We start from the raw sequence: 72,089 nt of genomic DNA on the forward strand, positions 1-72,089 counted from the left end.
TGAGGTGACAGCAGGAAAGACTGCCATCCACACAGCAGGGGATCAGCTGACGTTACTGAACCCCACTGAGACACGGGAGCAAGTGTCTCTTTCCGTGTGGACGGCACTTCCGAACTACAACTGGCTGTGTTGAAGCCCAGGAAATAGGAGGGTGTAGGCAGAGGCCTACTGTATTTTGAATGAGGTGACAGCAGGAGAGACTGCCATCCACAAAGCAGGGGCTCAGCTGACGTTACTGAACCCCACTGAGACACGGGAGCAAGTATCTCTTTCCGTGTGGACGGCACTTCCGAAATACAACTGGCTGTGTTGAAGCCCAGGAAATAGGAGGGTGTAGGCAGAGGCCTACTGTATTTTGAATGAGGTGACAGCAGGAGAGACTGCCATCCACACAGCAGGGGATCAGCTGACGTTACTGAACCCCACTGAGACACGGGAGCAAGTATCTCTTTCCGTGTGGACGGCACTTCCGAACTACAACTGGCTGTGTTGAAGCCCAGGAAATAGGAGGGTGTAGGCAGAGGCCTACTGTATTTGGAATGAGGTGACAGCAGGAGAGACTGCCATCCACACAGCTGGGGATCAGCTGACGTTACTGAACCCCACTGAGACACGGGAGCAAGTATCTCTCCGTGTGGACGGCACTTCCGAGCTACAACTGGCTGTGTTGAAGCCCAGGAAATAGGAGGGTGTAGGCAGAGGCCTACTGTATTTGGAATGAGGTGACAGCAGGAGAGACTGCCATCCACACAGCAGGGGATCAGCTGACGTTACTGAACCCCACTGAGACACGGGAGCAAGTGTCTCTTTCCGTGTGGACGGCACTTCCGAACTACAACTGGCTGTGTTGAAGCCCAGGAAATAGGAGGGTGTAGGCAGAGGCCTACTGTATTTTGAATGAGGTGACAGCAGGAGAGACTGCCATCCACAAAGCAGGGGCTCAGCTGACGTTACTGAACCCCACTGAGACACGGGAGCAAGTATCTCTTTCCGTGTGGACGGCACTTCCGAACTACAACTGGCTGTGTTGAAGCCCAGGAAATAGGAGGGTGTAGGCAGAGGCCTACTGTATTTTGAATGAGGTGACAGCAGGAGAGACTGCCATCCACACAGCAGGGGATCAGCTGACGTTACTGAACCCCACTGAGACACGGGAGCAAGTATCTCTTTCCGTGTGGACGGCACTTCCGAACTACAACTGGCTGTGTTGAAGCCCAGGAAATAGGAGGGTGTAGGCAGAGGCCTACTGTATTTGGAATGAGGTGACAGCAGGAGAGACTGCCATCCACACAGCTGGGGATCAGCTGACGTTACTGAACCCCACTGAGACACGGGAGCAAGTATCTCTTTCCGTGTGGACGGCACTTCCGAGCTACAACTGGCTGTGTTGAAGCCCAGGAAATAGGAGGGTGTAGGCAGAGGCCTACTGTATTTGGAATGAGGTGACAGCAGGAGAGACTGCCATCCACACAGCAGGGGATCAGCTGACGTTACTGAACCCCACTGAGACACGGGAGCAAGTATCTCTTTCCGTGTGGACGGCACTTCCGAGCTACAACTGGCTGTGTTGAAGCCCAGGAAATAGGAGGGTGTAGGCAGAGGCCTACTGTATTTGGAATGAGGTGACAGCAGGAGAGACTGCCATCCACACAGCAGGGGATCAGCTGACGTTACTGAACCCCACTGAGACACGGGAGCAAGTGTCTCTTTCCGTGTGGACGGCACTTCCGAACTACAACTGGCTGTGTTGAAGCCCAGGAAATAGGAGGGTGTAGGCAGAGGCCTACTGTATTTGGAATGAGGTGACAGCAGGAGAGACTGCCATCCACACAGCAGGGGATCAGCTGACGTTACTGAACCCCACTGAGACACGGGAGCAAGTATCTCTTTCCGTGTGGACGGCACTTCCGAGCTACAACTGGCTGTGTTGAAGCCCAGGAAATAGGAGGGTGTAGGCAGAGGCCTACTGTATTTGGAATGAGGTGACAGCAGGAGAGACTGCCATCCACACAGCAGGGGATCAGCTGACGTTACTGAACCCCACTGAGACACGGGAGCAAGTATCTCTTTCCGTGTGGACGGCACTTCCGAACTACAACTGGCTGTGTTGAAGCCCAGGAAATAGGAGGGTGTAGGCAGAGGCCTACTGTATTTGGAATGAGGTGACAGCAGGAGAGACTGCCATCCACACAGCAGGGGATCAGCTGACGTTACTGAACCCCACTGAGACACAGGAGCAAGTATCTCTTTCCGTGTGGACGGCACTTCCGAACTACAACTGGCTGTGTTGAAGCCCAGGAAATAGGAGGGTGTAGGCAGAGGCCTACTGTATTTTGAATGAGGTGACAGCAGGAGAGACTGCCATCCACACAGCAGGGGATCAGCTGGCAATGATGAACCCCACTAACACTTGAACGAATGTGTTTGGCTCTGTGGAGACGACACTTCTGAACACCAACTGACGCTGTTGGAGCCCAGGATTAGGCGTGGAGCAGGCTGGGGCCTACTGGATTTTGGCAGGTGAAGGCAGCAGGAGACTTGCCATCTCCACAGCAGGGGAACAGCTGGCAGTGCTGAACCCCACTAACACTTGAACGAATGTGTTTGGCTCTGTGGAGACGACACTTCTGAACACCAACTGACGCTGTTGGAGCCCAGGATTAGGCGAGGAGCAGGCTGGGGCCTACTGGATTTTGGCAGGTGAAGGCAGCAGGAGACTTGCCAACTCCACAGCAGGGGAACAGCTGGCAGTGCTGAAACCCACTAACACTCTAACGAATGTGTTTGGCTCTGTGGAGACGACACTTCTGAACACCAACTGACGCTGTTGGAGCCCAGGATTAGGCGTGGAGCAGGCTGGGGCCTACTGGATTTTGGCAGGTGAAGGCAGCAGGAGACTTGCCATCTCCACAGCAGGGGAACAGCTGGCAGTGCTGAACCCCACTAACACTTGAACGAATGTGTTTGGCTCTGTGGAGACGACACTTCTGAACACCAACTGACGCTGTTGGAGCCCAGGATTAGGCGAGGAGCAGGCTGGGGCCTACTGGATTTTGGCAGGTGAAGGCAGCAGGAGACTTGCCATCTCCACAGCAGGGGAACAGCTGCAGTGCTGAAACCCACTAACACTCTAACGAATGTGTTTGGCTCTGTGGAGACGACACTTCTGAACACCAACTGACGCTGTTGGAGCCCAGGATTAGGCGTGGAGCAGGCTGGGGCCTACTGGATTTTGGCAGGTGAAGGCAGCAGGAGACTTGCCATCTCCACAGCAGGGGAACAGCTGGCAGTGCTGAACCCCACTAACACTTGAACGAATGTGTTTGGCTCTGTGGAGACGACACTTCTGAACACCAACTGACGCTGTTGGAGCCCAGGATTAGGCGAGGAGCAGGCTGGGGCCTACTGGATTTTGGCAGGTGAAGGCAGCAGGAGACTTGCCATCTCCACAGCAGGGGAACAGCTGGCAGTGCTGAAACCCACTAACACTTGAACAAATGTGTTTGGCTCTGTGGAGACGACACTTCTGAACACCAACTGACGCTGTTGGAGCCCAGGATTAGGCGAGGAGCAGGCTGGGGCCTACTGGATTTTGGCAGGTGAAGGCAGCAGGAGACTTGCCATCTCCACAGCAGGGGAACAGCTGGCAGTGCTGAAACCCACTAACACTCTAACGAATGTGTTTGGCTCTGTGGAGACGACACTTCTGAACACCAACTGACGCTGTTGGAGCCCAGGATTAGGCGTGGAGCAGGCTGGGGCCTACTGGATTTTGGCAGGTGAAGGCAGCAGGAGACTTGCCATCTCCACAGCAGGGGAACAGCTGGCAGTGCTGAACCCCACTAACACTTGAACGAATGTGTTTGGCTCTGTGGAGACGACACTTCTGAACACCAACTGACGCTGTTGGAGCCCAGGATTAGGCGAGGAGCAGGCTGGGGCCTACTGGATTTTGGCAGGTGAAGGCAGCAGGAGACTTGCCATCTCCACAGCAGGGGAACAGCTGGCAGTGCTGAAACCCACTAACACTCTAACGAATGTGTTTGGCTCTGTGGAGACGACACTTCTGAACACCAACTGACGCTGTTGGAGCCCAGGATTAGGCGTGGAGCAGGCTGGGGCCTACTGGATTTTGGCAGGTGAAGGCAGCAGGAGACTTGCCATCTCCACAGCAGGGGAACAGCTGGCAGTGCTGAACCCCACTAACACTTGAACGAATGTGTTTGGCTCTGTGGAGACGACACTTCTGAACACCAACTGACGCTGTTGGAGCCCAGGATTAGGCGAGGAGCAGGCTGGGGCCTACTGGATTTTGGCAGGTGAAGGCAGCAGGAGACTTGCCATCTCCACAGCAGGGGAACAGCTGGCAGTGCTGAAACCCACTAACACTCTAACGAATGTGTTTGGCTCTGTGGAGACGACACTTCTGAACACCAACTGACGCTGTTGGAGCCCAGGATTAGGCGTGGAGCAGGCTGGGGCCTACTGGATTTTGGCAGGTGAAGGCAGCAGGAGACTTGCCATCTCCACAGCAGGGGAACAGCTGGCAGTGCTGAACCCCACTAACACTTGAACGAATGTGTTTGGCTCTGTGGAGACGACACTTCTGAACACCAACTGACGCTGTTGGAGCCCAGGATTAGGCGAGGAGCAGGCTGGGGCCTACTGGATTTTGGCAGGTGAAGGCAGCAGGAGACTTGCCATCTCCACAGCAGGGGAACAGCTGGCAGTGCTGAAACCCACTAACACTCTAACGAATGTGTTTGGCTCTGTGGAGACGACACTTCTGAACACCAACTGACGCTGTTGGAGCCCAGGATTAGGCGTGGAGCAGGCTGGGGCCTACTGGATTTTGGCAGGTGAAGGCAGCAGGAGACTTGCCATCTCCACAGCAGGGGAACAGCTGGCAGTGCTGAACCCCACTAACACTTGAACGAATGTGTTTGGCTCTGTGGAGACGACACTTCTGAACACCAACTGATGCTGTTGGAGCCCAGGATTAGGCGAGGAGCAGGCTGGGGCCTACTGGATTTTGGCAGGTAAAGGCAGCAGGAGACTTGCTATCTCCACAGCAGGGGAACAGCTGGCAGTGCTGAAACCCACTAACACTCTAACGAATGTGTTTGGCTCTGTGGAGACGACACTTCTGAACACCAACTGACGCTGTTGGAGCCCAGGATTAGGCGTGGAGCAGGCTGGGGCCTACTGGATTTTGGCAGGTGAAGGCAGCAGGAGACTTGCCATCTCCACAGCAGGGGAACAGCTGGCAGTGCTGAACCCCACTAACACTTGAACGAATGTGTTTGGCTCTGTGGAGACGACACTTCTGAACACCAACTGACGCTGTTGGAGCCCAGGATTACGCATGCCGCATGCAGAGGCCAATGGGCAGCGGTTTTTATGGAGGTTGTGGACTACTACTGATTCTAACCATGCTCCACTTAGGCCTCTGGCTCCACTGTCTCTACTATTTACCCTGGCCTCCAACCCCGCCAGCTACATCTCTGAAGTGGCGTCAGCACAATCTACACTTGTTCCTGTGTTACTGGTGCTCAGTCCCGTCAGTTGATCCCCTGATGTTTGTCCGGCAAGTTTGCCAGCTCTGTCCTCATTCCCACTACTGGTTATGGGAATGTGGACAGAGCAGGAGACCTTGCCGGACACACATCAGGGGATTAACTGATGGGACTGAGCCACAGGAACACAGGAACAAGTGTAGATTGTGCTGACGCCACTTAAGAGATGTAGATGGCGGGGTTGGAGGTCAGGGGAAATAGTAGAGACAGTGGAGCCAGAGACCTAAGTTGGGCACGGTTAAAAATCAGTAGTGGTTTGAATGTTGATGGAGCTGGTGACTTTGCCGTCCACACAGCAGGGGATCAGCTGGCATTACTGAACCCCACTAACACAGGAGCTAGTGTGTTTCTCTGTGCAGACGACACATCTGAGCGACAACTGGCTGTGTTGAAGCACAGGGATTATAGTTCAGGTGGTAGAAAAATGAACACACCAGCAGACCTGGATACAGTTGCCAACCACTAATTTAGTCTGTAAGAGGAATGGCAAAGTCTTTGGAGATCCAGGCCTTGTTCATTTTCCGAAAAGTCAGCCGGTCAACATTATCGGAAGATAGTCGCGTGCGACGGTCTGTTAGTACACCACCTGCGGCACTAAAGACACGTTCCGATAATACACTGGCAGCAGGGCAAGCCAGCACCTCCAATGCATACTGGCTAAGCTCTGGCCATGTATCCAGCTTAGAGACCCAAAACTTGAAGGGGGAAGAGCCATCTGGGAGTACAGCGACAGGGCAAGACATGTAGTCTGACACCATCTGACGGAAGCGTTGCCTCCTGCTGACTCGAGGCGTCGCTGATGGTGTAGACAATTGTGGTGGACACACAAAACTTTGCCACATTTGGGCCATAGTGGTCTTGCCTTGTGCTGCGGCGCTGCCTCTGCTCCCTCTTTGTGCAGAGTTTCCTCCACTGCCTCGACGCACAGAGCTGCTTTTTAAAGCAGTAGCAACAATGCTGTCAGGTGGAATGGAAAACATTATGGACTGCACCAGTGACTCTTCGTACTCCCGCATTTTACGCTCCCGGTTCAACGTTGGTATGAGCCTTTGTACGCTGTCCCGGTAGCGAGGATCTAGGAGGGTGTACACCCAATAATCAGCCGAGACGAGAATGTGGGCGATGCGGCGGTCGTTTCTCAGGCACTGCAGCATGAAATCAACCATGTGCTGCAGACTCCCAACTGCCAAAGAACCGCTGTCCCCTGTTTGAGGCGTGACCTCGGCCTGCTCTGCATCACCCCACCCTCGCTGTACATACTGAGTAGAGGTTTGTGTACCTCCCTCCTCTGGAGAGATGTCTTCCTCCTCCATCGACTCCTCCTCATCCTCCTCACAAAGTGTCCCCTGCCTAGGCCTTTGTGAGGAAACACGTAGCGCAGACTGTCCTGAAGCAGATGGCATTTGGGACTCCTCATCCTCCACCTCTTCTGAAACCTCATCCCTTAGTGCTTGCAGTGTTTGTTGAAGCAGGCAGATAAGGGGGACAGTCATGCTGACTAGTGCATCATCTGCACTCGCCATCCGCGTGGATTCATCGAAGGCACGCAAAACGAGGCAGATGTCCTTCATAGAGGCCCACTCAATGGTGCTGAAGTGTGAACGGCGCACAGTGCGACTTGTTTGCGCCTGATGCAGCTGGTACTCCATGACTGCTGCCTGCTGCTCACACAACCGCTCCAACATATGTAACGTTGAATTCCACCGGGTGGGTAGGTCACATATGATGCGATGTTCCGGAAGGCCAAATCGTCGCTGCAGAGCAGCGAGGCGCGATCTTGCCGTGCTGGAACGTCGCAAGTGAGCGCACTCTATGCGGACCTTGTGCAACAGTGCAGCAAGATCCGGATAGTCCCTCAGAAAGCTCTGCACGACCAAGTTAAGAACATGTGCCAGACATGGGATGTGTGTGAGGTTGCCTAGGCCAAGAGCTGCCACCAGATTTCGGCCATTGTCACACACTACCAAGCCCGGCTGGAGATTCGCTGGCCCAAACCACACATCGCTCTCCAGCTTGATAGCATTCCAGAGCTTCTGCGCTGTGTGGCTTCGATTCCCCAAAGAAATTAATTTGAGTACAGCCTGTTGACGTTTGGCCACGGCTGTGCTCATATCGGTCGTAACAGGCTCCTGCTCTGCTGTTTCTGAGGAACTTGAGTAGGAGGAGGAGTCTATGTGTACAGACTGGAGTCCTGCAATCCGTGGCGTTGGAAGAACACGTACAGCGCCACTCTCCAGATCCGTACCCGGCTCCACAACATTGACCCAGTGGGCAGTGAGGGAAAGGTATCGTCCCTGTCCATGGTTACTGGTCCACGCATCGGTGGTCAGGTGGACCTTGCTACTAACGGCGTTTAGTAGCGCATGTTTTATTTTGCCCTCAACATGTTTCTGCAGGGCAGGGACGGCTCGCCTGCTGAAATAAAAGCGGCTGGGCACGTTGTATTGGGGGACTGCCAATGCCATTAAGTCCCGGAAGGTGTCAGTGTCCACCAGCCTGAATGACAGCATTTCAACTGCCAGAAGTTTGGCAATGCCAGCATTCAGAGACTGTGCTCGGGGATGGTTTGCCGAGTAAGGGCGCCTTTTATCCCATGCCTGTGCTACCGATGGCTGTGATGGATGGGAACGTGCTGCTATGGGTGTAATCTGACAGGGTCTCCGGACAACAGTGGCAGAGGTTCTTCCTTGGCGATCCTGTGAGGAAGCCGAACCAGCAGTGTGTGAGCTGGAGGAAGAGGGCCCAACACGAACTGAAGAGGTGGTAGGTGGTGCTGTACGTTGGCCTACGTCTTCAGGGTGTCTCTGCAACTCCAACTCGTGCTTGGTGCGCACATGTTTCCACATATTTGTGGTATTGAGGTTGCTGACATTTCTCCCTCTTTTGACTCTCTGATGACACAGCTTGCATTTGACAAAGCAAATGTCATCTGCAACTGTGTCAAAAAAGGACCACGCACTGCAACTCTTGTGAGCGCCCGGTTTGCCTTTGGAAGGAGGAATGCTCCTAACGGGTGCCGAAGTGGAGGGTACAGGCAACCAAGTCTTCCCCCTCCCTCTGCCTCCTGTTTTGGCCGGTAGGGGAATCTCTTCCTCCGAGCTGCTCCCACCACCTTCCTGTTGCTCACGCCATGATGGCTCAAGGACCTCATCATCTTCCCTCCCCTCTTCAAACAGCTGCTTCTCCGGGGTTGTCTCACCAGCACCGTACGCACCAGAAAGTGGCAACTGAGTCTCGTCATCATCTGATGCGTACTGAGGTGTGCTGACCATAGGCACTGGCCCACTCGCCTCTTCAGATTCAGAGGGACAAAGAAGTTGCGCATCACTGCATACTCCCTCTTCTTCACATTCAGGAATGCTGCTTGGCTGGCCCCCTCTTTCCAAGCCAACAGATTCCGAGAACAGAAGTAGAGACTGTGATGGCTCCTGTCCATGTCTCTCTGACTGCCTGGGCACTTTGGCAGGTGGTGAAGAGACAGATGGTTGCTCTTCGGTGCTCTGACCCTGAGAGGATGCGGAAGTAATTGAAGTCGATGCGTTAGCTGCCATCCATCCGACAACGGCTTCAATTTGTTCCTCCCGCAGCAGTGGGGTACGTTGAGGTCCTACAAAGCTGCGCATAAAGGACTGTTGCCTGCTAAAACTGGGGGATGCTGATCCACTGGTGCCCGCAGCAGGCCCAGAATCCCCACGTCCTCTACCTGTAGAATCCCCACGTCCTCTCCCTGCAGAATCCCCACGTCCTCTCCCTGCTGAAACTCCACGCCCACGCCCACGCCCACGCGCCTTACTCCCTGCCTTCTTCATCTTGCAAGACTGCTTAAGATAGGCAAAAAAGTACAAAGGGGGGCTTTAGTGTGCTTATTCCTGAACAGCTGGTTACAGGTACAAGAAACACTAATTTTATGAAGTGTGTGTGTGTGGACTACACTTTAATAGGAGCTGATGTGGCCTACACAAGTTCCAAATGTAGTGTTTGGTGAACTTTTTTTGTGGTTTCTTTGTTGGAAACAAACTCAAAGTATGTGAACAAAGAATTGAAACTGATAGTATCACCAACTTTTTGGAGCTATTACAATGCAGGCAGGTAACCTACAATGCAAAAGATGAGGCTCCAAAAAAATTGGGTAATACTAATCTGGCTGCGCCGGCAGGGCACAAGCCAGAAAAAAAGGCTCCTCTATCTACTCCTATATAGTGTTTGCAACCAACCAATGTTGATGGATACGGATGGATGCACACTAATAGGAGAAGAAAAAATGAGCTGCACTCAAAGACAAATATGTGTGAGGCAGTGACGCACGTTGAGCGTCCTACAACCAGACGTAGCTGCAGGACACTCTACTCAGCGTGAGCTGCACTCACACACAGTCAGAGACCTCTCAGACAGCCGTCAACAGTGCAGCTAAGTGGGCACTGGCACTGACAGGCTGCAGAAAGGCTCCGCTGTGTACTCCTATATAGTGTTTGCAACCACCGTAGATGGAGACGGATGGATGCACACTAATAGAAGAAAAAATGAGCTGCACTCAAATAAAAATGTGTGAGGCACTGACGCACGCTGAGCGTCCTACAGCCAGACGTAGCTGCAGGACACACTACTCAGCGTGAGCTGCACTCACACACAGTCAGAGACCTCTCAGACAGCCGTGAACAGTGCAGCAAAGTGGACACTAGCACTGAAAGGCTGCAGAAAGGCTCCGCTGTCTACTACTAGTGTTTGCAACCAATGTATATGGATACGGATGGAAGCACACTAGATTGAAATTATGTAAAAAATGCAGCTCAAAAAATAAAAGATGTATGAGGCAGCAGTGATCACACTGGGTGGCCTACAGCCTGACGTGACTGCAAGACCCACTCCACAGCGTGAGCTGCACTCACACAGCCCTTGCAGACAGCTGTGAACACTGCTGCTAGGGCAAAGAAGGCTACAGTGGTGGTTTATGTAGCCTGGGTAAAGCACTAGATGTTTGGTGGAATCGCTATTTCTAACTGTCCCTCACAGTCTTCTACAGCAGCCTGTCCCTAACTGAATTCACAGCAGAGTGACCAGAAATGGCGGCTGCGGTGGCTTTTATAGTGCATCATGACATCATTTCGGCAGCCAATCACAGCCATGCCAATAGTTAACATGCCTACATGCCTAACAGGATGTGCCCACACTTCGGAGGATTCCCATTGGCTTAATCAAAGCAAGCAGGCTCATAGCATGATGGGAACTTCCTATTCCGATTCCGATTCCGGAATCCGATATGACAAAAGTATCGGAACTAAGTATCGGAATTCCGATACCGCTAATATCGGCCGATACCCGATACTTGCGGTATCGGAATGCTCAACACTAGTTATCAATATTGCAGTCACTGGCAGACAGACATCTTGCCGTCAACAGATTGATGACTTCAATTGATTGTAATATTTAAAGTACTAATACCTATAAGAAACGACTATAAAATTGAGTGATATCTTTAAGGTACATTTAACTCACTGTAGTTGTTAAACACACATACAGCCTAATCAGCCAGTGTAATGACGGTGGCCAACTACATGACTTGGAATACACCATGTGAAGTCGTGTCCAAATGTTTGGAGACTGACACAAATTTTGGCTTTAACAAAGTTTGTTGCTTCAGTTTTTGTAGCGGCAATTTCCATTACTTATAGATTATTATGAAGACTGAGCAGATAAAGGGCAAAAGATTTCAAAGTCATCCATTGCTATGAAATATACCTTTATTACAAAACCCCCATTTCCACTAAATTTCAGGCCTGCCACAAACTGACCTTCTTACATCATTTCAATGATTTTCTTGTTTGCTCAGGAGAAAGTGGTAATGAGAACAAGGCAGAAGATACCGCTGTTAAATTATAAGAGCAGGCTGATTGTCCTAAGTGGGGAAGGTGCTTGGAATCATTAACTTTATCTATTAGCCATGGTTATCTCCAAGGAAACACATTGGTACACACCTGTCCAGGATCCAGGCTTTTGTCCCTTCATCCTTGTCCACCGAACTCTGTTGTTCTCCACGATGTGCGTTGCATTTGGCCTGGCGTGCTCCCTTGTGATCATCTGCCTGAGCCTAAATAAGGCCTATTAACCCCTTACTGACATATGACGTACTATCACGGCCAGGTGACCAGGGCCCATAGGACCGTGGACGAGATAGTACGTCATACCGATCAGCCGCGCTCACAGAGGGAGCACAGCTGATCGCAGCCGGGTGTCAGCTGATTATCACAGCTGACACCTGTCACTATGTGCCAGCAGCTGTCAGGGACCACTCCCAGCACTTTAACCCCTGGCACAATGCGATCAAACATGATCACAGCATTCCAGTGGCATAGGGAAGCATCAGGCAAGGAGGGGGTTCCCTGCGTGCTTCCCTGAGACCCTCAGAACAATATAAAGTGATTGCGTTGTTCCGACGGCCTCCTCCCTGCAGGCCCCCAGATCCAAGATGGCCACGGGGTCCTGCAGGGAGGTAGCTTGTCAGTGCCTACTGAGAGCAGGCACCGGCAAGCCTCCTGCATTGCCTGTCAGATCGCTGATCTGACATAGTGCTCTGCAAAGTGTCAGATCAGTGATCTGACGCTATATAGTGATGTCCCATCCTGGGACAAAGTAAAAAAGTTTTTAAAAAAAAAAACGTGTAAAAATATTTTTTTAAAAATTCCTAAATACTGTAAAGAAAAAAAAATATTGTTCCAAAAAATACATTTCTTTATGTAAATAAAAAAACAATAAAAGTACACATATTTAGTATCGCCACGACTGTAACGACCCGCCCTATAAAACTGTCCCACTAGTTAACCCCTTTAGTGAACCCCTTAAAAAAAAAAAAAAAAAAAAAAAGCTTTATCATTATACCGCAGAACAAAAAGTAGAATAACACGAGATCAAAAAGATGGATATAAATAAACATGGTACCGCTGAAAATGTCCCGCACATACAACGAGCCGCCATACAGCGTCATCAGCGAAAAATTCTAAAAGTTATAGCTCGCAGAATAAAGCGATGCAAAAATAATTATTTTTTATATAAAATTGTTTTTATTATATAAAAGCGCCAAAACATAAAAAAATGATATAAATCAGGTATCACTGTCATCATACTAACCGGAAGAATAAAACTTCTTTAGCAATTTTACCACATGCGGAACAGTATAAATGGCCCCCTTTAAAAAGAAATTCATGAATTGCTGGTTTTTGTTCATTCTGCCTCCCAAAAATCGTAATAAAAAGTGATCAAAAAAGTCATGTGCCCGTAAATGGTACCAATAAAAACGTCAACTCGTCCCGCAAAAAATAATACCTCACATGACTGTGGGTCAAAATACAGAAAAATTATAGCTCTCAAAATGTGGTGATGCAAATCTATTTTTTGCAATAAAAAGCGTCTTTAAGGCTATGGACCCACGTAGCGTTTTATTCTGGACACTAAAAACCGGACTCCTTCCCAGAAATCGTGCATTTTTTTCCACGCGATTTCACCGCGATTATGTTCACGATTTTGCCGCGATTTTCGCGTGCGATATTCAAGCACTTTCCAAGCGATTTGAAGCATCGCTTGGAAAGTGATTGACAGGTTGGTCACACTTGTCAAACATAGTGTTTGACAAGTGTGACCAGCTTTTTACTATTGAGGCTGCCTATGCGGCATCAATAGTAAAAGATAGAATGTTAAAATGCTAAAAAGAAATAAAAAATCGGGGTATATTTACCTTCCGACGTCCCGCGCTGCCATCCCGGGCCTCAGCGTTCCCAGTAATGCCTTGCGAGACCTGTGATAACGTTGGTCTCGCGTTGCTATAGCGATCTCACAAGACTGCAAGAGTCACGCGAGACTACGTCATCACAGGACCTTGCCGCAAGGCATTACTGGGAACGCTGAGGCCGGGAATGCAGCGCGGGACGCCGGAAGGTAAATATACCCCGATTTTTTTTTATTTTTTAATCTTTTTTTTACAGAGGTATGGTACCCAGGGCCTGGAGGACAGTCTCCTCTCCTCCACACCGTGGGTACCAACTGCACATGAGACGCTTAACTTCCCGCATGGTGGGCATAGCCACATGCGGGAAGTAAGCGATTCTCATGCATTCCTATGGGTGCGGAATCACGGCAATTCTTTGCGATTCCGCACAAAAGCATGACCATGCTGCGATTTTTTCCGCGATGCGATTCCGCCGCGGAAAAAAGCGCAGCATTAGCACAGCATGTGCGGAATGCCATAGGAATGCATGGGGGGCGTTCTGTACACGATTTTTAAACGTTTTCAAGCTGAAAATCACCACAAAAATGCTTAAAAATCGCTACGTGGGCACACAGCCTTAGGCTACTTTTACACTTGCGTTTCTTTGCGCTGCGTTTTTGCACATACATGCGCATGTGTTTTTTTTCCCTATATTTAACATGGGTGCGCATTGTCATGCGTTTGTACGCATTTGTATGCTCATGCGTTTTTTTGTAGTGTGCGCCCGGGTGCACAAAATCCAACCTGTTGCATTTTTTGTGCGTCCGACCTGTCTCAGAAAACGCATGCACACGCAATACGCACGGAATTCACCCAAAAACACATTAAAGTCTATGGGAGCGCTGATGTGCGCATGGTCATGCGCACGTCAGCGTTTAAAATCGCATGCGTTTTTTAAAAACCATGCACAAAAAAGAAGAAAACACATTAAAAACGCATGATGCGTTTTTTATGTGCATTTGCACTGCGCACGCAGCGCAAAAAAATGCAAGTGTGAAAGTAGCCTTAGCGCATCCAGGGAGCTAATCTGATTGCCGTATGTGGAGTCGTGAAGGAATTTTTTTCCCCAATGTGACACTTCCTGAGTGCCATATGGTTATTTTTTGCCTTCCTCTGGATCAACATGTTAGGGCAGGTTAGGATAGGATATGGGTTGAACTAGATGGACTTAAAGTCTTCCTTCAACCTTAATTACTATGTTACTATGTAAAAATAAAAGCCCGCTATAAATAGTAAATCATACCCCCCTTTATCACCCCCTTAGGGAAAAGTAATAAAATAAAAAAATATATATTTATTTCTATTTTCCCATTAGGGTTATTGCTAGGGTTAGGGTTGGGGCTATAGTTAGGGTTAGGGTTGGGGCTAAAGATAGGGTTAGGGTTGGGGCTAAAGTTAGGGTTGGGGTTAAAATTAGGGTTAGGGTGGGGGCTAAAGTTAGGGTTAAGGTTGGGGATAAAGTTAGGGTTGGGGCTAAAGTTAAGGTTAGGGTTGGGGCTAAAGTTAGGGTTAGGTTTAGGGCTAAAGTTAGGGTTAGGGTTTAGACTAAAGTTAGGATTAGGGTTAGGGTTGGGATTAGGGTTATGGGTGTGTTAGGGTTATGGTTAGAGTTGGGATTAGGGTTAGGGGTGTGTTGGGGTTAAGGTTGTAGTTAGAATTGGGGGGTTTCCTCTGTTTAGGCACATCAGGGGCTCTCCAAACGCGACATGGCGTCTGATCTCAATTCCAGCCAATTCTGCATTGAAAAGGTCAAATGGTACTCCTTCCCTTCTGAGCTCTGCCATGCGCCAAAAGAGTGGTTTACCCCCACATATGGGGTATCAGCATACTCAGGACAAATTGCACAATAAGTCTTGGGGTCCAATTTCTTCTGTTACCCTTGGGGAAAATAAAAAATTGGGGGCAAAAATATCATTTTTGTGGAAAAAAATATGATTTTTTATTTCTATGGCTCTACGTTATAAACTTCTGTGAAGCACTTGGGGGCTCAAAGTTCTCACCACACATCTAGAGAAGTTCCTTGGGTGGTCTAGTTTACAAAATGGGACAACATTTATCTTCCTTACTACACAGACATTTAAAAACATTCTTTTATAATATGCCAAATGATATTTATGGTTGAAAGGTTTGAACTGCAAGCAGCCAGTTCAATACCTGAACTCTTCTTCTGCGAAGCCATACTGTATGCAGTATGTCGTTTAGCATTGTCTTGCTGCAATATTCAAGGCCTTCCTTCCTGTTGTTCTAAAACCTTTATATACGGTAATTTGCACCATTGACAGTGCCTCACTGGCAGACAGTCCAAAAAGGGACCTTGTGCAGAAATAATATGTGGGTTCTTTGCTGTACTATAGCTTATCATACTACAACATCCCACCTACTTTTTAGGTGGAAATGGGTTACAGAACCTCTTGGGCTCCTGTGTGGCTGCATAGGTTGCACCACTGATATGTCTGCCCCTGTAAATGCTAGTAATAATAATATACACCAACCTTAAAAGCCAGAAACAATGTTATCCAAGGGCAGTTTCAATAAGTAGTGGTAAAAGAAACCCACCCAGAGGATTTGTATGATAAATCACAGCTAAAGGGGAGTGCTGACATGAATGATCACAATCACTATGGGTATGACAGATCTATCTCAGGGTAATAGTCTTGACATCATGAAAGTCAGGTCATATAGCTGGATAAATTTACCTTGATATATTTAAAAAGTGCAGGAGCCCAAAGAGGACACAGCTGGAGTGTGTTTCACCATCTTGGCATCATTATACCCATTTATGTGAATTAACTGACAATTGATCGTACAGATAATTTATTTTTTTATTTTTACAGATCAGACTTTTACAGCTGCTTTCTAAAAACAGAGTTGTGTCTTATACTGGAGCTTAGCATCCCTTAGATTTAAATAAGAGGTGAGTAGAAATGCTAGGCACAACTTGTAGACTGGTGTGGTGTTGATTTTGGAAGAAAGTTAACTTTACTGAAGAAGATGCTTACCGTATATACCCGTGTATAAGCCAACCCGTGTATAAGCCGACCCCCCAATTTTGCCACAAAAAAATGGGAAAACTTATTGAATCGTGTATAAGCTGAGGGTAGAATCCATAGACTATGCCCCCATATGCTGCTCCATATAATATGCCCCCATATGCTGCTCCATAGAATATGCCCCCATATGCTGCCCCATAGACTATGCCCCCATATACTGCTCCATAGACTATGCCCCCATATGCTGCCCCATAGAATATGCCCCCATATGCTGCCCCATAGAATATGCCCCCATATGCTGCTCCATAGAATATGCCCCCATATACTGCTCCATAGACTATGCCCCCCATATGCTGCCCCATAGAATATGCCCCCCATATGCTGCTCCATAGAATATGCCCCCCATATGCTGCCCCATAGACTATGCCCCATATGCTGCCCCATAGAATATGCCCCCAAATGCTGTCCCATAGAATATGGCCCCATATGCTGCCCCATAGATTATGCTGCCCCATAGAATATGCCCCCCATATGCTGCCCCATAGAATATGCCCCCCATATGCTGCCCCATAGAATATGCCCCCCTATGCTGCTCCATAGAATATGCCCCCATATGCTGCTCCATAGAATATGCCCCCATATGCTGCTCCATAGAATATGCCCCCATATGCTGCAAAAAAAAAGCCATACTCAGCTCTCCTGGGTCCATCGCCGCTGTCTGCCACTTCTTGTGTCAGTGACTGTTCAGCCAGCAGAGGGGCGGCGCGCACTAATCACGTCACCGTGCCCCCTGCTGCCTAAACGTCACTGACACAGGATGCAGCAGAGACAGCGGTGAGCAGTGATGGACCGGGGAACAGGTGAATATCGCTATACTCACCCATCCTGCCGCGGTCTCTGCAGCCTCACTCGCTTCCCACTGTCTCCTTTCTGTTATGATGAGTCACCGAAGGAGGAAAAAACAAAATACCAGCTAAGTCCAGAAAAACCAGAGAGGTTGGCAGCTATCGGATTGCAGACCCCTGAACCTATCCACAACAACTAGCAGTAGCCGTGGGGGGTTCCTACGGTGCCCTAGACCCCTCGATCACAGCCGGAGAACTATATACAGTCATGGCCAAAAGTATTGACACCCCTGCAATTCTGTCAGATAATATTCAGTTTCTTCCTGAAAATGATTGCAAACACAAATTCTTTGGTATTATTATCTTCATTTAATTTGTCTTAAATGAAAAAACACAAAAGAGAATGAAGCAAAAAGCAAAGCATTGATCATTTCACACAAAACTCCAAAAATGGGCCGGACAAAAGTATTGGCACCCTCAGCCTAATACTTGGTTGCACAACCTTTAGCCAAAATAACTGCGACCAACTGCTTCCGGTAACCATCAATGAGTTTCTTACAATGCTCTGCTGGAATTTTAGACCATTCTTCTTTGGCAAACTACTCCAGGTCCCTGATATTTGAAGGGTGCCTTCTCCAAACTGCCATTTTTAGATCTCTCCACAGGTGTTCTATGGGATTCAGGTCTGGACTCATTGCTGGCCACCTTAGAAGTCTCCAGTGCTTTCTCTCAAACCATTTTCTAGTGCTTTTTGAAGTGTTTTGGGTCATTGTCCTGCTGGAAGACCCATGACCTCTGAGGGAGACCCAGCTTTCTCACACTGGACCCTACATTATGCTGCAAAATTTGTTGGTAGTCTTCTGACTTCATAATGCCATGCACACGGTCAAGCAGTCCAGTGCCAGAGGCAGCAAAGCAACCCCAAAACATCAGGGAACCTCCGCCATGTGTGACTGTAGGGACCATGTTCTTTTCTTTGAATGCCTCTTTTTTTTTCTCCTGTAAACTCTATGTTGATGCCTTTGCCCAAAAAGCTCTACTTTTGTCTCATCTGACCAGAGAACATTCTTCCAAAACGTTTTAGGCTTTTCAGGTAAGTTTTCGCAAACTCCAGCCTGGCTTTTTTTATGTCTCGGAGTAAGAAGTGGGATCTTCCTGGGTCTCCTACCATACAGTCCCTTTTCATTCAGACGCCGACGGATAGTACGGGTTGACACTGTTGTACCCTGGGACTGCAGGGTAGCTTGAACTTGTTTGGATGTTAGTCGAGGTTTTTTATCCAACATCTGCACAATCTTGCGTTGAAATCTCTTGTCAATTTTTCTTTTCCGTCCACATCTAGGGAGGTTAGCCACAGTGCCATGGGCTTTAAACTTCTTGATGACACTGCGCATGGTAGACACAGGAACATTCAGGTCTTTGGAGATGGACTTGTAGCCTTGAGATTGCTCATGCTTCCTCACAATTTGGTTTCTCAAGTCCTCAGACAGTTCTTTGGTCTTCTTTCTTTTCTCCATGCTCAATGTGGTACACACAAGGACACAGGACAGAGGTTGAGTCAACTTTAATCCATGTCAACTGGCTGCAAGTGTGATTTAGTTATTGCCAACACCTGTTAGGTGCCACAGGTAAGTTATAGGTGCTGTTAATTACACAAATTAGAGAAGCATCACATGATTTTTCGAACAGTGCCAATACTTTTGTCCACCCTCTTTGTTATGTTTGGTGTGGAATTATATCCAATTTGGCTTTAGGACAATTCTTTTTGTGTTTTTTCATTTAAGACAAATTAAATGAAGATAATAATACCAAAGAATTTGTGTTTGCAATCATTTTCAGGAAGAAACTGAGTATTATCTGACAGAATTGCAGGGGTGTCAATACTTTTGGCCATGACTGTAGCCTAAAGACAGAAAGGGGAAAAACTAAACTGCCCCAGAGCAGACCCCAAAGCAATAGGCAGCCCCCAACATATAATGACGGTGAAGCAAGATGAAAACACTAACACAGATAGAAAGATAGGTTGAGCAAATGATGGGGCCCAAGCTAACTACATAGGACAGGATAGGAAAGCTGCTGTCTGCCATCCGCAAAAACCCTATCAAAATGAGCCAACCGACTGATAGGAAAAACAGGCCCTGAAGTCGCTAGGCTTCAAAAGACTATATCAGCACTCAGGTATATTCTGAAGACAGAGCAAAATATCAACAGATCAGAGACAAAAATGGAATTCAGCTCACCCCCGGCCGGGGATGGCAGAACTCCCAAAAAACAAGGCAAAACAAAAACAAAACTGAAGAGTACAAAGCAGAGCAGAAAAAAAACTTAGCTTTGAGATGCAGGAATCAGACTGGTCTCCAAGAATCCAGCAGGAAAATCACCAGCCAGGAAGAAGGGCGTCGGCAGCCTTATATCCAGTCCTCAATTCCAGCCACCCAGTCATCATCTAGCTGCCCAGGTGTTTGATAATCAGTCTCACTACCTTCCTTCACTAGAGGAGGGAGTTCATCAGACCTCAATGGTGAAGGGAAAAATGAACTCACAAAACCTTTCCCTTCCTGTCTTCAGCGGTCACGCGGTACCGCTATTACCACTCATGAATGTGCGCATATTCATGAGTGGTAATGAGCGGCACCACGTTACCGCTGAAGACAGGAAGGGAGACAGTGGAGAAGCGAGCGAGGCTGCAGAGACTGCGGCAGGACAGGTAAGTATGATTATCCCCGCTCCCCATCCCCCGTTGACCTGCAGGTATATGACCTGTGTATAAGCCGAGAGGGGGACTATCAGCCCTAAAAAATATGCTGAAAATCTCGGCTTATACACGAGTATATACGGTATATATTTTCTACTTATAAACATCCTCTTCAGTAAAGTTAACAATATACAGTATATTTTTAGATAGATTTAGGTTATTTATTTTATTAATACTTTTTCATTAGTATTTCTTGTAATTTCATCCTCTCTTTTAGGATATGCTCACACTGGGCGTTTTTGCTGCATTTTTTATGCTAATTTTCAGCTGCTTTTTACAGTACTATCAAAGTCTATGAGATTTCAGAAAAATCATGGCACTAATGCACAAGGAAACACAAGTTAGCCCAAAAAAGCACCAAAAAACACAACAAAACCGCAACAAAAAATGCACCTAAACCTGCGTTTTTGACATAGCTTCTTTACTGCCAAGAAATCAGGTTTTTCTGCAGAAAAAAAACAGCAAAAACGCCCAGTGTGAACTTACCCTAAGGGTCCTTTGTTATCCTAAAATGGTTAGGGATGTGACGTACTTTATAATGCACTATTTTGCATTTTACATTTTAAATTGTACTTTTGCATTATAACCATAACATATTAACATTTGACACTGTTATGTCTGCACTGCATCTAGGTAGCCTGAGCATTTACGCTTTACATCAGAATCTCAAGAATCAATTGATTAGTCACACAATCGTCTGGAACAATAGAGGCAGTGACACATTTACTCTGATTAGACCATTGTCATTGTCCATAAGTCTGCCATAAGTTTGCTGGGTATCCATATTCGGGACCCGGTCCTGCTCGACCCTTATTCACATTGGCTGAACAAAATCCCACAATGTCTCTCTGCTATTTCATCTTTTTTTATGCTCGCTTTCTAAAACTAAACTTGGACAAAACAGATTTCATCAGCTTTCCCCCATCTCACTCCACCCCCAAACCGGACCTAACCATCAATGTCAATGGCTGCTCACTTTCCCCAGTCCCGCATGCTCAGTGCCTTGGGGTGATCCTCGACTCTGCCCTCTCTTTCAAGCCACATATGCAAGCCCTTGCCTCCTCCTGCCGACGCCAACTCAAAAATATTTCCCGGATCCGTACATTCCTTGACCAAGAAACTGCAAAAACGCTTGTGTACGCCCTCACCATCTCACTCCTCGACTATTGCAACCTCCTACTCTCTGGCCTCCCCTCTAGCACTCTTGCTCCACTCCAATCTATCCTAAACTCTGCTGCCCGACTAATCCACCTGTCTCCCCATTATTCCCCAGCCTCTCCTCTCTGTCAGGCCCTTCACTGGCTTCCTATTGTCCAGAGGCTCCAGTTTAAAACTCTAACTGACATACAAAGCTATCCACAACTTGTCTCCTCCATACATCTGTGACATGGTCTCCCGGTATTTGCCTACACGCAACCTTCGATCCTCTCAAGATCTCCTTCTCTACTCCCCTCTTATCTCTTCTTCCCACTACAAGACTTCTCCTGTGCTTCCCTCAAACTCTGGAACTCTCTGCCCCAACACATCAGACTTTCGCCTACCACGGAAACTTTCAAAAGGAAACTGAATACTCACCTCTTCCCACAAGCCTACAACCTGCAGTGATCTTCAGTCAAATGAACCACCGCATGACCAGCTCTACCTTCTCCTAGTGTATCCTCACCCATCCCCTGTAGACTGTGAGCCCTCACAGGCAGGGTCCTCTCTCCCTCTGCACTTGCTTGTGCCTTGGATTGCTCATGTTTATTGCACTTGTCTGTGTATGCCCCTTTTTCACATGTAAAGCGCCATGTAATAAATGGCACTATAAAAATGAATAATAATAATAAATAATTGACTTCACTTTTACACATGGTGAGCTTTTAATACTAAAGGTTCAGACCATCCTGAATATTGCACACCTTATATGCACTATTGCTGTTACTTATTAATTACAGTAGGGTATAAGTTCATTTTGTTTCTGTCATTTTTTATTGTATAAAAGCAGTAAAATATAAAAAAGATATAATTTTTTTTATCACTAATTGTACTATCCATAGAATAAAGGTAGCATGTCATTTTAACTGTACAGAAAAAAAAATAACCCAAAATATAAATACAGATAATTGTGAAAATGCTCTTATTTTTTTCATTCAACACAAAAAAGATTAATAAAAGTTCTTTAATATGTTACATGCATCCTAAAATGATGGAATAGAAAAATAGTAGTCAGCACATAAATAAGGCTTTCTATAGCTAAGTTAATGAAAAAGGAGTTTTAACTATTGGAAGGTGTAAATATCAAAAAGTTGTGTCCTTAAGGTTGTAATAGGATACTCTCTAAGGATAATAAAAATAAATTATATAACCTAAAAACTGAAAAAAATTGTATATACTGCAATAAATCAAAAGACCATAATACAACCTACTGTACAAGAAAAAGAGTAAATGCATACCACCACAACATCAGCACCTTGAACTGTTCATTCTGTTTATACCAGGGGTATTCATCTGTCTGCCACAGATGGTTGCTTCAAGTTTGGATTGGACTTCGTTTTCACAATAACTTTTTTTATGAGGTGTGAATATATCTTGCACACATTGTAATTACGTCTTGAAGGATACAGTGTAATGATAATCCAGCGCAAAGTGCCAAATGCCTGCCTTGTAAACAATTTATTGTTATGGGAGCTCTGCCGTTACTTCTCTTGTCTGTTTTCTGTTAAAAAAGTGAAACAGTTTATTTGGCTTATAGATGTTTTACAGTCTATTTTTATGTGTTCCATAAAGCAAAAACATAGCATTTAATAATATACGTAATTGAAAAACATTGCTGAACCGGCCATTTGGCAATTCTGGCAAATGTCAGATAGGCCAGTCCAGCAATGGGCCGTATAGGCCCACAACACTTTTATCAGCATAGTCAGAACATAATTACTGTTAAAAATTATGGCAGATCGGAGAGCCAATGGCTCCCTGTTTGGCCTTTTCCACTGGGACACTGTAGGCTATTTCCAGTCTGCAAACTTCCAGAGGCCGGCACCACACTGGGTGCTCTATGTGGCATGAAGGCTTCACTTCCACTGCATGCATCAGGCTAAAATTGGTATGGAGGAGCAAGAGCCAAATATTACTGCTTGGTGTGGAAGCATGGTGAGGTTTGTGTTAGATTACTTGGTTCATTGCCAGGTACAGTACGGACATTATTAAAAGGGCTTTCCATTTTCACTTATTTTATATACACATACATGCAGGGTTGGTTCCAGGTTTTCATGGGCCCCGGGCGAAGGAGTGGGCCCCTTTCACATATACCACGATTCATGATGCACAAATAATATAGGTACAGTACAATGCCAAAGATTTCACTTCTTACATTACATGAATGATGATAATAATAATAGTAATAAATTTTATTTCTATAGCGCCGACATATTCCGCAACACTTTACATTTCAGAGGGGATTTGTACAGACAATAGACATTACAGCATAAGAATAATCACATAGATTATGACAAATACCAAGAGGAATGAGGGCCCTGCTCGCAAGCTTACAGTCTGAGGAAAGAGGTAGACACGAAAGGTGGGTGGTAACAGTTGCCCTGATTGTATGGACCAGCCATAATGTTATGTGTGTAACAGTACAGACACAGAGGGCTAATGGATGCATAAAGCATGTGGGAGAATGATGCGGGGAACCTGGTTATGGTAAAACTTTTGGCTGAATGATATCTATTGTAAATTTTACATTAGCTCAGAAACCAGCTGGCAAATCTTAGCCATGCACAGTGAGTGTGCTGGGGTGAGTTAAAAGTCTGCAGTTTCACAGCGTGACTGCAGACTTTTCATTTTAGATCGGACAGTATAGTCCTCCATACAGTATTATGGCCACCACTTAGTCCTCAATACATTATTATGGGTTCCTCGCAGTCCTCCATACAGTATTATGGGCGCAATTTATTACTCAGTAAAATATAATGAGCACCACATAGGCCTCAATACAGTATTATGGGCGGCACATACAGTATAATGGGCCCCATTTATTGTCCATACAGTATAATGGGCACCACATAGTCCTCAGTTACAGTATTATGGGCACCACATAGTCCTCCATACAATATTATGGGTACCACATAGTGCTCCATACAGTATAATGGGTTGCATATATTGCTCCATAAAGAATAGTGGGCCCCAAATATTGCTCAATACAGACTAATGGGCCCATATGTTGCTCCGTACAGTATAATAATCCCAATATTATGCTCCATACAGTATAATGGGCCCCATATATTGCTCCATAAAGTATAATGGGCACTACATAGTGCTCCATACAGTATATTGCGTCCCATGTAATGATAACACCGCAAAACTGTATAGCACTGTATAGCATAAGCGATCAGATGATTGCAGGTTCAAGTCCCCTAAAAGGACTATTAAATACAGTAAAAAGTAAAATAAAGTTTTTAAAAATATGATTTTAAACGAACACAAGTTCAAATCACCCCCTTTTTACCTCATTAAAAATATGACAATTTTTAAAAATACACATATATTTGGAATGAATGGGTGTGGAAAGGAGTGAATATTCATTTCTCTTTAATAGCGAGCCCAGTGTTAGCCACAGCAGATGGATTCCTGCAGCAGTTCTAGTGTGCCGGCTACTGAAGGCAATGAATATTCACTGCATTCCACTCCCATAGGCATGGAATGCAATGAATATTCTTTCCCTTTAGTAGCGGCACATGTGAAAGCCGACAGCTGCAGGAACCCGTGCGCTGCTGCTAACACTGTGCTCGCTAAAGAGCAGTGAATACTCACTGTGCTTCAAGCACATAGTCCCGATGTGGGGAACAGTGAGTATTTCTGGCAGCTGTCCTTGGTGGCTTGTAAGCAGCACATGACGTCACTGCCATGCGCTGCTAACAAGCATAAAGCAGATGCTGGCACCGGAGCAGGACACTACAAGGGCGCAAAGGGAAGTAGAATGTTTTATTTTTTTTTGATGGTGGCCATGCTTACCAGGATGGGGAAGAGGCCAGTCATACCAGGATAAGGATGGGACCATGCATACCAGGACAGAGATGAGGTCTCTGCATATATAGATAAGGATTGGGGCCAGTCATACCAGGATAAAGATGGGGGCATACATACCAAGATGGAGATGAGGTCCCTGCATACCAGGATAGGGATTGGGGCCAATCATACAAGGATAATGATGGGGCCATGCACACTAAGATGGAGATGAGGTTCCTGCATCCCAGGGTAGGGATTGGGGCCAATCATACCAGGATAAGGATGGGGCCATGCATACCAGTATGAAGATGGGGTCCCTGCATACCAGAATAGGGATTGGGGCCATAAATACCAGGATGGAGATGGGGGCCCTACATACCAGGATAGGGATTGGGGCCATGCATACCAGGGCAGGGATTGGGGCCATGCATACCAGGATGGAGATGAGGCACTGCAAACCATGATAAGGATATGCCCCTGCATACCAGGATGGGAATGGGGGCCCTACATACCAGGATAGGTATTGGGGCCATGTATACCAGGACAGAGATGTGGGCTTTGCATACTAGTATGGGGATGAGAGCGCCATGCATATCAGGATAGGGATAAGGGAGCCATGCATACCAGGGTTGGGGATATTAAGTACAGATTTGACCATATTTTTTTTTTTTCCCCCTAATTTCCTCCTCTAAAACCTAGGTGCGTCATATGGTCCGGTGCGTCTTAAAGTCTAAAAAATACTTTTTGAAAATGAATGCACTTATTTTGACTGATCAACTTTTTGTTGAATATATTTGAACATGCTACTAAAACATTCTAATGATATGCTATTGGTTTCTATCCTGATTTTTTTCTGAAGATTTTGGCTTTTATAATAAACAATCAGTGGTGCCAATAATAAGTTGGTCTTACAGAAACTTTTTATAAATAGATTATTGTATTTTGGTTCGTTGGTAAATCCCTAGAGTATCATTTTTGATGGATAATATATCATATAATTTGTTACATAATTTAAAGTAAATTAATCAACTATATATTTTAAAAAAATACTGTAGTTGACTATCTTTTTTGTGGACAGAAAGAAAACAGCAAATCCATTTATTTTTAAAATAATGGGATGGAAAATGTGGAAAAACAAAAGCATAAATTTTTAAAAAATGTAATAATATAAAAACAAAATGATTTATATAATAGATTAATTTTTGATAATAGGGACATGATAATTTATTTTCTGGAGATTCTGCAACTTCAAGTACAGTATTTTTTATTATGATATGTTCATTTCAACTGGACTTGACCTAATGCTTTCTGATGGGAAACAAGAAAATTGGTGCCTGAGATATTTAACTAGTTTTTGTCTCTGATTCTAAATCTACCCTTATTTTTCTTCCACTAGCTCTAGTTAATGAGATGTGATATACACTATACAGCGCTGGCAAAAATTAAAAGACCACTGCACAGTTTTATAAAAATCAGCTTCTCTACATGTCTGACAGCCATTCCATTCCAGTGTCAGTTGAATTCCAACCAGAGTACACCCCATTTTACTTAATGTGCTTCTGATTAGGTGATCACCTGAACCCAATTTTAATTAATGATGGAAAGTAGAGTTGAGCGAAACGGGTCGAAAAAATTCAAAAGTCGCCGACTTTTGGCAAAGTCGGGTTTCATGAAACGAAACCCGACCCTAGGATGAGGTCGGCCACGAGGTCGGCGACTTACGCGCCAAAGTCGCGTTTCAAAAGTTTGTTTTGCGCTCTTTTTCAGCCAATCAGGATCCACGGACACTGTGGGCAACGTGATGACCTAGGCACGGGTCACCACCATCTTACAGAAGGGCATGCAAGTGATTGGCTTGCTTTGGTGGGCGTCACAGGGGGTATAAAAGGGCGTGCACGCCGACCGCCATCTTACTTCTGCCGATCTTAGTATAGGGAGAGTTTGCTGCTGATTCTGTAGGGAGAGCGTTAGGCAGGGAAGAAGACAAAAAAACTGCTTCTGCTGCTAGCGATTTGGCCTGCACAACACACAAGTCACTGTGTGTGCAGTGCAAGGGGAGGCTATATTGTGGTGTATCAGTGGTGTTGGTTGTTGGGCTGCCTTTTAAGGCTTCCTGACACGCTGGCATTGCTGTTTACCCACTGCTCTGCAAACTGCTTTTTTAAAAGCAATCCAATCTCCCTTATCCTCTAGTCACTTTTGTCACAGCTGTGCCATCGAGCGTGTCACATAGCGCTCAGATATCAGTGGGCCTCACACAATCCACAAGTGTCCAGTGTCCAAAAGTGTACGCAGAGATTCAAAATCTCCATTATCCTCTCGTCACTTTGGTCACAGGCAGCTGTGCCATCGAGCGTGTCACATAGCGCTCAGATATCAGTGGGCCTCACACAATCCACAAGTGTCCAGTGTCCAAAAGTGTACGCAGAGATTCAAAATCTCCATTATCCTCTCGTCACTTTGGTCACAGGCAGCTGTGCCATCGAGCGTGTCACATAGCGCTCAGATATCAGTGGGCCTCACACAATCTACAAGTGTCCAGTGTCCAAAAGTGTACGCAGAGATTCAAAATCTCCATTATCCTCTCGTCACTTTGGTCACAGGCAGCTGTGCCATCGAGCATGTCACATAGCGCTCAGATATCAGTGGGCCTCACACAATCCACAAGTGTCCAGTGTCCAAAAGTGTACGCAGAGATTCAAAATCTCCATTATCCTCTCGTCACTTTGGTCACAGGCAGCTGTGCCATCGAGCGTGTCACATAGCGCTCAGATATCAGTGGGCCTCACACAATCCACAAGTGTCCAGTGTCCAAAAGTGTACGCAGAGATTCAAAATCTCCATTATCCTCTCGTCACTTTGGTCACAGGCAGCTGTGCCATCGAGCGTGTCACATAGCGCTCAGATATCAGTGGGCCTCACACAATCCACAAGTGTCCAGTGTCCAAAAGTGTACGCAGAGATTCAAAATCTCCATTATCCTCTCGTCACTTTGGTCACAGGCAGCTGTGCCATCGAGCGTGTCACATAGCGCTCAGATATCAGTGGGCCTCACACAATCTACAAGTGTCCAGTGTCCAAAAGTGTACGCAGAGATTCAAAATCTCCATTATCCTCTCGTCACTTTGGTCACAGGCAGCTGTGCCATCGAGCGTGTCACATAGCGCTCAGATATCAGTGGGCCTCACACAATCTACAAGTGTCCAGTGTCCAAAAGTGTACGCAGAGATTCAAAATCTCCATTATCCTCTCGTCACTTTGGTCACAGGCAGCTGTGCCATCGAGCGTGTCACATAGCGCTCAGATATCAGTGGGCCTCACACAATCTACAAGTGTCCAGTGTCCAAAAGTGTACGCAGAGATTCAAAATCTCCATTATCCTCTCGTCACTTTGGTCACAGGCAGCTGTGCCATCGAGCGTGTCACATAGTGCTCAGATATCAGTGGGCCTCACACAATCCACAAGTGTCCAGTGTCCAAAAGTGTACGCAGAGATTCAAAATCTCCATTATCCTCTCGTCACTTTGGTCACAGGCAGCTGTGCCATCGAGCGTGTCACATAGCGCTCAGATATCAGTGGGCCTCACACAATCCACAAGTGTCCAGTGTCCAAAAGTGTACGCAGAGATTCAAAATCTCCATTATCCTCTCGTCACTTTGGTCACAGGCAGCTGTGCCATCGAGCGTGTCACATAGCGCTCAGATATCAGTGGGCCTCACACAATCCACAAGTGTCCAGTGTCCAAAAGTGTACGCAGAGATTCAAAATCTCCATTATCCTCTCGTCACTTTGGTCACAGGCAGCTGTGCCATCGAGCGTGTCACATAGCGCTCAGATATCAGTGGGCCTCACACAATCTACAAGTGTCCAGTGTCCAAAAGTGTACGGAGAGATTCAAAATCTCCATTATCCTCTCGTCACTTTGGTCACAGGCAGCTGTGCCATCGAGCGTGTCACATAGCGCTCAGATATCAGTGGGCCTCACACAATCTACAAGTGTCCAGTGTCCAAAAGTGTACGCAGAGATTCAAAATCTCCATTATCCTCTCGTCACTTTGGTCACAGGCAGCTGTGCCATCGAGCGTGTCACATAGCGCTCAGATATCAGTGGGCCTCACACAATCTACAAGTGTCCAGTGTCCAAAAGTGTACGCAGAGATTCAAAATCTCCATTATCCTCTCGTCACTTTGGTCACAGGCAGCTGTGCCATCGAGCGTGTCACATAGCGCTCAGATATCAGTGGGCCTCACACAATCCACAAGTGTCCAGTGTCCAAAAGTGTACGCAGAGATTCAAAATCTCCATTATCCTCTCGTCACTTTGGTCACAGGCAGCTGTGCCATCGAGCGTGTCACATAGCGCTCAGATATCAGTGGGCCTCACACAATCCACAAGTGTCCAGTGTCCAAAAGTGTACGCAGAGATTCAAAATCTCCATTATCCTCTCGTCACTTTGGTCACAGGCAGCTGTGCCATTGAGCGTGTCACATAGCGCTCAGATATCAGTGGGCCTCACTCAATCTACAAGTGTCCAGTGTCCAAAAGTGTACGCAGAGATTCAAAATCTCCATTATCCTCTCGTCACTTTGGTCACAGGCAGCTGTGCCATCGAGCGTGTCACATAGCGCTCAGATATCAGTGGGCCTCACACAATCCACAAGTGTCCAGTGTCCAAAAGTGTACGCAGAGATTCAAAATCTCCATTATCCTCTCGTCACTTTGGTCACAGGCAGCTGTGCCATCGAGCGTGTCACATAGTGCTCAGATATCAGTGGGCCTCACACAATCCAAAAGTGTCCACTGTCCACAAGTGTGTGCAGAAATTCTAAATCTCCCCTGTCCTATAGACACCTTGTACCTTGTTTTACATTACTATATAGTTTGTTGGATTTTGTCTACATTTCTACCAAAAATGAGGAAGGCTGGTGGAAGAGGCCGTGGAATTGGGCGGGGGTTGGCAGCTGGTAATGATGGTGTTGGTGGTGGATCTGATGGTAGTGGCAAGAGCAAAATAGGACCGAATGCAGGAGGTGCTGACCCTGCGTCATCGTCTGGCTACATAAGGCCTCGAACGCTTAGTTTTCTAGGAGTTGGCAAACCACTTTTAAAGGCAGAGCATCAGGAAAAAGTTTTGTCTTACATTGCTGACTCAGCCTCCAGCTCTATCGCCTCCTCTTCTTCAGTTGTAAAAAGTAAAAGCACTGAGTCGTCATTGGAGGCTCATGTTCATGAACCACACCTTTCCTTGTGTCCTTCACCCCAACCAAGATTGAAGGATGACGCAGGCCATACTACTGATTACTCCATGGAGCTGTTTTCACATACCATGCCTGGATTATCAAGTCAAATGGTGAATTACCCAGGCCAAGATGAATCTGACATGGAGTGCACTGATGCACAGCCGCTGATGGATGATTCTGCTGGTACATTCACTCAGAGCACTACATTGTCCTCGCAGTGTACAGAGCCAGATTTTGACCCTGATGAGACTCAGGTGCCCCTTCCCGCACACTATACCACCATACATGGTGACACAGAGAAAGGTGCACATGACATAGAAGAGGAGGTGATGGATGACCCAGTTGTTGACCCAGATTGGCATCCATTGGGGGAAGAGGGTGCTGCTTCCAATAGCTCAGATGAGGAGCATCCACAGCAGACATCGACATCGCAACAGCTGTTATCTGGCAGGCCCGGAGCACTCCAAAGACAGGTTCCAAACATCAAAAGAGTTGCTGGACAGCTTGTCCAGAGGGTCAAAAGATCACAGCGTGCTAGGCCGCAAAATGTCTGCCAAAGTAGGAAGAGTGCAGTGTGGCACTTTTTTGAACAAAATCCTCATGATCAGGCCAAGGTTATCTGTAAGAAGTGCGCAAAGACCTTTAGCCGAGGGAAAAATCTGAAAAATTTGAATACCAGTTGCATGCTTAGACATTTAACCAGCATGCACTTGCAAGCGTGGACACAACACCAAACCTCAAGTGCCACATGTGCAACTGATCACAACGAAGGTAGTCAGCAACGCTACATTGTTTCCCCCACTGTAAGCCCACCGGTTAGCACAGCAGCAAATGTTGAGGTGTCGTTGCAAGGCCACAGCAGTCAGGGAATCCCACTGTTATATCAACGAAAGACTGATTCTAGGCCATCAGAAAGAACACCAACTCCATCACCATCATCAACCCTCTCTCAGTCCGCCCTGTCCACCGCTACTTCCACCATATGCAGCTCTCAAGTCCAGCTCACCCTCCCAGACACTATGAGTAGGTCAAGAAAGTACTCAGTCTCTCATCCGCGTACACTGGGTTTGAACGCCCACATTGCCAAACTAATCTCGTTTGAGATGATGCCCTTTCGGTTGGTGGAAAGCACAGCTTTCCGCGAACTCATGGCCTATGCAGTACCACGCTATGACCTACCCAGTCACCACTTCTTCTCTCGCAAAGCCATCCCAGCCCTCCACCATCATGTGAAAGACCGCATTGTCCATGCACTCAAGCAGTCAGTGAGCGGAAAGGTGCACCTCACAACTGATGCATGGTCCAGTCGGCATGGCCAGGGCCGTTACATGTCCATCACTGCGCACTGGGTTAATGTGGTGGATGCAGGGTCCACAGGGGACAGCGGTGGTGGGACAGTGCTGCCTAGCCCATGGTATAGGAAACAGTTGGCTGTAGGCGTTCGACCCTCCTCCTCCTCCTCCTCCAGAAGCGAAAGCTCGTCCACAGAGCGCAGTCGTACGAGCACTCCATCTGCAGCTGCCACTGTTGCACACGATGTGTCCCCCTATCGAGCAGCTAGTGGAAAGCGTCAGCAGGCTGTGTTGCAGATGATGTGTTTGGGCGACAGACACACCGCCGAGGTGCTGGCCGAGTACTTGAAGCGACAAACTGAGTCATGGCTGGGCAGTGTACATCTTGAGGCAGGCAAGGTAGTTAGTGATAACGGCCGTAATTTTGTGGCAGCCATAGCCCTTTCAAAACTCAGCCACATACCTTGCTTGGCTCACACCTTGAACCTGGTGGTGCAGTGCTTCCTCAAAAATTATCCGGAGTTAACAGCCCTGCTCCAGAAGGTGCGAAGACTGTGCGCGCACATCCGCCGGTCGCCTGTACACTCCGTTCGTATGCAGAAGCTGCAGCGATTGCTCCACCTTCCCTACCACCGCCTCATTATCGACATTGCAACAAGGTGGAACTCCACCCTGCACATGGTGGAGCGGCTGTGCAAGCAGAGGCAGGCCATAATGCATTTGTGGGAGGATACACGGCCAGGCACTTTGAGAGCAGACATGGAGTTGACAGGCGTGCAGTGGTCGAAGCTGAAAGACCTTTGTAAAGTCCTTCAGTGTTTTGAGGAATGCACACGGCTGGTAAGCGCAGACGACGCCATCCTAAGCATGAGCATCCCACTTATGCGTCTGCTCATGCAAACTTTGACGCACCTTAAGGAGCAGGCGTCTGCAGCCAATGTTGATGAGGAGGAAGAGGAGGAGGGAATCCTTGATGACATTCAGCCATTGTCTGCTCAGGGACCTCTCCTGGACGAGGTGGAGGAAGAAGAGGAGGAGGAGGAGGAGGATGATGGGGATGATTACTTAGGGGAGGAGGATGCATCTCGTGGGGCAAGTGAAAATGTTGGCGTGGCAAGGTCTGGTACAGGGTTTGTGCGTGACTGGAGGGATGTGGATTTGCCAGAAAGTGCTCCTCCACCCAGCACTCGCAGTGCATCATTGACACCGGGAACATTGGCCCACATGTCAGATTATGCCTTGCGGATCCTAAAAAGGGAGCCCCGCATTGCCAAAATGATGAACGATGACGACTACTGGTTGGCCAGCATCCTGGATCCACGCTATAAAGGCAAATTACAAAACATCAAGCCACAGGAGAACCTTGACCTAATATTGGCTAATAAACAAGCAACTCTGGTAAATCGGTTGCTTGAGGCATTCCCAGCACACAGCAGCGGTGATGGTTCTCACACGAGCCGTACGGGCCGGGGGCAGCTTGGCAGAGGTGTTCGTGGTGCACCCAGCAGAAGTGGCGTTGGAGACAGGGGTTTCATGACAATGTTGTGGACTGATTTTTCAAATACTGCTCACACAACTGGTAATACTGCATCGATGGAAAGTGACAGGAGACAGCAGTTGTCAACTATGGTTACAAACTACTTTTCCTCCCATATCGATGTTCTCCCACACAGGTCATTCCCCTTTGACTATTGGGCCGCTAAACTGGACACCTGGCCTGAATTGGCCCAATATGCCTTACAGGAGCTCGCTTGCCCAGCTGCAAGTGTGCTATCGGAAAGAGTCTTCAGTGCAGCTGGATCAATCCTGACAGAAAAAAGGACCCGTCTGTCAACCCAAAATGTGGATGATCTAACCTTCATTAAAATGAACCACGCATGGGTTTCCAAGGATTTTGTCCCACCTTCCCCTGATGACACATAGGGTGACAGAAAAATGGCTTGCTTTGGTCCACCTCTTCCTGGTACTTCACCTATTTCGCCTTTTGCATCAGCTGAATGTCCAACATCAACATATGCCACTTTCTAAAACTCCCTAACTGTGCTGCCTCCCCCCCATGGCCGGGGTAACCACCTAGCGCACGACACCGTGCGAGTGCCGTTGCCCTGGACAGGTGGGTAGGCCGACTCTTGGGCGCGGGCACTGGCACAGGGTCCCTCATAGTGCAATCAAGTGTCTCTGATGGTGGTGGTGCACACCCGCCGTCAGACACACCGCTGTACTATGAGGGGCCCAGTGCCAGTACCGATGCCCAAGAGTGGGCCCCCCTTGCTTGGGCAGGGCCCCAGCATTTGCAATCTTTACCTCTCCCTGCTCCTCCGCTGTGTAATCTGGGCCGTCAAATCCATACTGTGCCTGACACCGTCTGAGCCTGCCTCCTGAGACATATATTTTGAATGTGTACGCTATCCATACATGTTATCCAGGGATACGGTACCCTTTCTAACCTTTGTGCAATGACGTGCAATCCATACTGGGCCTAACACCGTCTGAGCCTGCCTCATGCTGTATAGACATATATTTTGAATGTGTACGCTATCCATACATGTTATCCGGGGATACGGTACCCTTTCTAACCTTTGTGCAATGACGTGCAATCCATACTGGGCCTAACACCGTCTGAGCCTGCCTCATGCTGTATAGACATATATTTTGAATGTGTACGCTATCCATACATGTTATCCAGGGATACGGTACCCTTTCTAACCTTTGTGCAATCATGTGCAATCCATACTGGGCGTGAGAACGGCTGGCGAGCTGTTAAGCAAGCTACAGCACCTGTCCAGACAAGTACAGGGATTCCCTAGCGAGGAGACTTATTTGATTGTTTTCAATGTTGGGACAGCAATTTTTGGGGAGCACTATACTCTGGAGAATGATAGATGGGGCCCACCATACACTGGAACATTCCAAAGGTGGACATCAGACACTGGAGCAGCATTTACAGGGCCCATTATACACTAGAGCATTAGAAATGGGGCCCATTATGTTTGGAGCATTATTTGGGCCCATAAGACAGTGGAGCTTCATCCATGGGGACCAACATATACTGTAGCATTATGTGGAGCTCATCATATACTGTTTCAAACATTATATGGGACCAATGATTCTGTATGGAGAAATAGATGGGCCTCGTCATGAGATGTAAAAAGTGAGGTATTTTTCATTGTACTATACCGCTATTTATCTGCCGTATCAGAGCATGATGAGTTGTGGTATGTGTTAAAGGGGCCCTCTTTCGCCCAGGGCACATGAAAACCTGCTGCCAGCCCTCCCCCCCCACAACTTTAGCCAAATAACACCCATTTTTCAGTGCGTAACTTATATTATGAAGTTAATTAAGGTTGACAAGCTTAAGTAAGAAGAATTGATGCTTTTGGCATTCAAATGGGCACTGTTGGTGTGTTTCCTGTCCTCCTCTCACTGCCGACTTTTATTCCCCATTGACTTACATTGGGTTTCGTGTTTCGGGACGACCCCGACTTTTCCCTATAATCGGACGATCTTGCTCGACCCGACTTTTGGAAAAGTCGGGTTTCACGAAACGAAACGCGACCCTAAAAAACCAAAAGTCGCTCAACTCTAATGGAAAGTATAAAAAACCCTGCTGTGGTGCTCACAATCCTCTTGCAATAGGACAAGCTGGATGACAAAAAAAGTGCTAGTAATATCGCAAAAGAGAAAGGAATGAAAAAAATAACTTTTAACCATGCAAAAGGAGTTGAGAAGAAAAGTCTTGAGTGAGGAAAAGAAGGGCTCAATTCTGGCTTTGCTAACAGAGGGATACAGTAAGCGTCATGTTGCCTCCATCCTTAAAATTTCTAAGATGGCTTTCCATTACAACAAGGTCAAGCAGCAGAAATTGGGGACAACAAAGCTACAGACTGGCAGAGGGCGAAAACAACTCTCCACTGACCGGGAAGACCGTCATCTTATTCGAATGTCACTCAGGAACCACAGGATGACATTAAGTAAGTGACCTACAAAAGGAATGGCAGCTGAGGTGAAGTGTACGGCAAGAACAGTTCGTAACAGTCTTCTAGAGGCAGGACTCAAGTCATGTAAAGCTAGAAAAAGCCTTTCATCAATGAGAAGCAAAGGAGAGCCATGCTGAAGTTTGCAAAAGACCATAAGGATTGGACCATAGAGGACTAGAGTAAGGTAATCCTCTCTGACAAGTCTAATTTTCAGCTTTGCCCAACACCTGGTCATCTAATGGTTAGACAGAGACCTGGAGAGTCGTACAAGGCACAGTGTCTTGCACCCACTGTGAAATTTGGTGGAGGATCGGTGCTGATCTATGGATACTTCAGCAAGGCTGGAAATGGGCAGGTTAATCTTTGCCAAGGACATATGAATCAAGTCGCATACAAGGTTATCCTGGAAAAACAGTTGATTCCTTCTGCTCAGGCAATGTTCCCCAACTCTGAGCACTGTTTTCTCCAGCAGGATAATGCGCCATGCCACACAACTAGGTCAATCAATGTGTGGATTAAGGACCACCACATCAAATCCCTGTCATGGCCAGCCCAATCTCCATACCTGAACCCCATTGAAAACCTCTGGAATGTAATCAAGAGGAAGATGGATTGTGACTAGTAATCAAACAAAGAAAAACTGCTTAAATTTTTGTACCAGGAGTGGCATAAGGTCACCCAAAAGCAGCGTGAATAACAGGTGGGAAGCATGCCAAGACGCATGAAAGCTGTGATTAACAATCATGGTTTTTCCACAAAATCCACGTAAAGGGTCAGGCTAAGCAAAGGGAATCATAGATCATTCACAATTTTTATACCGTATAATGAGAACTAAAAACTTAACCAGAACACTCTTGACAACAAAGGCTAGATCTTCTGTAAAAGCCTAGAGAGATGCCCAAATTTACCATGCATAAGAGGAAAACAATGTGATCATTTACTAGGCCAGAAACAGAGCACAACGTGATCATAAAGGATTGCTACCATAAACTGGCAATACAAACGCCTTTATTCAGTTTTACATGACTAAGATAAAGTAAAAACCATGTCGCCTTGTCATCAGAATGGATCAAGCACAGTGAATCGTTTCCTCTACAGTTCCCAGATTAGGTGTTTCATCTGTGTCCTGAATAGGAAACAGGCCAATTGTGGTTGTCAACGCAGATATATAATGCCTTGTATTCTTGTATTTTGACAAAGAATTTGCCCTTTGTTATGGTGCATTATTTGGTTCATAAACATTAGCATTTAATTTATATTACTCTTTGGGAGGAGGTTGAGTGTAAAACCTAAGACCAAACTTCCCTTTTTTCTGCCATAGAGCAATCATTTTGAATGATGTCATAAATATGGTGTGCAAGTTATTACAGATGAAGTAGAGATACTACTGTTAAAATCTGTACATTTTGTCTTTAGACTTTTAAGTTTATAATATTTAATGCAAAAAATGCAAGTGTGAATTTTTTTTTTTGTTTGCTTTTTTATTTAACCTTTCCTATCAAAACAGAATTATCAAAAGATGAAACCAATTGTACATAAAATAATCAGTCAAGCACAAACTGAAATAAAATCCTACAAAAAAATTGTGCAATAAAGACAATAGTTTTTATATTATTAAAATTTTAATTTTATTGAAATATACCAAATAATAAAATGAAATTTATAAATACAACTTTGTTCTCTTTTGCGCGGAACTCTAATCTTGTTACTAAGGAGATACAAGATTCAGATTCAATCAAGGAACCCACTATACCTCCCATATATCTGGTACCAAAGATACATAAAGACCCTCTTTGCCCTCCAGGTAAGATTTTTTATATATTTACTCTATTGTTTACTTTTTATATTGTATTTATTCTTATTTTACTAAATTTCTTGTTGATTGCACTTCTTTCACTGGTATCACCATTATATATCTAACTATATATATATATATATATATATATATATATATATATATATAAATATATTCACCTGGTTTTTCATTACTAGTATTTATTGTCTAGCAAGCAATATATAACAAAAAATTGCTTCTTCATTTTTATATTTCTTATATATACTTATCCTCTATAATTTATTAATAATTAATTACATTTTTATTTTTATTATTTTTTTATTTTTTTCATTTTTGCTATATAAAAAGATATTTTTATTATTTATTTTTTATTTATATATACATATAATCTTTATATTTATTTTTTATTTTTTTTATTTATTATTTATGTATTTTTCACTTTTTTATTATATACAGTATATATATATTTCTTTTTACTATATCATGGGTTTATTATATTATGAATTATCATTTCTGTACTAGTATTTGATACTCAGGTGTAATATTTATTTCATTATTTATTTCCTATTTATTCACATTATTAGTTTGTCCTCTCACATATACATATGAATTTTCCTTATATAGATAAATTTCCCTTACTTTTATTACAACACACTCATTTGCTTTCATTTTAGAATTATTCCCTTAAAATGGTTTCCATCCTCTCCTGTTCTTTGTGTATACCCATCTTAGTAATTCCATTTTATCCCCTCAAAAAAAGATTTTCATTCTCTCTTGTTTATATCCATCCTAAAAATTTCCATTTCAGCCTAAGTCTCATTACGCTGGATACGTGCATGTAGGGTTTCTCTGTTGTCATTTGCATCCATTGCGGCGTCTTTCCCATGGCATCGTGCTCTGTCCGGCTCCCACTCACGTGATATACAAGGGTGTGGTTGCCGGCCTTTGTTGCGCATTGTCATGGTGATGCTTCGGCGTATGTGACTGGGGATGTGAGTAATCAATCGCGCATGAGCCACTGTACACCGGCGCACGTGATATACTTGGCTGTGATTGGATAATGGGCACATAAATATGCATGTTTCCCTGTCTCAATTATACACGCCCCCCCGGTGGTTGGCGCTCATAGCAAGTCAGCAATTCTAGAACATGCAGGCGATCTGATCATCGCCTGTATGTGGCAGAGCTGATTGGGTTCTGTCAGTTTCTAGTCTCCCATGGAAACTATTAAAGCATGCCAAAAGTAAAAACAAAATGTTTTTTTAAAAAATAAAAAAATTATAAAAATTCAAATCACTCCCCCTTCACCCCATTCAAAATAAAGCAATAAAAAGAATCAAACACATATTTTGTACTAGATTAAGGCCCGATGCTATCGCATCGGGAGGAAGATGGCGTCGGCAAAATCTCGCGAGATTTCACCGACGCCATCTTGGATCCCGACGTCTCCACACCAGCGACATGTTCTTGCGGCGACACCATCTTGGATCGGCGAAATCCCGCGATCCTCAAGATGGCGTAGGCGAAATCTCGCTAGATTTTGCCGACGCCATCTTGAGGATCGCATGATTTCGCTGATCCAAGAAGGCGTCGCCGCAAGAACATGTCACCGGCGTGGACAACGTCTGGATCCAGGATGGCGCCGGCGGAAGAAGATGTCGGAGATCGTGCCGATGCCGACGGCGATCGTGGAGCAGCGGCGATGACGGCGTGAGTATGAGAGATGGAGTGAGAGAAAGGGTCGTATGTGGAGATGGTGAAAGGTGAGAGGAGAGTGTGTTGATGAGATGTATGTGTTGAGGAGAAGTGTGTGTTGAGGGTTAACATGGCAAGAGGTGTGTGGTGACGGCTGGCGTGGTGAGGAAGGTGTGTGTTAGGAAGGTATATGGTGTCAGGGAGTCTGCGGGGGGCAGAAGAGGCACAGTGCTACCGCCAAAGGCAGCTTCTGTCTGGATGTGACATCACCAAGTTACAACCGGACAGAAGCTGCGTTACAACCGGACGGAAGCTGCTTAGCGCATTTATTATTATAGATCACTGCATTCAGAATCACCTGATCTATCAAAAAAGGGATTAACCTGATCGCTAAATGGCGTAGCAAGAAAAAAGTCAAAACACCAGAATTAGGCGTTTATGGTTGCCACGACATTGCATTAAAATGCAATAACGGGCGATCAAAATATCGTATCTGCCTCAAAATAGTATCATTAAAAATGTCTGCTTGGCACACAAAAAAAAAAGCTTTCACCCAACTCGAGATCACGAAAAATGGAGACGCTACGTGTATCAGAAAATGGCGCAATTTTTTTGTAACAAAGTTTGGAATTTTTTTTCAACACTTAGGTTAAAAAAACCTAGACATGTTTGGTGTCTATAAACTTGTAATGACCTTGATCATCATAATGGCAGGTCAGTTTCAACATGGTGAAAAAAAACAAACATGTGTGGGATTGCATTTTTTTTTGCAATTTCACCGCACTTGGAATTTTTTTTCCCCATTTTCAGGTTCACGACATGGTAAAACCAATGGTATAATTCAAAAGTACAACCCGTCCCGCAAAAAACAAGCCCTCTCATGGCCATTTTGACTAAAAAATAAAAAAATTATGGCTCTGGGAAGAAAGGGAGCAAAAACTTAAAATGCAAATCAAAAAATATCTCTGGTCATTAAAGAGTTAAAGTCCCTAAGAAGGACTAAAAAAAAAAAAAGAAAATAATAAGAGGTAAAAAAACTAAACCTTTTAAATCACCACTGTTTTCACAGTTTTAAAATAGACATGAAAAAATAATACTAACTTAATTGGTATCACCACATCCATAAAAATCCAGTCTATCAAAATACAAAATTATTAAAAACATATGTTGAATGTTGAAAATAAAAAAGAAATCAAAACATCAGTTTTGCGTTTTTTTTCAGTCACCGCAGTTCATCAAGAGTGCAGTCAGGCATCGCTCATATTAGCGTATAAATTGGACGAGTGCAATCTGATAAAAAAATCGAATTGTACATGTACCGATGTTATTCAATGAGGCAGTGCTGATCTGTGATTTTTTTTTCTAAGGTAGAGTCTGGATGAGAAAAAAATTGCAGCATGCTCTCATGAGCATTGTCATCAGTCCCCTGCGCCTGTGAATAACAGTCACTTTACCGCTATTCAAAAGGCGTGAGAGGCAGATTCGGGGAACCTGGAGTACATCAGTTTCGTGGGAACATTTTTGTTAATTAATTGGTGAATGAGGGACTGTCTCTTGTTTTTATTTATGTATTTTTATGTTTTCCATGTATCCGTTCCTGGACTACATCAGACTCATTGGATTACGATGGACATGCAAGGGATTTTTTTCTCCACTTAATTGGTGAACGAGGGATAATGTGGTGGAGTCTTTATTCAAATAAACTGTATTTTTAAATTTAATTGCACACAACTATATTAAGTTGTTGTAAATAAAAGTTATATTTTAATACCTATCACGGAATCTTTAGGTAGGGTTTATTTGCCTTAGGCAATTTGTAATAAATAAAAAAAAATGAACCTACAACCAGGTATGGTTGTGTGTGACAATGGCCATAACCTAGTGGCAGCTCTGAAGCTTGGAAACCTCGCACATGTACCATGCTTGGCCCACGTTCTCAACTTAATGGTTCAGTTACCCTAGGGTAAATGTTTTTCAGCCCATGCACTTAGTGCACGAGCATTACTTACCAGTCTTAGATACCCACTACTTAATAATTGGAAAAAAAATGTTTTCTGAGGCCCTCCACTACATCTCTTCAAAGGGGTATTGCAGTGCCTCCTTCTAATATTTGGCATCCCTTGCATACGCTTTACCAATGTAGGAGACCTACTCCTTACTAATGGGAAAAAAAGCTTTTCTGTGGATCCACCTTCTAGCTGAAGGTAAAAATTTTGAACCCAAAAGAGCTGATGGGTTCTATTAGTATGTGATCCAGTGCCTTGTTTTGGATGTCAGATGGTTGTTACACAGGAAGTTCTCACAGTGCATAGAGGATTTCACAGCTGGGACAGGAGACTTACAGGAGACTTTGTACAGTAAGTACAGAAGATCCTGGTATCATGTATATTAAGCAGAGTAGATGCGAAATGCTAGACTATATTCCCCAGTAGGTTTGATGAAATAACAGTCCTTGATGCTGCTACATTAAACTAATCTCTTTTTTTCAGGGCTAATTCAAATAGATTCTACTCTGATATAATAATAGTGCTCTTATTTGCAATTCGTCTACTGTAAGGTGTTGTAGTAGGTATAGTGTTTGATAGGCATCTAGTCAGGGATTATTGCCTTATAAAATCTAAGCCTTGCTGTTGCTTCCCTCCATGGACTCATTGACCGTCAACAAAGCTGCCAGTGCTACTTACATTCTTCCAGACTTTGTTGCTGCCACATACAAGAAAAATTATTTTCAGGGCTGGTTCAAATCTCTTCTATATTCTACAATAATACCAATCTAATCTGCAAATCTTGTAGGGTGAGGTGTGGCACAAATTATTTCAAGTATCCAGGTAACAGATGAATTACACCTCAAAGTACTGAAGGAGATAGCAGAAGAAATTTTTGAACCACTCTCAATAATCTTTGAAAATTCTTGGAAAACAGAAGTCCCCAAAGACTGGAGAAGCGCAAATGTTGTTCCTATCTTCAAAAAAGGGAAGAAGGTGCACCCAGGGAACTATAGGCCAAGGAGTCTGACTTCTATACCAGGAAAGATCTTGAACAAATTATTAAGTCAGCATGGATTTGTAACTAAAAAGTCATGTCAAACTAACTTAATTTCCTTCTATGACAGAATCACTGACTGGGTGTATCAGGGAAATGTGGTAGATATAGTATATCTTGACTTTAGCAAAGCATTTGACAAAGTATCTCATACTATCCTTATTGAAAAAATGACTAAGTATGGAATGGACAAGGCAACGGTTAGGTGGATTCATGACTGGTTTTAGTGATCGGACCTAAAGAGTAGTCGTAAATGGCTGCACATCCAGTTGGAAGAATGTCTTAAGTGGGGTACCACATGGCTTTGTCCTGGGCCCTGTATTCAACATCTTTATCAATGATTTAGTGAAGGAATTGAGGGTAAACTGATTAAATTTGCTGACGACACAAAGCTAGGAGGCAAAGCTAATACTAGAGAAGAGAGGTAGGATTCAAAAACATATAAATAAATTGGAGCAGTGGGCAGCAACTAACAGAATGGTTTTTAATATGAAAAATGCAAAGTACTGCATCTGGGCAATAAAAATGAAAAAGCATATACAGAATGGGAAGAATAGGGCTAAGCAACAGCACATGAGAAAAAGACTTGGGTATACTAATAGATCACAGACTGAACATGAGTCAATAGTGTGATTCAGCAGCAAAAAAAGCAAATACAATTCTGTGATGTATTAACAGAAGCATACAGTCTAGATTACGTGAAGTCATTATTGTCCTCTATTCCTCTTTGGTCAGACCTCATCTGGAATACTGTGCCGTTTTGGGTGCCACATTTTATAAAAGACATCAACAAACTGGAGCAAGTTTAGAGAATAGCAACCAGAATGGTGATAGGTATAGATGAGCGACTTTGCCTTTTTTCGGGTCGAGTCAGGTTTCATGAAACCCGACTTTCGCAAAGGTCGGGTCGAACTAATCGGCCGACTATAGGGAAAAGTCGGAGGCCGACTGAAACACGAAACCCAATGCAATTCAATGGGGAAGCAAAGTCGGCAGGGAGTGGAGGACAGTAAACACACCTACAGCGCCCATTTCAATGCCAAAATCATCAATTCTTATAACTGAAGCTTGTCAACCTTAATTTACTTCCTAATAATAGTTACGCATTGAAAACTGGGGGTTATTTGGCAAAAGTTGTGGGGGGGGTTGGGCTGGCTCCAGGTTTTCGTGTGCCCTGGGCCAAAGAGTATCAGTACGCCCCTTTAACACATACCACAACTCATGATGCTCCGATACGCCACAGATATATAGGTATAGTACATTGACACATACTTCACTGCTTACATGACATGACTGATCTATTTTAAATTGTACAATAGCTCAAAAACAGGACAGTATATTACTCCATACAGTGTTATGGCCACCACATTGTGCGCCATACAGAATAATGAGCCCCATATATTTCTCCATACCAAATAATTTGTCACATATAATGTTCCATTCAGTATCTGATGAGCTCCACATCATGCTCCATATATAATGGGCCCCATTTGTAATGCTCCAGTGTATAATGTGCCCCTTAGATGCTGCTCCAGTGTCTGATCTGCCCCATTTACATTGCTCCCATACATCATGGGCCTCATGGATTATGCTCCAGTGTCTGATGGGCTCCAATAATGCTCCATATATAATGGGCCCCATTTATAATGCTCCAGTGTATAATGTGCCCCTTAGATGCTGCTCCAGCGTGTGATCTGCCCTATTTACATTGCTCCCGTACATCATGGGCCTCATGGATGATGCTCCAGTGTCTGATGGGCCCCAATAATGCTCCATATATAATGGGCCCCATTTGTAATGCTCCAGTGTATAATGTGCCCCTTAGATGCTGCTCCAGTGTATGATCTGCCCCATTTACATTGCTCCAGTACATCATGGACCTCATGGATGATGCTCCAGTGTATCATGGGCTCCAATAATGCTCCATATATAATGGGCCCCATTTGTAATGCTCCAGTGTATAATGTGCCCCTTAAATGCTGCTCCAGTGTCTGATCAGCCCCATTTACATTGCTCCAGTACATGATGGGCCTCATGGATGATGCTCCAGTGTATTATGGGCTCTAATAATGCTCCATATATAATGGGCCCCATTTGTAATGCTCCAGTGTAAAATGTGCCCCTTAGATGCTGCCCCAGTGTCTGATCTGCCCCATTTACATTGCTCCAGTACATGATGGACCTCATGGATGATGCTCCAGTGTATCATGGGCTCTAATAATGCTCCATATATAATGGGCCCCATTTGTAATGCTCCAGTGTATAATGTGCCCCTTAGATGCTGCTCCAGTGTCTGATCTGCCCCATTTACATTGCTCCAGTACATAATGGGCCTCATGGATGATGCTCCAGTTTATGATGGGCTCTAATAATGATCCATATATAATGGGCCCCATTTGTAATGCTCCAGTGTATAATGTGCCCCTTAGGCTGGAGTCACACACAACCATTAAAAAAATCGGATCCGTCTGTCATCCGAATTTCCGGCGATGAGCCAATTTTAATCGCATCTAAGCATCAAATTGACATCCAATGCCAATGCCTGATGCTCTTTCCTGTTGACCTGAAGTCTTGCGATTTAATCGCAAGTCACACGTGTGGTGCGTTTTCAATGCGATTTTTAATCGCATCCATAGACTTGCATTGGCGAATCCGATCCGAAAATCGGTGACAATCGCAGCATGCTGCGACTGTCTCGGTCCGGGTAACGGATCCGATAAAAAAATTGATGATGGGAGCAGCACCATAGAATAACATAGGGACGACTGCAAAGCGATTTTTTATCGCATTGCATTCGTCTGATTTAATCGCTAGTGTGACTCCAGCCTTAGATGCTGCTCCAGTGTCTGATCTGCCCCATTTACATTGTCCCAGTACATGATGGGCCTCATGGATGATGCTCCAGTGTATGATGGGCTCTAATAATGCTCCATATATAAAGGGCCACATTTGTTATGCTCCAGTGTATAATGTGCCCCTTAGATGCTGCTCCAGTGTGTGATCTGCCCCATTTACATTGCTCCAGTACATGATGGGCCCTATTTTTAATTAACCCAGGCATGGTATGTGAAAGGAGCTCCATGGAGTAATCTGTGGTGTGTGCTTCCACATCCTTCACTTTTGGTGTGGGTGAAGGACACAAGGAAAGGGGTTGCTCCTGACCAGAAGCCTGCAGTTACGACTCAGTGCTTGCATTTTTTACAACTTCAGAATAGGAGGTGATAGAGCTGGAGGCTGTTTCAGCAATGTAAGCCACAAACAGTTTCTGATACTCCGGCTTTAAAAGCAGTCTACCTACTCCCAGAAAACGGAGCCTTACTGGCCTTCAACAGCTACACCATGACGCTGGCTCAATACCTCCTGCCTTAGCTGCTATTGTGTTTTAGGCACTACCAGCAGATGCACCACCATCAGTACCAGGTGGCCTTCCACACCCACATCTGCATCCTCTTCCACCATACTTCCTCATGTTTTTGAAAATGGACCCAAAATACCAGCAGATATATGGTACTGTATCATAAGCGTACAGCTCTATACAGTCTATGGATAACAGTAAATCTCTGTATATATTTCATGAGGCATACACAGATGCTCACAGGCTAAGTATGGATTACCCAATAAAATAACAAGTTGAAAAAGGGTACAGTATCACCAGATAAAAGGTATATATAGTATAGTGTAAACATTCTGATTCTCCGTATACATTTCAGGAGGCAGACACAAACGCTCTCAGACCCAGTATGGCTTACACAAGAATATGAAAAGCTGTAAATGGGTTATGCAACACAAGTGTACAGCTGTATACAGTGTTGGGGTAATCTTAAAGTTCCAAATATATTGCCGGAGTAACAGACAGACAATTACAGGGAAACTGTTATGGTGGGCGGAGTACCAGAACTGGAAGTATAAAAGGCTGAGGGAAGGTTCTGGAAGAGTCAGTCAGTTAAGGGAGCACAGTAAAGATGAAGTTCTGCTGAGGAAATAGAGACAGTGGAAAGGCTCCAGAGAGGACTGACAGTTGAGGCAGTCACAGGGGGGTGGGGCAGAGGACGGTAGCTGCAGACAAAGACGGCCTGGGGCTATCATATGGATGGTGTCCTCTGACTGGTGCAGCGCTGTGGTGGTTGGGCCCAGGCCAGCCACAGTGGAAGAGCCACAGAGGACGCCACGATTATAGTTACAAAGGAAGTGAAGGTACCGGGGCCTGTGTACAGAAAAATGTGAAGCGACTGTGGTGAATTGCTGTTGTTGACAGAAGGATGGGAACTAAAAACGGGTCTGTTCAATACAAACTCTGTCTCAGTCTCGTGTTTGTCTGCAGCAAGAAGAGGGTCCCCCCCATAGTTGGTTATCCTACAGATGATACCTTAATACAAATTTTTGAGACAAGGTACTGTATCGGCACATACCAGGTGTGTCCAGTCTAGGGTTAAATTTCCATCTATACTTCCGGAGTTAGACACAGACACTCACAGGCTCACTATGTATTACACCAGAATTAAAAAAGTAGAAAAAGGGAAAGGTATTCATAGCGTACATCAGTATACAGTGTTGTGGTACTTTTAAATCTTTGTATACATTTCAATCTCAGTAAGCCAGTCAAGAATCTCCGCTACTGGAAACTACATGGAGACAAGTATAGACGCAAAGTCGAGTGTTAGCAGAAATTTTGGAATTACTCATCGCCGGGAAACCTCCCGGTATTTGTTGCAGAGGCGATGCAGACCCTCAATTACTGTGTCTGTGGAGAAAGTGAAAAAATTTCTTTGTGAAGAAAGGATTGCTTTATTGCAGTAGCGTGGATCACATCATCGTTACTCGTCTCCATCAAATTGTGATCATAGGGAGAGATGTACCCATTGTCCTCACTGCCTATCATGATGTGTCTGGTCATTTTGGAGTGCAAAAGACAGAAGCCACAGGCCGTAGGCGATTCTATTGGATTGGCATGAGAGGAGACATTGAAAAATGGTGGCAGGAATGTCACACGTCTGTGACTATCACAACTGTGAAAGGTGATCATAAACCACCACTGCATCCGCTTTTAAGTTGACGTCCATTTCAAATGGTAGCCATTGATCATCTGAAGGTAGAGGCCAGCAGGACAGGCCATAGCTACATCTTAACCATCATTGATCAATACACCAAATTTCGAGTGGCCGTCCCTGTGAAGGATTTAACTGCCCAGACTACAAAGTGGTGGAGCAGGGAGAGTTAAGTATTGCAACTTGCAAGTACTGTGGCCATTACCAAGCGGGGGGGCACAATCGTGGTCGACGGTACTGGCACAGGGCCCCTCATAGTACGCTGGTGTGTCTGACGGCGAGTGGGCCCTCCCACCATCTGAGACACTGTATTGTACTGTGAGGGGCCCTGTGCCATTGCCGGCGGCCATCAGTGGGCCCGTCCACCTGTTCAGAGCAACGGTACTTGCCGGGGTGCGCCAGGTCTTGACCCCAGCCGTTGGGGAAGGGGTGGGCAGCCCAGTTAGGGAGGTTTAAAAATTTGCAAATGTAGATCTGTTGGCTGGACATTCAGCTGCTGCAAAGGGTGGAATTGGGCAAGTCCGAGGAAGAGGAGGAAGAGGAGGTGTGCTTAATGGTGGCGGTGGGTCTTACAGTGGGGGTAGCGATGGAGCTTTGTTGGCTACCTTCAGTCGGAGCAGGTGCACATGTGTTTCCTGAGATTTTGTAGTGCATCCACGCTTGAAAGTGCATGTTGATTAAATGTCTAAGCATGCAACTGGTATACAAATTTCTGAGTTGCTTACCTCGGCTAAAGGTCCTTCCGCACTTCTTACAGGTAACCTTTGCCTCATCAGTAGGATTTTGGACAAAGAAGTGTCACACTGCACTCTTCCTACTATGGTATACATTTTCTGGCCTTGCACGCTGTGCTAAGTTGACCATCTGGCCAAGCTGTCCTGCAACTGTCCTGCAACCTACTATGGTAAACATTTTCTGGCCTTGCACGCTGTGCTAAGTTGACCTTCTGGTCAAGCTGTCCTGTAACTCTTTTAGTTTTTATTCCACGTTTTAGGACAGCTACGGGTCTGCTAGATAACTGCTGCTGCGATGTCAATGCCTGCTGCGGATCCTTCTCCTTATCTGAACTATTGCCAGCGCCACCCTCCTCCCCCAATGGATGCCAATCTGGGTCCAGAAATGGGTCATCCATCACCTCCTCTTCAAAGTCATCTGCACCTTCCTCTTTACCTTCCTCTGTGTCACCGTGTAAGGTGGTATGGTATGCGGGAAGGGGCACCTGGGTTTCATCAGGGTCAGATTCTGGCTCAATAGACTGCGACGGCAATGTAGTGCTGTGGGTCAATGTACCAGCAGAATCATCTAGCAGTGGCTGCGCATCAGTGCACTCCATGTCACATTCATCTTGGACTGGGGAATTCAGGATTTGACTGGATAACCCAGGCATGGTATGTGAAAAGAGCTCCATAGAGTAATCTGCAGTGTGGGCTGCCGCATCCTTAACTTTTGGTGGGGGTGAAGGACACAAGGAATGGGTTTTTTTTATGACCAGAATGCACTGATGACTCCGTGCTTGCAGGTTTCGACCGTTCAGAAGAGGAGGCAATAGAGCTGGTGGCTGTTTCGGCAATGTACGCCAAAACCTGCTCCCGATGCTCCGGCTTTAAAAGCAGTTTTCCTACTCCAAGAAAAGGCAACCTTACAGGCCTTCTTGGGCCAGAGGATGACGCAGGCTCAACACCTCCTGCCTTAGCGGCTATTGTGCTTTTGCCAGAACCAGCCAATGTACCACCACCATCAGTACCAGCCGTGCCCCCCTGCCCTTGTCTGTGGCCTGTTCCACCATACTTCCTCATGTAACCAAAATACCAGCAGAGAGATGGTACTGTATGAGGAGCGTCCAGCTGTGTTAGGTGTATTAAACAAATTAAATCAACGTATATATTATGTTAGTCACAGACGCTTTCACAGTATGCATTGGACCGTTATGGACCGTTTGAAAAACAGACACGACTCTAAGGTGTACGTGTGGAAAAACGGACAAACTCCTCGTTTTTTTTTCCAGAGTCACACACAGGTAGCTTCTATTTGTCCGTGCTAGAAGGCGGTACACGGTAGTGTGTGAGGAACGTACACCGCTGTACGGTGTGTGCATGTAAAATTGTCAAGCTCCGTGTATTTGTATACGGATTGACACATGCTGTCTCTGTCTAGTTTTGACTGTAATCAAACAGCAGATATGCAAAACTGTTTGAAAAATGGACATGACTCTAAAGTGTAGGTGTGGAAAAATGGACAAACTCCTTGGTTTTTTTTTCCAGAGTCACACACAGGTAGCTTCTATTTGTCCGTGCTAGAAGGCGGTACACGGTAGTGTGTGAGGAGCGTACACCACTGTACGGTGTTATGTAAAATTGTGAAGCTCCATGTATTTGTATACAGACTGACACACGCTGTCTCTGTTTATTTTTTACCGTAATTAAACAGCAGATATACGAAACTGTTTGAAAAATGGACATGACTCTAAGGCGTAGGTGTGGAAAAACGGACAAACTCCTTGGCTTTTTCTTCCAGACTCACACCCAGATAGCTTCTATTTGTCCTTGATACCAGCCGGAATACACGGTAGTGTTTGAGGAGCGCACACCGCTGTACGGTGTGTGTATGTAAAATTGTCAAGCTCCGTGCATTTGTGTGGCGCCCCTGAGGATTCAGTTGCCACAGAGGTACTGCACCTCCTCCTGAGGTGTGGTACCCTACCATCCAGGTGAGTTGGAGGCTCCTATCCACGCTCCAATACTCGCATCCCACACAACATGGTAGTTTAGCAAAGCCACATTGCGGCTCCCTGCTTGGAGTGTAGCAGAGCACCTTTGGTGGCTCCCTGTTTGGAACACGAAACGTGCTGAGAGGCGGGTGGAGTTTAGAATACATAAAGAGCGGGAGGGTTTAGGTAGTCAGTCAGTCAGGGAGTAGGAGAGAGAGAGTCACTTGGAGAGGAGTGAGGATCCCTGGAAGAGGGATGGAGGAAGGAGTTCTGCAGCTGCCTCAGTGATCTAAGCCAGCTGGCACAGGAAAGGAAAGAAGGAGAAAGACATTGGACTGAAACCTGATCTTCTATGAGAGAGAGGGATTAGTACGAAACGAAGGAGTAAAAGGGAACAGAGAGGATGTGAGTTAGAGGAGAACCCTGCCTAGAAGTTCTAAGCGCAAGGTCTGGGTCCGGTCCCCGAGGTTGTATGGATACTGAAGGTCCTGCAGCAGACACCGGTGGAGTAGTGGGCTGTAAATGCACTACTCCTATCTAAGAATTGGGGGCACAACAGCAACGTGAATAGTGAGTCGGGACTCAGGAGAGAGGAGTCCCTGAAGCAGGCTACAGCTGTCTGTTGTGCAAGTAGAGTTCTTGGGACCATCTGTCAGGAGGCACTCCAGTGTAACTCAGTACTAGGAATACTTCACACTTAAAGGCGCTATAAGAGGAGACGTTCAGAAAGGCACATGTTGGCCGAGTGTTGGAAGGGAGCATTCCATCTGATCTGGAGGTTGACTGAGTCCCTGACCCAGAGGACACAGCACGGAGGCAGGCATCTCTGTGTGCTACAGACTGTGAGTAAAGCTTTGGAACTGCACGCCCTGGTGTCCTCCAATTATTCCTGCACCAACACACCCTGTACCACTACATCTGGGTATCAGCTTCCACACCGCCTGCACCTCTCCTCTACCCCTACATCTACACTGCCCTGGGGCTACAGCTCCACCTGTGGGGAGCTTCACCATCTTGGCTGCAACACACCACCAGCCCCAGAGGATCTGCATGCAGCATTGGCCCAACATCCCACTTGCCAAACACCACAGGTGGCGTCACGAACTATTCCATTAACTACAAACCACCATTCAACACCTCTGATTACTTTGGTGCCTAGGGCCACGGACTGGGTCACTGCTGCTGTGACACATCCCGCTGACACCGGCCCGGTACCAAGTACCCCACGGCCCTGGGAGGGCTACCCATTTGTATACGGACTGACACACTCTGTCTCTGTCTAGTTTTGACTGTAATCAAACAGCAGATATACGAAACTGTTTAAAAAATGGATACGACTCTAAGGTGTAGGTCTGGAAAAATGGACAAACTCTTCGGCTTTTTCTTCCAGAGTCACACCCAGATAGCTTCTATTTGTCCGTGATACTAGGCGGAATACACGGTAGTGTGTGAGGAGCGTACACCGCTAGATAATGTGTGAAAAAATGAACGCTCAGTAACTCACCAAGACAAAATAATAAAATTTGGAGTGCTTTGAAAAAAGCAGTTTGAACCCCAGTGTGCACACAGCAATGCACCTAGCAGGTAGCCTTAAAAGGCAGCCTAATCACCACCAGTGCTGCTGCACACAACAAAAATCCTTCCCTTTCACTGCACACTAACTGTACAGTGAAAAGCGCTATCAGCAAAAGCAGTTTTTTTTCTTCCCTGCCCAACGCTCTCCCTGTTCAGAATCAGCAGCAGCACCTCTTCCTATTGTAAGATCGGCAGAAGTAGGTTGGCGGTCGTCGTTCACAGCCTTTTATACCCCCTGTGACGCCACACAAAGCCAGCCAATCACTTCAATGCCCTTCTCTAAGATGGTGCTGGCCGCTGCCTATGTCATCGCGGTGCCCACAGTGTGCGTCCTCCATCATTGGCTGAAAAATGGCGCTGAAATCATCATTTGAAACGCGACTTTGGTGCTCGGGTCGCCGACATCATGGCTGACCTCACACTATGGTCGGGTTTCGTTTCATGGAACCCGACTTTGGCGAAAGTCGGCGATTTTTGAAATTGACCGACCTGTTTCGCTCAACTCTAGTGATTAGTCTACAAACCATGTCCTATGAGGAACGGTTAAAGGATTTGTGTATGTTTAGCTTGCAAAAAAGAAGACTGAGATGAGACTTAACAGCTATCTACAGATATCTCAAGGGCTGTCACATTGTAGAAGGATCATCTTTATTCTCATTTGCACAAGGAAAGACTAGAAGCAATGGGATAAAACTGAGTGGGAGGAGACACAGATTAGATATTAGAAAAAACTTTTTGATAGAGTGATCAAAGAGTGGAACAGGCTGCCACGAGTGGTGGTGAGTTCTCCTTCAATGGAAGTCTTCAAACAGATGCTGGACAGACATCTGTCTGGAATGATTTAATGAATGATTTAATGAATCCTGCTTTTGAGCAGAGGGTTGGACCAGATGACCCAGTAGGTTCCTTCCAACTCTACCATTCTATGATTCTATGACTCTATGTATAGTCTGACAGGCATATAGTCTGGGATTATTGCCTTAGAAATACTAAGCTTTGTTGTTGCTTTTCCATGGACTCATTGACTGATTCATGTCTCTTACTGTGTTCTGTACTTCATCAAAGCCGGCAAAAATTAACTGATTTAATGTGTCCATTAACAGATACTCTGTAGCATCTGTATGTAAGCACATACAAGCACATGCCGGTAGATGCACTACTGATGGCATTCACACCTGACAGCAGGTGCTTAGTGGAAGCTCAAGGTAGAAGATGAGAAAGTCCCCAGCACAGGGAGGTTTAGCACAACCAAAATGTGGAAAACCTTCATCAGCACGCCACAACATCCAGCACCACCATCTTATATGGTCTGTATTAGCATTTCAACATGTTGGAAGAGTACGTGATGGGTCTGCCCCATTTAACTTTTGGGTCTCCAAATTGGATACATGGCCTAAACTTGCCCTTATTCCTTGCAGGTGCTGGCCTGCCTTGTGGAAAGTGTACTGTTGGAAAGCATGTTTAGCATGGCAGAGGGTGTGATCACAGACAGGCGCATCTGCCTGTCCACAGCCAATGTTGGCAAGCTCCTATTAATAAAAATGAACCAGGTGTGGATGTCACAAGACTTGTCCATATGTTTGGCTGACTAGAGAAGCAGACCAGCTGCCCCCAGCCGTTGGTATACTCCACTGCAGTTTGTTCATTCTATTTGTTCATTCTGTAAAAATGACCACCTCCACTTGGACCTCCTATTACTGGTTCTAGACTGTTGGGTTTTTTTATTCTTTGTTTTTTTAAGATTTCCCTAAAAAAAAAAATGCAACTCACAGAGGCTACCTCTGCCTCTTCCACCTACATTGCTACGTCCACCTCCACTTGGACCTCTGCCTTCTGGTTCTTTATAGTGATTTTTTTATCCTATGTTCTTTTAATTAATTTCCCTTTAAAAAAAACTAAAACAGTGTTGGCTACCTTCTCCACTGGCTTTTCCACCTACACCGCCACGTCTACCTCCTCCTCAAGTTGGACCTTCGCCTCCTGTTTCAAGATTATTATTTTTTGTTATTCTATGTTATTTTAAGTCATTTTCCTATCCACATTTGTTTGCAGGGCAATTGTCCTGCTCTTAACCCCATTTTACTTCCTGTTTCAGTCCCGCAGCCTTTACTTCAACCATTTTACAGCCATTTTACAGCATCATTGATCGGGTGCCCTTTGACTTGGGTTCTGAGTCAAGTATGGGTAAAGTTCTTATGCCTGAACTGAACTTTGAACTTCAGTTTCGCTGACCTAACAAACCCGAACATGCATGTGTCCGTTCATCCCTAATTAAAATAAATACAGTATATATATATATATATATATATATATATATATATATATCCCCTCAAATGGTTTCAATACAAAACATCAGCTCACTGTACAAAAAACAAGCCCTCATACATGTCCATTATAGTATAAAAGGTATGGATTTCACAAAATCGCAACACAAATTATTTTTTTTTCTGAATATGTTTTGCTACTAAAATATAAAATTTTATAAAACTATACCTAATGAACCAAATTATCATGTCATTTTTATGAAATACTGCCGCAAAAACAAATTTTACCTTTCCCCCCAAAATTGCGGAATTTAATTTTTTTTTCAATGCAATTTTTTCTAATATTTCGATACCTTATATGGTGAAATAATTATATTGTATAATTTATAACTGCAACCCACAAGAAAACAAGCTTTCTTAGTTATGTTGCCAGAACAAAAAAATGTCAGCTCTTTGAAGATGGGAAGGAAAAAAATGAAAGAGCAACACAATAAAAAAAAAATTGCCTAGTCATGAAAGAGTTCAAGGAGATATCTGCTGCTTAAAAAAAAGCCAAAGCGTACAGAGGCAAGTAGTTGCAACCTACCTGACTGTTGTGCCCAGCACCGTTCTGCGTCAGCACAGAGCGATCACAGACCGCTCCTGCCAGTGATTCAGCTGATCTCTGTCAGCCAAGCAGTACTTCCTCTTCCAGGCTGCTCTGCTGACAGGGTGGGACTGCTGGTGTGATGCTTATTGACAGCCGGCTCCCCCAGTTAGTTAGAAGGGGATCTGGCTATCAATCAAAATAACGTTGGAAGTCCCGCCCTGTCAACAGAGCTGAGAATAAAAGAAACCACAGCTATGTCGACTTGACGTCAGCGGAAGTTGCTGAATCACTGGCAGGAGCAGTCAGTGACCACTCTGTGCCGATGGAGAATGGTGCTGAGCACAACAGTCAGCTAGGTCAAATATACCTGCTTATTAGTGCTGAGGCATATTTTTTTGTTTTGCAAAGTCCTGGATATTTCTTTTAAGTTTTGGGCTCTATCTAGTACTGGCCTCACATATAGGACACTACAGTCATGGCCAAAAGTTTTGAGAATGACACAAATATTAATTTTTACAAAGTCTACTGCTTCATTTTTTCTAAAGGCAATTTGCATATACTCCAGAATGTTATAAAGAGTGATCAGCTTAACAGCAATTACTTGCAAAGTCAATATTTGCCTAGAAAATGAACTTTATCCCCCAAAACACATTTCAACATCATTGCAGCCCTGCCTTAAAAGGACCAGCTAACATCGTTTCAGTGATTGCTCCATTAACAAAGGTGTGGGTGTTGATGAGGACAGGGCTGGAGATCAATCTGTCATGATTAAGTAAGAATGACACCACTGGACACTTTAAAAGGAGGCTGGTGCTTGGCATCATTGTTTCTCTTCTGTTAACCATGGTTATCTCTAAAGAAACACGTGCAGTCATCATTGCACTGCACAAAAATGGCCTGACAGGGAAGAGTATCGCAGCTAGAAAGATTGCACCTCAGTCAACAATCTATCGCATCATCAAGAACTTCAAGGAGAGAGGTTCCCTTGTTGCCAAAAAGGCTCCAGGGCGCCCAAGAAAGACCAGCAAGCGCCAGGACCGTCTCTTAAAAGTGTTTCAGCTGCGGGATCGGGCTACCAGCAGTGCAGTGCAGAGCTTGCTCAGGAATGGCAGCAGGCAGGTGTGAGTGCATCTGCACGCACTGTGAGGCGGAGACTCTTGGAGCAAGGCCTGGTCTCAAGGAGGGCAGCAAAGAAGCCACTTCTCTCCAGAAAAAACATCATGGACAGACTGATATTCTGCAAGAGGTACAGGGAGTGGACTGCTGAGGACTGGGGTAAAGTCATTTTCTCTGATGAATCCCCTTTTCGATTGTTTGGGACATCTGGAAAATGGTTTATTCGGAGAAGACCCAGGTGAGCGCTACCACCAGTCTTGTCTCATGCCAACTGTCAAGCATCCTGAAACCATTCATGTGTGGGGTTGCTTCTCAGCCAAGGGAATGGGCTCTCTCTCAGTCTTGCCTAAAAACACAGCCATGAATAAAGAATGGTACCAGAATGTCCTCCAAGAGCTACTTCTCCTAACCGTCCAAGAGCAGTTTGGCGATCAACAATGCCTTTTTCAACATGATGGAGCACCTTGCCATAAAGCAAAGGTGATAACTAAATGGCTCAGAGAACAAAACATAGAGATTTGGGACCATGGCCTGGAAACTCCCCAGATCTTAATCCCATTGAGAACTTGTGGTCAAACATCAAGAGACGGGTGGACAAACAAAAACCTTCAAATTCAGACAAAATAAAAGCATTGATTTTGCAAGAATGGACTGCTATCAGTCAGGATTTGATCCAGAAGTTGATTGAGAGCATGCCAGGGAGAATTGCAGAGGTCCTGAAGAAGAAGGGTCAACACTGCAAATATTGACTTGCTGCATTAACTCATTCTAACTGTCAATATAACCTTTTGTTACTCATAATATGATTGCAATTATATTTCTGAATGTGATAAAAACATCTGACAAACACACATAAAAACCAGAGGGCAGCAGATCATGTGAAAATATAATATTTGTGTCATTCTCAAAACTTTTGGCCATGACGGTAGGCCTGGACTTGCACCTTATAAATTTCAACAAATAAGCCTAGCCACAGTTGCTCATAAAGCACCATTGTGTGATAACTGGTGAACCATTTTATTCTTGGTTGTTGGTCATTTCCACTTTTTTTTTTCTTTAAAAAGAAATTAATTATATTGGGTGCAATAATATTTCACTCGCCTAGTGACAGCCATCACTGCAGCACATTGTGCAAGACATGACATCAATAATTACCATAGAGAATCATCTGTAACATTAATTAGTGAAGAGAAGAAGGCAACAATGGCCGAATATTATTATTACATCTCTGAACTTTCTATAGCAGATTATCTGATTATAGCCAGAAAGAAATGGATTATTTTGTCCGCTGGATGTGATAGAATAATCAGACCAATATTAGTTCTAATACTTTTTTACAGAAACATTTAACCTTGAGACATTTGTTTGGTCCTATAAAACAAGTGCTGTTATTGTTCATGGGTTTTTTTTATAGTTCACCCCTCTTTAATCTATAGCTTAATCTGCACAAGCTTTGAAAAGTGATAGTTACAGCTTCATCACATAAAAGCTCAATTCTCAAAGCATCAGCTTTTGGCAAATTAGTCACAGCGATTTTGCATCCCATATGTCAACATAGAAAGGTTTTCAGGACGCAGCAGCACATAGGGTATGATTTCATCAGAAGCAGCGATTCCAGCTTGTGAGTGTTGGGTCCCATTCTATAAATTTAGAAAGGACATAAAATGTCAGCACCATTCCCCATTAAAACTTCATTTTTTTTTCTTTATACTCCATCCTGACCTGGAAAGAAATAAAATGGTAAAATAGAACTGTGGTTGTGTATTACTAGATATCCTAGAGATTAGGCCAAACTCGTCTTACTTTTATGATTGTGTGGTCTGGGTTATGTTACCTAAAGCTGTGTTAACAGATGTTGGTTCACAGGTAGTGAGCCAATATCATAGATCCCCATAATAGCTATTCCAGTCCTCCAGCATTATGTATACCAGCAGACTGACTCACAAGAATCGCACAAATGTTTCAAGAACAGTGATCCGTATGTCATCCATGTGCAATGCGAGGATGCGATTTCCTCGCATCTAAGCATCCGTGTGACATCTGTGTGACATCCGTATGATATCCGTACAGTGAGATTTTCTCGTCGGCTTGCAAAATGGTGATAACGGTTTTTAGGCCTGAAAGAAATTTAAGTCATCATCAAGAACCCTATTTATTGGCTCTACAACAGGTGGCAGCCTCCAATCTTTGGATTTTCTGGCCGTGCTTGTGTTGTGTTATTTCTGCTTTGTGACAAACATGTCAGACAGGCTTACTTTTAACACAACTGAGCGGGTGCTTTACAACTGGGTTTTATCCCGACGTTTTGGGGAGCCATACCCAGTGATTGTGGATCTGAGGAGGTGGAGACGAATGTGGGTCCATCCGCTTTTGAGGCGACGGCTCACTAAAGCCCATTTCCATCATCTCTATAAATCTCTGCATAGCCATCCGGACAAGTTCTTTCAATATTGTCGGATGAGCCTTGCCACTTTGATATTTTGCTGTGCGCCCTGGGGTCACCTTTAGGCTATGTGCCCACGCTGGCGTTTTTAAATGCTCAGGAAAAGGATCCCCTTTCCCAGAAAACGTGCGTCTTTTTCCGCGCGTTTCTTGCGCGTTTTTTTACTCGTTTTTGACACGCGATTTCTGGGAATATTGGGGATGGCTAAAAACGCTGAGTAATGCGGGAATTAATGAGCATGCTGCATTTTTAGCCGCTAAGTGGTTCCTGAGCGGTTAAAAACGCATGCATTGGCACAAAAAGTCAAAAACGCATGATAATTAATTTGATGCATCTTTTAAGCATTTCTGCAGCGTCTGATCCGGCACAAACGCTGCGGAAATGCTTAACAAAACGCATCGTGGGCACACAGCCTTAAGGACACCAGGATGTGCAAATGTTAAACTTCTGTGTTGATGATGTTTAAAACAGCCTAATTTATTTCATGGCCTTATACCTTACTTATTTTGCTCATTTTTTGTATGTATCAAAAACCACATTTATACATTTACAATATATGCTTGTGTAATAAAGACCAAAGCCATTGCATGTAATTTAATGTTGTTAATGCATAGCTTATTGATTATAGCCTATAACTTTGAGTAATGATTAAATGGGTATTTGGTGGCATGGCTTCTAATTTTTTTTTTTCTTTTTCTATTTACCTTTAGCTTTCTTTCCACTGGGATTTCATATGCAGCACTGCATTTAGAATTTTAAATAGGAAAAACCACCATCTCAGGCATTGTCCGGTCTATGTGCTCAGAAATCTGGTCCCGACTCCATCAAGTGGTCATGTCTGTGCCCAAAATGGCAGACTGGTTGCATATAGCCCATGGATTTCAGGACACGTGCCAGTTTCCACAATGTTTTGGAGCCCTGGATGGGAAGCACATCCGTGTGCATAAGACGCCAAACTCAGGGTCCCAATATTATAATTATAAACAGTATTTTTCTGTAGTGCTGTTGGCCCTGATTGACAGTGCCTGCAGGTTTATAATTGTAGATATTGGGGCTTATGGAAGAACTGTAGACTCCAGAGTCTTCAATTCTGCCATTATGGGTCGGTGGCTGCGCAATAATGAAGTAGACCTCCCACCCCCATGTTACCTACCAGGGGCTACTATGGAAGCGGTGCCTTACATGATGGTTGCAGATGAGGCCTTTCAGCTATCACGCAACCTCATTGAGGCCCTATCCACAGAGGGGCCTGGACCACCGGCGCAGGATCTTTAATTTTTGTCTTTCCCGTGCCCGACGTCTGGTGGAGTGTACCTTGGGCATTCTCTTTGCCTTCACCAAGTTGAATGGTGGACTGCAGGACCCACCATTTGGCAATGTGAATGTGGTGATAAAAGCGTGAGTGGTACTTCACAACTTCACCTGATACCATGGCTGTCCATCCAATGCTTGTGATGAAGTGGAGTCTGCAAATAATGACTTGTCTACTACACATCCACATCGTCAGCCCTCTGAGCTAAAAGTGCGTGATATATTAACCAATTATTTTGTTTCACCAGAGGAATCTACTCCCTGGCAAGACAATGCTGTTTCTTTTGTAGTGTTTTTCCCTTTGTTAGAAATTAATTATAGTAATGTTACTGTTTGAAGTGTGTGTTTTTTGCCCAAACCTATGTATAGACTTTGGTACAAATCACATAACACATAATGTATGTCGTCCTAACAACACATCACACTCATATAGTTTTAAATGTTTTTACTCAAAAAATATTTTTTTTGTAAAATAAATACACCATATTAACATCATATGGCAGTTTAGGCCTACTAACCATGGCCAATAATAAAGTATTAAAGGACAACGCAAATACTAAAAACCACAAAAAAAAAAAAAACCTTACAGGACAGCAAAAAATAACATTACAGGTTCTGGTAGGTTGGGGGTGGTGATGTCAGGAGGCCACCATGTGCCGAACTAGGTATAGGTGGATGCCCAACCTGACTGTCAACCTGTGGTATGGCAGATGGGTAGGCAGGATTCTGGACCAAGGCTCGTTCCTGTGGCTGACCATAACAGTGGGGTGGAGGGTATGGCTGCATTAACTCCTGAGTAAGGAAGTGACCCATTTGGTCATACCCCCAATATGGCCATGTTGACCAGACACATGTTGGAACCAACCTCCAACAATGGGTCTGCTCAAGTGGCCATATTGGGCAGGTGCTGTATACTCATACATGTGTCCAGGTTGGGGCTGATGTGGGGTTTGGGTGGCTTGTGTTTGGGATGCCATATGTGCAAAACAGAAGCCGCCGAGACACCATCACATGTTTCTCAACGCAAGCAATGACTAGCAAGGTCTTTCCCCGGAAAGGAACAACCACGGGAAGGGCAGTCTCCATTGAAGGAAACCACCTATGCCAAAACATGGTATCCATCCACAGACAGCTGTTTTGGGGTATTTGCCCCTCATCAGTGTGGAGTAGGAAACTGGCTAGTAGGTGCAATGCCTAGTAAAAGACTGTGTAAAATGAGGATGATTGACCTCATGGAGATCAACATCCAACACTGCGGAGACACCATCACGTGTTTCTCAACGCAGTGATTCTAGAGGGATGGGGGCAGTGCTCTAGAATCACTGCGTTGAGAAACACGTGATGGTGTCTCCGCTGTGTTGGATGTTGATCTCCATGAGGTCAATCATCCTCATTTTACACAGTCTTTTACTAGGCATTGCTCCTACTAGCCAGTTTCCTACTCCACACTGATGAGGGGCAAATACCCCGAAACAGCTGTCTGTGGATGGATACCATGTTTTGGCATAGGTGGTTTCCTTCAATGGAGACTGCCCTTCCCGTGGTTGTTCCTTCCCGGGGAAAGACCTGGCTAGACATTGCTTGCGTTGAGAAACACGTGATGGTGTCTCCGCAGTGTTGGATGTTGATCTCCATGAGGTCAATCATCCTCATTTTACACATTGGGATACCATATGTGGTGGAGGTGCTGCAGCAACTGTTCATGTCTGCTCTTCTTGAAAATCTTGCAGTGACAGAAGGTTGCTTGATGACATTTGCCACTTTTTCAGAAAAATGGGGGGTCTGGGGGTGTGCATGCATCGATGAGGATTTGAATGGCACCTCTGGCCCGCAGCCTCACCGAACGCGGAAGGAGCCACAAGTAGCATGCCAGACTGCGTGAGTGCACTTCCTCCCCATCGTCATGGGCAGCCCTGGACAAGTAGTCCAACACTCCTGTGACAAATTGCCTCCTTGTGCCAGTGGTGGAAAGCACCCTTCTGCGCCGCCCACGGAGTGGTATTACTGAAGGCTGGGGTGAGGTATCCAGAGGCATGGTTGGACTGCTGCTGTGGGCTGCTTCCTCATCCTCGGGATTAACCTCCTGTGTGGCAGAAGACGCTGCTGGTTGTGGTGGGTGGTTGCTGCCTGTTGGTGCAAAGATGGGCCAGCCACTTCGTCACCTTCACCAACGGGGTCAATGTCAACCTCGCAGTCAGAAGCTGTCTCCCTTTCAGTAAATTTTGACTCCGTTCTGTTGTTAAACAAAAATTTGATTTTAGAAACAAGTTTAAATATGCCTATTAGAGCATGTGTAAAAGATGTGGGGTCATGCATGCACTTACGGTCTGAGATCTATCATCGGTGCCAGAAAATTGAGGCGGTCAAAATAAATATATTTGCGTTTCTTGGATCTTTCTTGCATCACCATTCCGCCCAAAATGCTGCCGTTCCCACCGGTACTGGTCCCGGCAACTCCGCCAGCGTCTAGTGACATCAGTAACTGCAAAAGAAAACAAAAAAATATTAACTATTAATCACATTGTGTGGCTTGCAACATGTAGGCTTCAGTGTAATGTGGGCTGCTACTTTTAGCATGTGTATAGTCTGAAATATGACACATATTACTAAACACATCACATATGATGAGGTTACGGCAATTTGTTACCTCATGTAAAACTTTAGAGAAAATTTTTTATGATTGTACTTACTAATTTCTTGCTGGACCTCAGGAGGTCGCTCCTCAAAATCAGGTAACATGTGGTCACAGATTGTCCTCCATGCTGCATCCTTCTTGCGCGGTCCGCATAATGTGCGTTGCATTGGTCCCAAAGTTCTGGCCTCTCCTGGACCAGAACTATCAGCATCTCGATATTGATGTGTTTGGACATGATGCTACACTCCGTGGAGGCATGCTTCCTGGTTTGCTCTCGAGTGTAATTTGCATGCCAAAGCCTCCTGATAATGGATGAGTGAATTTCTTGTCACCTGGAGAAGTCTTCTTGTATTCCTCACAAGTCACATGCATAGTCCGTGTGTAATCCAATTTTTTCTCGCACCCATAGACTTGCATTGGCAAGAAAAAATTGGATGATGGGAGCTGCCCCATAGATTAACATTGGTCCAAGTGCTATGCAATTTTTCCTCGCATAGCACTCGTCCGTATTTCTCGCTAGTGTGACTCCGGCCTAACACATTCAGTAGCTTATCTGCAGACTCTCTACGATGGGAACAAAAAGTTACTCCTTTCCTTAAAACTTTTCCAGTTTTCTTCCAGACTGTGGAAGTATTACTTCATAATACGGAGTTATTATTTTGCATTTCAAGAGTAACTAAAATCATATTTTTTTTTATTCAGGTACAGTGGCGTGACTGGAGACCGATGGGCCCTGGTGCAAAATTTGGACCTGGGGCCCTACCTGTATGTTAGTCCAGGGCTCTTGTAGCATTATAGATCCTATAAAGACATGTGTTTGCCTCCCCATATAGTGATGTCCCTCATCTTGACGCCTACCTTTAATAATGTCCCCGATCCCAGAGCCTTTTCTGGTATAACGTCCCTCATTCCGGCCCCTTCTTAGTATAATGTCTTTGGCCTCTTACTATAATAATGTCCCCCATCTTGGGCCCTTTCCTGTAATAATGTCCCTCATCCTGGCCACTTCTCTGTGCCGCTATGCATTTCAACTGGATGTGGTCCTCGGACATACATCCAGCTGAAAGCTGAATTAGGCGTTGTGTCGACAGGCTCTCCTCCCGCATGGACCCTGTCAAGGTCACAGAGGGTTATGCTCTTGTTTAGGTATCATTTAGGCAATGGAAAATAATACGCTTCCTTTTCTATCAAACACCATCCAGCAGTGCTGCCTCGCATAGCTAGATCATGCTTCTTTAGAAGTTTCATCCAACTGCTTCTCCGTCAAGATCTGTTCTCTATTTAAAAACAATCAGAATAGGGGAACGCCCCTCTCTGAGCCTCCTTATTCTTCACTCCTCAACTTAGACAGAACTACCATAAAGAAAGTGAAGATAGTGCCAATCTTTGCTGAGCAGAAGTAAAAACCGTTTCTAAAAAAAAATGACATGACTATGTGAAAAAAGCATGAAACTTAGTCTGCACCAGCCGGTGAATGGTCTGCAGTCAATGTTGATGTTCTCGAACCCAGGAAGACACCCCCGTCCGTGGGTAGTCTTCTTCCGGATCAAACTCCAGCTCTGTTATTTCCTGTCCATTTCGCCCGAACAGCAGGGAATGTATCATGTTGTACTGTGCACTTGGTTGTTGTACACTCAGACCAATTCCTCCACGTACTCAGGCCACTGTATTTTCCGATTTTCCTCCAATGTTCGGAGCATCTGAATCAGCGTCTTATTGAAGCATTCACAGGCTCCATTCCCCTGTGGATGATAGGGCATCGTCCTTGACTTCTCAATCTAGTACAGACGATGTAACTCCTCCATCACTCGACTTTGGAAACAAGCGCCTTAGAATGGATCCTCTTCGGGCAACCGTACACCCGGATGAAGTCTCGGCAGATGGCCTGCGCCGCTGACTCAGCAGTCTGATCCCGAGTTGGAGTCACCACAGCGAACTCGGTAAAGTGGTCATTCATCTCCAGACAATGTTCATACCCGAGATGAGTTGGGCCCAAGGTCAAGTAGTCGATCATCAACAACTCTAAGGGGGCAGAAGTCACGATGGTCTGCGTTGGGGTTCTCTGCTCTGGAGGTTTGGCTAGTTCACAGCTCTGACATCGTTGAAAGGCTTCCTCTACTGCAGTCTTCAATCTTGGTGATATACCAGCTTTTGCCACCACTCTTCTCCAGACCAAAGTGAGCCCCTCTCTCATGGGCATCTGTAGCCATTAAATGGACCAACTTCTCTGGGCGCATCACTTACCAGGTGACCCCCAACTCCTGCGGCAACTGCACTTTTCTATACAGCAAGCCGTCCTCCAACTAGAGTATCTCCCACTGCCTTAGAATCTGCAGAGTCCCTGGGGACAGAGCATCTCTTTCACTCCGGCTGGGGAGTCGCTTCAGAGCCACCCACTGTCTCAACTGGGCAAGTTCCTTATAATCTTGCTGGAGTTGCACTCAGTTATCCCAAGGTCGTCCCAGCACCTGTTCCCCAGATGCCTATCCGATCTGTCCCTGTGTCGCCACCAATGACCTAGCGAAGTCCCGAAAACCAGGAATCTCCTCGGCCTCTAACTCTTCATCTCGGTCATGTCCACACCGCTCATGGGTCACTCTCGACAGAGCATCAGCATACGTGCTATCGGCTATGGCCTGATACACGATATTGTACCAATACTTCGCCATGTAATCCACCCATCATTGTTCCAAGGCCTCCAATTTTGCATTTTCCAGTTGGGTTAAGGTATTGCAGTCGGTATGCACAAAGACTTCAGATCCCGACAATTATTCGGCGAACTTTTCGGTCATCGCTCACACTAATGCCAGCAGTTCCAGCTTGAAAGAGCTGTAATTGTCTGGGTTCCGTTCTGAGTCATGGAGAGACTGGCTAGCATAGGCAATCACTCATTCCTTCCCTTACTGCATTTGCGATAGCATGCCCCCAGACCATGTAGACTTCCATCGGTGTGAAAAATGAAGGGCTGTGAGAAGTCCGCATAGGTGAGTATAGGAGCCTCAGTCAAGGTCATCTTCAAGGCTTGGAAAGATTCTTCATGGCTACCTCCCCATTGGATAGTCCAATTCTTTGAACACGACTGCACTCCCTTTAGTAGTTCCAGCAGCGGATTAGCGGTCTCCGTGAAATTCTTCATGAACCTTTGGTAGTACCCAGTAAGTCCCAGAAAGGCCAAAACGTCTTTCACTGTCTTCAGGGTGGGCCAGTCTTGTACCGCCGCTATCTTCTCATGTGCAGGTCTCACTCCTTCAGCGGATACGATGTGCCCCAAGTACATGATTTGCTTAAGGAAAAGGTGACATTTTTGGGGCTTCACTTTCAGGCCGTGCTTCTGTAGATGACTCAACAATTGCTCCAGCCGCCGGAGGTGCTCTTCAAAGGTGGCTGCATAGACAATGATATTGTCCAGTGTTGATAAGTGTTGCTTCGAAGTTCAGATCCCCCAAGCATCTTTCCATCAATTGCTGAAATGTCCCAGGGGCATTAGTCAGGCCAAAGGGCATCCAATTAAATTAAAAAAATCCCAAAGGCAATATGAACGCTGTCTTCAGCCGATCATGTTCAGCCATTGGCACCTGCCAGTATCCACTGGCCAGATCCAGGGATGAGAAATACTTCACCTTTCCCAAGGCAGATAACGACTCCTCGATTCAGGGTAAGAGATTTGAGTTCCACACCGTACAGGCATTCAGTTGTCGGTAATCGACACAAAAGCGTAAGGTTACGTCCTTTTTCCGAACTAAAACAATAGGATCCGCCCACGGGCTCTGACTCTCCCATATGACTCCACTCTGCAGCATGTGAGCCAGCATCTCCTTTACCTCTTCTACATCTGAGGCGGACAGCATGTGAGCCAGCATCTCCTTTACCTCTTCTACATCTGAGGCGGTATCTGCCGATATCTCTCCTGGACTGGGGCAGCACATCCTGTAGGGATTTCATGGACTATAGCTGTGGTACACCCAAAGTCATCTACATGATGAGCGAAGACTTCCTGGCAGAGCTCCAGTACAGCTTCCACCTGTTGCCCCTGTCGCGAGGAGAGTCCCGTCAGTTCGGCCCGCATCTGTTCCAGAATTCGACGGCTCTCCTTCAGGCGGATGTTCCGGTGTCATCATGACTGCCAGGGTCCGGGGGTCACTCCTGTCTCTAGGCACATTTGGAGCCGTGGCTCCTGGATACCCGATGTTTATATTAGAAACCAGCGTCCAGCGTCACTGATCTCTGGCCTCTCGCTGCCACACGCAGCGATGTGTGCTGGCCAGCCGGAGACCAGTGATCGAAAAACGGCCCTTGTCGATGCTGCATGATCAGCGATAACCGGCAGGGGGCCGGTCGCTGATCGCCATCACACACAGCGATCTCGCTGGCGAGATCGCTGATGTGTCACAAAATCAGCTATCTCGCTAGCGAGATCGCTGTGTGTGACGGGGCCTTTAGTCTTCATAAGGTTGGCACAAACTGTTGATGGTATGTTGGCCCATTCCTCCATGCAGATCTCCTCTAGAGCAGTGATATTTTGGGCCTGTTGTTGGGCAACACAGACTTTCAAATCCCTCCAAAGGTTTTCTATGGGGTTGAGCTCTGGAGTCTGGTTAGGCCACTCCAGGACCTTCATATGCTTCTTACAAAGCCACTCCTTTGTTGCCCTGGTGGTGTGCTTGGGATCATTATCATGCTGAAAGACCCATTCACGTTTTATCTTCAATGCCCTTGTAGATGGAAGGAGGTTTGCACTCAAAGTCTCTCGATACATGGACCCATTCATTTTTTCATGTACACGGATCAGTCATTCTGCACAGTTTGTGACTGACTAAATACTTTTTCCACCACTGTATATCAAAACTTTGCAATGCCTGGGGGTACCATAATTAAATTTTAAAAAAATTTAAAAAAAAATGTTACATAGGTTGCAAAAAGACCTAGGTCCATCAAGTTCAAACTTTGAGTCCTGTTGATTTACTCTTTAATATCCAAAATACACCACAAAGAATTATGCAGTAAGCTGTGCTACAGCAAATGATTTCCCAGCATCTCTATACTATGAAGCTTTAGGTACTCGAGCTGCCATATAATACTCAAAGAAGTGCTAAACTAAAGGGCTTATTCTCTGTGTTATGTCCTCTAATTAGGTTTTTAGCCGTTATTTCCAGTCAAACAAAACTTACTGGCTATACTGTTCAGCAAATTAAATGACATCCCAAATTAAAGTCCTCAACGTGCTGAGGCGGGTCATCCAGATTGAAAGTAATTATAAATTAGTGAAAGACCACAATATTTAGAACAACTTTTCAAAAGTACCTTCTTAGTTGCATTATCGAATATAAAGTAATACTTTATAAAGAATTTCCATTTTGCTCTTATTAATAATAATAATAATAATAATAATAATAATCTTGTTCAAAACTATATACTGTACTGTATGTATAATGATGAAGAAAATAGAAGAGAAAAAGATGCATGCTCAAAAATAGAGAACTCCCCAAAAAATACAGTATATAAAATTTGAACTTTATTAATGTAAATAACAACGAATCACGTGCAACAAGACAGACTCATAAAAACATTTAAAAAAACAAAGAAAGGTTCAATAGCTGGTTATGCCCTTGATATGGTCATAATCTACTTCCACAGAAATTCACAAAAATCCAAATGGCAGCATATTAGTATATAATACCAGCAAAAAATTCATATCAACAAAGATTCATGAGAAAACAGAACTTAGATATGTTAGTGATATATACTAATATACTGCCATTTGGACTTTGGTGAATTTCTGTGAAAGTAGGTTATTGCCATATCAAGGGCATAAAAAGCTATTGAACCTGTCTTTGTTTTTTTAAATGTTTTTATGAGTATGTCTTGTTGCACGTGATTTGTTGCTATTTACAGTAATAAAGTTAAAATTTTATATATTTTTCTGTGAGTTCCCTATTTTTTAGTATGCATCTTTTTCTCTTCTATTTTCGCCTTTGCTATGCAGCATGCTTTAAGAGTTCAATTATGAATTAGTGGTGCCCACTGTTTCTTAGTCTTGCAGTGTATGTCTAAAGATGCCCACTCATTCTAGATAGCAGAAGTCTGCCAAAGGTGATAGCTATTTCTCTTCACTTCTCATTACAGTCTCACCACCACTCTTCTCATTGGGGGCAGGAAATAGGTCACTACCAGACTCCTCTCACAACAGATGATCTTCTGCGGGAACAAAGGATTTGGCATATGAAAAGTCAACAGCCTAAAGTTTGTTTCTCAAAACTTCTGCAGTTCAGACATATTCATACTAATTTTACAATTTGATAACCCTGAAGAAATTATCAGGGTGTACGGGAACTTTAGGGGCTGCCAAAAACACACATCATTTTGAACAGGCTTTTAAAAGAGCAGAAAATTATTTTCACTTAGTTGTTTGGCACATGGGAAAATCTGCACATACAAATGAACCTTTAGACTAAGGATCCCCAAGTTGTGGCTTGCAGGCCCACGATGTGTGGCTTGTGGCTGTCTTTCAACTTGGTGCATTACCACCAGATCTAGCAAACACCTAAGACATGGAGGTATCCAGATGGTGACTTTAGTGATTAGCCCCACATAGAAAAACAAATCTGGATGGGCATATACTGCCATTTGGGATGGAGAGATAAATTTAGTAAGTGTTAAGCTGGACATAGGATAATACTGCCAGATAGAGGGGGTGCTTGAAGCTGGATGTGAAAGTGTGGCGCCCCTGAGGGTTCAGTTGCCACAGAGGTACTGCACCTCCTCCTGAGGTGTGGTACCCCACTATTCAGGTAAGGTGGAGACACCTGACCACACTCCAACACCTGCATCCCACACAACATAGTAGTGTAGCAAAGCACCTTTGGTGGCTCCCTGCTTGGAACACGAAGAGTGCTGGGAGGTGGGTGGTTGCTTAGACTGCACAAGAGAGCATGAGAATATTAGGAAGTAGTCAGTCTGTGAGAGGAGATCCCCTGAGAGGGATGAGGTGAAGGAAGTGCTGCAGCAGACTCCTGTGACCTGGAGCTGCTGGCACAGGAAAGAGCCATAGAAAGCCTGATTCTTCAGAAGGAAGAAAGTTTAGTACGGGATGTAAGGAGAAGAAGAGACCTAAGGACTGGGGTCAGAGCAGAGCCCTTCCTCAAGTTTGATGCGCATGGCCGGGGTCCGGTCCCCGAGGTTGTATGGATACTGATGTTCCTGCAGCAGAAACCGGAGGAATAGAAGTCGTCACCACTTTATTCCCATCTAAGACTTGGGGGCACAACAGCAATGTGGGTGAGCCAGGGCATGATAGCAAGAAGTCCCCGAAGCAGGCTACAGCTGTCTGCCGTACAAGTAGAGTTCTAAATAACATCAAGAAGGAGGAACTTGAGTTTAATACGCAACTACAAGTACTTCAGATTAGGCGTTAGTGTGGAGACATTCAGAGAAGGCACATTTTGGAGGAGTGCTGGAAAGGTGTACTTTACCTTGCCTGGGAGTTGGCTGAGCCCCTTACCTGGAGGACACGGCACTAAAGCAGGCATCTGTGTGCACCAGACTATGAGTAAAGCCTTGGAACTACATGCCCTTGTATCCTCCACTTATTCTTGCGCCTTACACCCGGCTCTGCTACATCTACTTCTTTACACCATCTCCCCACTTGCCAACCTCATCTACACTGCCCTGGGACTACAGCTCCACCTGTGGGGAGCTTCAACATCATTGCTGCACCACACCATCTGTCCCAGAGAAGCAACCCTGCAGAGCTGGTCAAACTGACCAGAAACCACAGGTGGCGTCACGAATCATCTCAACAACTTTATCCCCATCACTTTTACATTGACCGCCTGAGGCCACGGACTGGGTGATTGCCATCTCCCATTGTAATCAACGGGCCCGGCACCGAGTACCCCACAGCCTCTGGGGGCGAGTCAAAAGCGTGATGGGTGTGCGTGATGCAAGAATGCCGAAAGAGGGTTAGATGGGGATCCCTAGATGTAAGTATATTGCCTTGGTGTAATATCTGTGGGGAAGTTTTGGTTGTCAATAAACCGATAATGGGGTCTGTGTGTGTCACTTCTGTGGGGGAGGCAGGAACTGGATATTCAGGGGGCTCTGGATGAGGCTTGCAACCCTCTCAGAGCTGATTGTGGGTTTTGAGGTTAGAAAGGTTGAGGATCGCTGCTCTAGACATCCTAGTGAAAATATAACTGTTTTAGACCACAAAAGCTTGTCTATATTTGGACTTGACATTCTCTACTACAAGAAACTCCCTTTATTTATGTTTTGTACACACATATACACCATTAAATATATATATTTTTTATAGTAGTTGACTATCACTTATAGGTTGTCTTGTGACTTCAAGGCGGCGAAATCAATGACTAGCTATTGAAATACTGAGAAGCATCAAGCTGAAAAATGTATTCTCCGTATCCCAAGTTAATGATTTCCTCTCAGTCCCTTAGAAGCAATAGCCTGTAATAACCTAAGTGGGCATGTCAAGCTATTATTAGGTGGAATAACCATGGAATTCAGCAATTTCTTCAGTTTGTTGAAACGTGACCATATAAAAATTGGTAATCCAAAGAATTCCACTTATTTTTGGTTGTAAAATTCTTTCTTTAGAAAACTTTTACACTTCCAGGATAATATGCTATGGGCCTGAGTTTACTCAACATGGCTGCTTGGAATTTCTTTTCGTTATGCCTTTCACACTCATACTTTACACACATTGACATGAATATCCTGATCTGAGGCCCAGCTGTCTGCATGCAGGAAATGATACATAGTAATTTATTAATCAGCCGTCTGATGTTTTACAGAAAACTGAGGAATTTGCTTTACACTTTTTTAATCTTATTTTAGAGCAGACAATGATCAAATTACTGTACTTTTCATCATTCTAAAATATTTCACCCTATGAAACAATGGGCTTATAGTAGACTATGTCTGGGTGTCCACCTCCAGTAGGAGTATGCGCCCGAAAATTATGCATCTCAGGACGCATGTTCGCTCTGCCAGCATCATTATAGTCTATGGCCCCATCACGCTTACATCCGAATCCCGATTTGCAGGGAGCTTAGACATAAGCCACGATGGAACCACTGAATGGGGGCCTGAACGCAGTGTGAAAGCACCCAAACAGAGAAACATACAGCTTGTCAACAAGTACAATAGACACTACAGTGACTTTTTTATCATTTGTGGTTGTCAGTCTTCAACTGTTCTCTGTATATGAGACCAAGATAAGTTATCATCAGCTGAATAGAGTGTTAAAAGACAGAAAACAAGAAGAGTTTTTGCAGGAAAACATTCTCAAAGAATTGGTTGTGATAATTCACATGTATAATATTATATTTCAAAAGTTTGAGAGTGAAATACATAAGTATTAAACACCTGAAAACTTACAGAAATCTCTGAATAAAGAGATATATTTGTCTCATGGCAGTTTATCAGAGCCTCCATTCCTTTAAAGCACAGACTTGAATGCATGTTGAACTTTTGGAAATTTGCTGCACCCAAGGAATTCAAACAACTTGTTGCCACCATTTTACACATTGCAGTAGATTATATAAGCTAGAGAAGGATCATATGATCTTGGGTGCACCTAACAAGCTTTTCCATAATGCCTTGCAGGGCAATTGGAGAACTTCTGGTTTGGGAAAAAATTTGGTGAAGCTGACAAATTTGATTTTCAAAACTCATTCACTCCATCTGTACAACCGATCCAGTTTTTCACGCATGGATATACAGCTGGTTTAGTTGTTTGCGTGCAGATTTGAATCTATGTTAATTACACAAGGGTCGTCATTAGTGATGAGCAAGTATACTCGTTGCTCAGGTTTTTCCGAGCATGCTCGGGTGTCCTCTGAGTATTTTGTTGTGCTCGGAGAATTAGTTTTCGTCATCTCATCTGCATGATTTGCGACTGCTAGACAGCCTGAATACATGTGAGGAATGCCTGTTTGTTAGGGTATTCCCACATGTAATCAGCCTGTCTACAAGTCACAAATCATGCAGCTGAGATGACGAAAACTAAATCTCCGAGCACACCAAAATACTCGGAGGACACCCGAGCATGCTCGGAAAAACCCAAGCAACGAGTATACTTGCTCATCACTAGTCGTCATCTCTAAAATAATTATGGTATCTTGCAGGATCATCTACGTAACTGATTGCTGCAATACTACAAAATACACTGTGCTGTCAAAACAACAAGAAAAAGAAGAAAATACATAGTGATGAGTGATACATTAAAAAATAACCACTAAAGCCCATACACATCAGACCTGGATTGATCATACACCTAGATTATGGTGGGAACAGCCTAACCAATGAACTACATTGACTTCTCCTGTAGGGGAAAATAGAAATTTCAACATGCTCGATACTTGTTCTTAACCAGGACTAATTATTTACCTATCGATCAGAGAGGTAAGGAGTATGAGATCAATGGAGGTCCAAC

At 45.1% G+C, this 72,089-nt stretch overlaps 1 long non-coding RNA gene across 1 annotated transcript; it reads left to right on the forward strand.

Moving 5' to 3' along the window:
• Nucleotides 1–16,165: 16,165 nt before the first annotated feature.
• On the forward strand, nt 16,166–40,585 carry LOC141096837 (uncharacterized). Its single transcript, XR_012233790.1, has 3 exons — nt 16,166–16,246; nt 37,136–37,226; nt 40,524–40,585. It is a non-coding gene; the product is annotated as an uncharacterized lncRNA (long non-coding RNA).
• The last annotated feature ends 31,504 nt before the right edge of the window (nt 40,586–72,089 follow it).

The sequence above is a fragment of the Dendrobates tinctorius genome, unplaced genomic scaffold (assembly GCF_039654945.1).
Source record: "Dendrobates tinctorius isolate UK_male_01 unplaced genomic scaffold, ASM3965494v1 ptg000079l, whole genome shotgun sequence".
Classification (NCBI taxonomy): domain Eukaryota; kingdom Metazoa; phylum Chordata; class Amphibia; order Anura; family Dendrobatidae; genus Dendrobates; species Dendrobates tinctorius.